We start from the raw sequence: 72,089 nt of genomic DNA on the forward strand, positions 1-72,089 counted from the left end.
GCAAAAGTGGTTTCCTGCACCAACACATGTGGGAAAAGTGTTTTTTTAACACTAACACAAGTGCGAAAAGTGGTTTTTCAACACTATCACAAGTGCAAAAATGTTTTTTCCACACTAATACAAGTGCAAAAGTGGTTTCCTGCACCAACACAAGTGCGAAAAGTGGTTTTTCAACACTATCACAAGTGCGAAAAGTGTTTTTTCCACACTAATACAAGTGCAAAAGTGGTTTCCGGCCCCAACACAAGTGCGAAAAGTGGTTTTTCAACACTAACACAAGTGCGAAAAGTGGTTTTTCAACACTAACACAAGTGCGAAAAGTGGTTTTTCAACACTAACACAAGTGCGAAAAGTGGTTTTTCCACACTAATACAAGTGCAAAAGTGGTTTCCTGCACCAACACAAGTGCAAAAAGTGGTTTTTCAACACTAACACAAGTGCGAAAAGTGGTTTTTCAACACTATCACAAGTGCGAAAAGTGGTTTTTCAACACTAACACAAGTGCGAAAAGTGGTTTTTCCACACTAATACAAGTGCAAAAGTGGTTTCCTGCACCAACACAAGTGTGAAAAGTGGTTTTTCAACACTAACACAAGTGCGAAAAGTGGTTTTTCAACACTATCACAAGTGCGAAAAGTGGTTTTTCCACACTAATACAAGTGCAAAAGTGGTTTCCTGCACCAACACAAGTGCGAAAAGTGGTTTTTCAACACTATCACAAGTGCAAAAAGTGTTTTTTCCACATTAATACAAGTGCAAAAGTGGTTTCCTGCACCAACACAAGTGCGAAAAGTGGTTTTTCCACACTAATACAAGTGCAAAAGTGGTTTCCTGCACCAACACAAGTGCGAAAAGTGGTTTTTCAACACTAACACAAGTGCGAAAAGTGGTTTTTCAACACTATCACAATTGCGAAAAGTGGTTTTTCAACACTATCACAAGTGCGAAAAGTGGTTTTTCCACACTAATACAAGTGCAAAAGTGGTTTCCTGCACCAACACAAGTGTGAAAAGTGGTTTTTCAACACTAACACAAGTGCGAAAAGTGGTTTTTCAACACTATCACAAGTGCGAAAAGTGGTTTTTCCACACTAATACAAGTGCAAAAGTGGTTTCCTGCACCAACACAAGTGCGAAAAGTGGTTTTTCAACACTATCACAAGTGCAAAAAGTGTTTTTTCCACATTAATACAAGTGCAAAAGTGGTTTCCTGCACCAACACAAGTGCGAAAAGTGGTTTTTCCACACTAATACAAGTGCAAAAGTGGTTTCCTGCACCAACACAAGTGCGAAAAGTGGTTTTTCAACACTAACACAAGAGCGAAAAGTGGTTTTTCAACACTATCACAATTGCGAAAAGTGGTTTTTCAACACTATCACAAGTGCGAAAAGTGTTTTTTCCACACTAATACAAGTGCAAAAGTGGTTTCCTGCACCAACACAAGTGCGAAATGTGGTTTTTCAACATTAACACAAGTGCGAAAAGTAGTTTTTCAACACTAACACAAGTGCGAAAAGTGGTTTTTCCACACTAATACAAGTGCAAAACTGGTTTCCTGCAACAACACAAGTGCGAAAAGTGGTTTTTCCACACTAATACAAGTGCGAAAAGTGGTTTTTCAACACTAACACAAGTGCAAAAAGTGGTTTTTCAACACTATCACAAGTGCGAAAAGTGGTTTTTCAACACTAACACAAGTGCGAAAAGTGGTTTTTCAACACTATCACAAGTGCGAAAAGTGGTTTTTCAACACTAACACGAGGGCGAAAAGTGGTTTTTCAACACTATCACAAGTGCGAAAAGTTGTTTTTCAACACTAACACAAGTGCGAAAAGTGGTTTTTCAACACTATCACAAGTGCAAAAAGTGTTTTTTCCACACTAATACAAGTGCAAAAGTGGTTTCCTGCACCAACACAAGTGCGAAAAGTGGTTTTTCAACACAAGTGTCTCTCGGTCCATGCTCTCAAATGTTGTGTTTGTGTCCTTCCCCCTCTCTCCCCATCTTGTCTACCGCTCCCTATGTTATATGTTTTATGTGTCGGTTTGTCTTTCTGTGTGATTAATGTTCGCTCTTTCACGAGCCTCGATCTTGTATACAAAAAAAAAAAAAAAAAAAAAAAAAAAGTGCGAAAAGTGGTTTTTCAACACTATCACAAGTGTGAAAAGTGTTTTTTCCACACTAATACAAGTGCAAAAGTGGTTTCCTGCCCCAACACAAGGGCGAAAAGTGGTTTTTCAACACTAACACAAGTGCGAAAAGTGGTTTTTCAACGCTATCACAAGTGCGAAAAGTGGTTTTTTCCACACTAATACAAGTGCAAAAGTGGTTTCCTGCACCAACACAAGTGCGAAAAGTGGTTTTTCAACACTAACACAAGTGCGAAAAGTGGTTTTTCAACACTATCACAAGTGCAAAAAGTGTTTTTTCCACACTAATACAAGTGCAAAAGTGGTTTCCTGCACCAACACAAGTGCGAAAAGTGGTTTTTCAACACTAACACAAGTGCGAAAAGTGGTTTTTCAACACTATCACAAGTGCAAAAAGTGTTTTTTCCACACTAATACAAGTGCAAAAGTGGTTTCCTGCACCAACACAAGTGCGAAAAGTGGTTTTTCAACACTAACACAAGTGCAAAAAGTGGTTTTTCAACACTATCACAAGTGCAAAAAGTGTTTTTTCCACACTAATACAAGTGCAAAAGTGGTTTCCTGCACCAACACAAGTGCGAAAAGTGGTTTTTCAACACTAATACAAGTGCAAAAGTGGTTTGCTGCACCAACACAAGTGCGAAAAGTGGTTTTTCAACACTAACACAAGTGCGAAAAGTGGTTTTTCAACACTATCACAAGTGCGAAAAGTGGTTTTTCCACACTAATACAAGTGCAGAAGTAGTTTCCTGCACCAACACAAGTGCAAAAAGTGGTTTTTCAACACTAACACAAGGGCGAAAAGTGGTTTTTCCACACTAAGACAAGTGCGAAAAGTGGTTTTTCAACACTATCACAAGTGCGAAAAGTGGTTTTTCCACACTAATACAAGTGCAAAAGTGGTTTCCTGCACCAAAGCAAGTGGGAAAAGTGGATTTTCAACACTAACACAAGTGCGAAAAGTGGTTTTTCAACACTAACACAAGTGCGAAAAGTGGTTTTTCAACACTAACACAAGTGCGAAAAGTGGTTTTTCCACACTAATACAAGTGCAAAAGTGGTTTCCTGCACCAACACAAGTGCAAAAAGTGGTTTTTCAACACTAAAAAAAAGTGCGAAAAGTGGTTTTTCAACACTATCACAAGTGCGAAAAGTGTTTTTTCCACACTAATACAAGCGCAAAAGTGGTTTCCTGCACCAACACAAGTGGGAAAAGTGGATTTTCAACACTAACACAAGTGCGAAAAGTGGTTTTTCAACACTATCACAAGTGCGAAAAGTGTTTTCTTCCACACTAATACAAGTGCAAAAGTGGTTTCCTGCACCAACACAAGTGCGAAAAGTAGCTTTTCAACACTAACACAAGTGCGAAAAGTGGTTTTTCAACACTAACACAAGTGCGAAAAGTGGTTTTCCACACTAATACAAGTGCAAAAGTGGTTTCCTGCACCAACACAAGTGCAAAAAGTGGTTTTTCAACACTAACACAAGTGCGAAAAGTGGTATTTCAACACTATCACAAGTGCGAAAAGTGGTTTTTCAACACTATCACAAGTGCGAAAAGTGGTTTTTCCACACTAATACAAGTGCAAAAGTGGTTTCCTGCACCAACACAAGTGCAAAAAGTGGTTTTTCAACACTAACACAAATGCGAAAAGTGGTTTTTCAACACTATCACAAGTGCGAAAAGTGGTTTTTCCACACTAATACAAGTGCAAAAGTGGTTTCCTGCACCAACACAAGTGCGAAAAGTGGTTTTTCAACACTAACACAAGTGCGAAAAGTGGTTTTTCAACACTATCACAAGTGCAAAAAGTGTTTTTTCCACATTAATACAAGTGCAAAAGTGGTTTCCTGCACCAACACAAGTGCGAAAAGTGGTTTTTCCACACTAATACAAGTGCAAAAGTGGTTTCCTGCACCAACACAAGTGCGAAAAGTGGTTTTTCAACACTAACAAAAGTGCGAAAAGTGGTTTTTCAAAACTATCACAAGTGCGAAAAGTGGTTTTTCAACACCATCACAAGTGCGAAATGTGGTTTTTCAACACTAACACAAGTGCGAAAAGTGGTTTTTCCACACTAATACAAGTGCAAAAGTGGTTTCCTGCAACAACACAAGTGCGAAAAGTGGTTTTTCCACACTAATACAAGTGCAAAAGTGGTTTGCTGCACCAACACGTGCGAAAAGTGGTTTTTCAACACTAACACAAGTGCGAAAAGTGGTTTTTCAACACTATCACAAGTGCGAAAAGTGGTTTTTCAACACTATCACAAGTGCGAAAAGTGTTTTTTCCACACTAATACAAGTGCAAAAGTGGTTTCCTGCACCAACACAAGTGCGAAATGTGGTTTTTCAACATTAACACAAGTGCGAAAAGTAGTTTTTCAACACTAACACAAGTGCGAAAAGTGGTTTTTCCACACTAATACAAGTGCAAAAGTGGTTTCCTGCAACAACACAAGTGCGAAAAGTGGTTTTTCCACACTAATACAAGTGCAAAAGTGGTTTGCTGCACCAACACAAGTGCGAAAAGTGGTTTTTCAACACTAACACAAGTGCGAAAAGTGGTTTTTCAACACTATCACAAGTGCGAAAAGTGGTTTTTCCACACTAATACAAGTGCAGAAGTAGTTTCCTGCACCAACACAAGTGCAAAAAGTGGTTTTTCAACACTAACACAAGGGCGAAAAGTGGTTTTTCAACACTATCACAAGTGCGAAAAGTGGTTTTTCCACACTAATACAAGTGCAAAAGTGGTTTCCTGCACCAACACAAGTGCGAAAAGTGGTTTTTCAACACTAACACAAGGGCGAAAAGTGGTTTTTCAACACTAAGACAAGTGCGAAAAGTGGTTTTTCAACACTATCACAAGTGCGAAAAGTGGTTTTTCCACACTAATACAAGTGCAAAAGTGGTTTCCTGCACCAACACAAGTGGGAAAAGTGGTTTTTCAACACTAACACAAGTGCGAAAAGTGGTATTTCAACACTATCACAAGTGCGAAAAGTGGTTTTTCAACACTATCACAAGTGCGAAAAGTGGTTTTTCCACACTAATACAAGTGCAAAAGTGGTTTCCTGCACCAACACAAGTGCAAAAAGTGGTTTTTCAACACTAACACAAGTGCGAAAAGTGGTATTTCAACACTATCACAAGTGCGAAAAGTGGTTTTTCAACACTATCACAAGTGCGAAAAGTGGTTTTTCCACACTAATACAAGTGCAAAAGTGGTTTCCTGCACCAACACAAGTGCAAAAAGTGGTTTTTCAACACTAACACAAGTGCGAAAAGTGGTTTTTCAACACTATCACAAGTGCGAAAAGTGGTTTTTCCACACGAATACAAGTGCAAAAGTGGTTTCCTGCACCAACACAAGTGCGAAAAGTGGTTTTTCAACACTAACACAAGTGCAAAAAGTGGTTTTTCAACACTATCACAAGTGCAAAAAGTGTTTTTTCCACATTAATACAAGTGCAAAAGTGGTTTCCTGCATCAACACAAGTGCGAAAAGTGGTTTTTCCACACTAATACAAGTGCAAAAGTGGTTTCCTGCACCAACACAAGTGCGAAAAGTGGTTTTTCAACACTAACAAAAGTGCGAAAAGTGGTTTTTCAAAACTATCACAAGTGCGAAAAGTGGTTTTTCAACACCATCACAAGTGCGAAAACTGGTTTTTCAACACTATCACAAGTGCGAAAAGTGTTTTTTGCACACTAATACAAGGGCAAAAGTGGTTTCCTGCACCAACACATGTGGGAAAAGTGGTTTTTCAACACTATCACAAGTGCAAAAAGTGTTTTTTCCACACTGATACAAGTGCAAAAGTGGTTTCCTGCACCAACACAAGTGTGAAAAGTGGTTTTTCAACACTAACACAAGTGCGAAAAGTGGTTTTTCAACACTAATACAAGTGCAAAAGTGGTTGCCTGCACCAACACAAGTGCGAAAAGTGGTTTTTCAACACTAACACAAGTGCGAAAAGTGGTTTTTCAACACTATCACAAGTGCGAAAACTGGTTTTTCAACACTATCACAAGTGCGAAAAGTGTTTTTTGCACACTAATACAAGGGCAAAAGTGGTTTCCTGCACCAACACATGTGGGAAAAGTGTTTTTTTAACACTAACACAAGTGCGAAAAGTGGTTTTTCAACACTATCACAAGTGCAAAAATGTTTTTTCCACACTAATACAAGTGCAAAAGTGGTTTCCTGCACCAACACAAGTGCGAAAAGTGGTTTTTCAACACTATCACAAGTGCGAAAAGTGTTTTTTCCACACTAATACAAGTGCAAAAGTGGTTTCCGGCCCCAACACAAGTGCGAAAAGTGGTTTTTCAACACTAACACAAGTGCGAAAAGTGGTTTTTCAACACTAACACAAGTGCGAAAAGTGGTTTTTCAACACTAACACAAGTGCGAAAAGTGGTTTTTCCACACTAATACAAGTGCAAAAGTGGTTTCCTGCACCAACACAAGTGCAAAAAGTGGTTTTTCAACACTAACACAAGTGCGAAAAGTGGTTTTTCAACACTATCACAAGTGCGAAAAGTGGTTTTTCAACACTAACACAAGTGCGAAAAGTGGTTTTTCCACACTAATACAAGTGCAAAAGTGGTTTCCTGCACCAACACAAGTGTGAAAAGTGGTTTTTCAACACTAACACAAGTGCGAAAAGTGGTTTTTCAACACTATCACAAGTGCGAAAAGTGGTTTTTCCACACTAATACAAGTGCAAAAGTGGTTTCCTGCACCAACACAAGTGCGAAAAGTGGTTTTTCAACACTATCACAAGTGCAAAAAGTGTTTTTTCCACATTAATACAAGTGCAAAAGTGGTTTCCTGCACCAACACAAGTGCGAAAAGTGGTTTTTCCACACTAATACAAGTGCAAAAGTGGTTTCCTGCACCAACACAAGTGCGAAAAGTGGTTTTTCAACACTAACACAAGTGCGAAAAGTGGTTTTTCAACACTATCACAATTGCGAAAAGTGGTTTTTCAACACTATCACAAGTGCGAAAAGTGTTTTTTCCACACTAATACAAGTGCAAAAGTGGTTTCCTGCACCAACACAAGTGCGAAATGTGGTTTTTCAACATTAACACAAGTGCGAAAAGTAGTTTTTCAACACTAACACAAGTGCGAAAAGTGGTTTTTCCACACTAATACAAGTGCAAAAAGTGGTTTTTCAACAACATCACAAGTGCGAAAAGTGGTTTTTCAACACTAACACAAGTGCGAAAAGTGGTTTCCTGCACCAACACAAGTGCGAAAAGTGGTTTTTCAACACTAACACAAGTGCAAAAAGTGGTTTTTCAACACTATCACAAGTGCGAAAAGTGGTTTTTCAACACTAACACAAGTGCGAAAAGTGGTTTTTCAACACTATCACAAGTGCGAAAAGTGGTTTTTCAACACTAACACTAGGGCGAAAAGTGGTTTTTCAACACTATCACAAGTGCGAAAAGTTGTTTTTCAACACTAACACAAGTGCGAAAAGTGGTTTTTCAACACTATCACAAGTGCAAAAAGTGTTTTTTCCACACTAATACAAGTGCAAAAGTGGTTTCCTGCACCAACACAAGTGCGAAAAGTGGTTTTTCAACACTATCACAAGTGTGAAAAGTGTTTTTTCCACACTAATACAAGTGCAAAAGTGGTTTCCTGCCCCAACACAAGGGCGAAAAGTGGTTTTTCAACACTAACACAAGTGCGAAAAGTGGTTTTTCAACGCTATCACAAGTGCAAAAAGTGGTTTTTCCACACTAATACAAGTGCAAAAGTGGTTTCCTGCACCAACACAAGTGCGAAAAGTGGTTTTTCAACACTAACACAAGTGCGAAAAGTGGTTTTTCAACACTATCACAAGTGCAAAAAGTGTTTTTTCCACACTAATACAAGTGCAAATGTGGTTTCCTGCACCAACACAAGTGCGAAAAGTGGTTTTTCAACACTAACACAAGTGCGAAAAGTGGTTTTTCAACACTATCACAAGTGCAAAAAGTGTTTTTTCCACACTAATACAAGTGCAAAAGTGGTTTCCTGCACCAACACAAGTGCGAAAAGTGGTTTTTCAACACTAACACAAGTGCAAAAAGTGGTTTTTCAACACTATCACAAGTGCAAAAAGTGTTTTTTCCACACTAATACAAGTGCAAAAGTGGTTTCCTGCACCAACACAAGTGCGAAAAGTGGTTTTTCAACACTAATACAAGTGCAAAAGTGGTTTGCTGCACCAACACAAGTGCGAAAAGTGGTTTTTCAACACTAACACAATTGCGAAAAGTGGTTTTTCAACACTATCACAAGTGCGAAAAGTGGTTTTTCCACACTAATACAAGTGCAGAAGTAGTTTCCTGCACCAACACAAGTGCAAAAAGTGGTTTTTCAACACTAACACAGGGGCGAAAAGTGGTTTTTCCACACTAAGACAAGTGCGAAAAGTGGTTTTTCAACACTATCACAAGTGCGAAAAGTGGTTTTTCCACACTAATACAAGTGCAAAAGTGGTTTCCTGCACCAAAGCAAGTGGGAAAAGTGGATTTTCAACACTAACACAAGTGCGAAAAGTGGTTTTTCAACACTAACACAAGTGCGAAAAGTGGTTTTTCAACACTAACACAAGTGCGAAAAGTGGTTTTTCCACACTAATACAAGTGCAAAAGTGGTTTCCTGCACCAACACAAGTGCAAAAAGTGGTTTTTCAACACTAAAAAAAAGTGCGAAAAGTGGTTTTTCAACACTATCACAAGTGCGAAAAGTGTTTTTTCCATACTAATACAAGCGCAAAAGTGGTTTCCTGCACCAACACAAGTGGGAAAAGTAGATTTTCAACACTAACACAAGTGCGAAAAGTGGTTTTTCAACACTATCACAAGTGCGAAAAGTGTTTTCTTCCACACTAATACAAGTGCAAAAGTGGTTTCCTGCACCAACACAAGTGCGAAAAGTAGTTTTTAAACACTAACACAAGTGCGAAAAGTGGTTTTTCAACACTAACACAAGTGCGAAAAGTGGTTTTCCACACTAATACAAGTGCAAAAGTGGTTTCCTGCACCAACACAAGTGCAAAAAGTGGTTTTTCAACACTAACACAAGTGCGAAAAGTGGTATTTCAACACTATCACAAGTGCGAAAAGTGGTTTTTCAACACTATCACAAGTGCGAAAAGTGGTTTTTCCACACTAATACAAGTGCAAAAGTGGTTTCCTGCACCAACACAAGTGCAAAAAGTGGTTTTTCAACACTAACACAAGTGCGAAAAGTGGTTTTTCAACACTATCACAAGTGCAAAAATGTTTTTTCCACACTAATACAAGTGCAAAAGTGGTTTCCTGCACCAACACAAGTGCGAAAAGTGGTTTTTCAACACTATCACAAGTGCGAAAAGTGTTTTTTCCACACTAATACAAGTGCAAAAGTGGTTTCCTGCACCAACACAAGTGTGAAAAGTGGTTTTTCAACACTAACACAAGTGCGAAAAGTGGTTTTTCAACACTATCACAAGTGCGAAAAGTGGTTTTTCCACACTAATACAAGTGCAAAAGTGGTTTCCTGCACCAACACAAGTGCGAAAAGTGGTTTTTCAACACTATCACAAGTGCAAAAAGTGTTTTTTCCACATTAATACAAGTGCAAAAGTGGTTTCCTGCACCAACACAAGTGCGAAAAGTGGTTTTTCCACACTAATACAAGTGCAAAAGTGGTTTCCTGCACCAACACAAGTGCGAAAAGTGGTTTTTCAACACTAACACAAGTGCGAAAAGTGGTTTTTCAACACTATCACAATTGCGAAAAGTGGTTTTTCAACACTATCACAAGTGCGAAAAGTGTTTTTTCCACACTAATACAAGTGCAAAAGTGGTTTCCTGCACCAACACAAGTGCGAAATGTGGTTTTTCAACATTAACACAAGTGCGAAAAGTAGTTTTTCAACACTAACACAAGTGCGAAAAGTGGTTTTTCCACACTAATACAAGTGCAAAACTGGTTTCCTGCAACAACACAAGTGCGAAAAGTGGTTTTTCCACACTAATACAAGTGCAAAAGTGGTTTGCTGCACCAACACAAGTGCGAAAAGTGGTTTTTCAACACTAACACAAGTGCAAAAAGTGGTTTTTCAACACTAACACAAGTGCGAAAAGTGGTTTTTCAACACTATCACAAGTGCGAAAAGTGGTTTTTCAACACTAACACTAGGGCGAAAAGTGGTTTTTCAACACTATCACAAGTGCGAAAAGTTGTTTTTCAACACTAACACAAGTGCGAAAAGTGGTTTTTCAACACTATCACAAGTGCAAAAAGTGTTTTTTCCACACTAATACAAGTGCAAAAGTGGTTTCCTGCACCAACACAAGTGCGAAAAGTGGTTTTTCAACACTATCACAAGTGTGAAAAGTGTTTTTTCCACACTAATACAAGTGCAAAAGTGGTTTCCTGCCCCAACACAAGGGCGAAAAGTGGTTTTTCAACACTAACACAAGTGCGAAAAGTGGTTTTTCAACGCTATCACAAGTGCGAAAAGTGGTTTTTCCACACTAATACAAGTGCAAAAGTGGTTTCCTGCACCAACACAAGTGCGAAAAGTGGTTTTTCAACACTAACACAAGTGCAAAAAGTGGTTTTTCAACACTATCACAAGTGCAAAAAGTGTTTTTTCCACACTAATACAAGTGCAAAAGTGGTTTCCTGCACCAACACAAGTGCGAAAAGTGGTTTTTCAACACTAACACAAGTGCGAAAAGTGGTTTTTCAACACTATCACAAGTGCAAAAAGTGTTTTTTCCACACTAATACAAGTGCAAAAGTGGTTTCCTGCACCAACACAAGTGCGAAAAGTGGTTTTTCAACACTAACACAAGTGCAAAAAGTGGTTTTTCAACACTATCACAAGTGCAAAAAGTGTTTTTTCCACACTAATACAAGTGCAAAAGTGGTTTCCTGCACCAACACAAGTGCGAAAAGTGGTTTTTCAACACTAATACAAGTGCAAAAGTGGTTTGCTGCACCAACACAAGTGCGAAAAGTGGTTTTTCAACACTAACACAAGTGCGAAAAGTGGTTTTTCAACACTATCACAAGTGCGAAAAGTGGTTTTTCCACACTAATACAAGTGCAGAAGTAGTTTCCTGCACCAACACAAGTGCAAAAAGTGGTTTTTCAACACTAACACAAGGGCGAAAAGTGGTTTTTCCACACTAAGACAAGTGCGAAAAGTGGTTTTTCAACACTATCACAAGTGCGAAAAGTGGTTTTTCCACACTAATACAAGTGCAAAAGTGGTTTCCTGCACCAAAGCAAGTGGGAAAAGTGGATTTTCAACACTAACACAAGTGCGAAAAGTGGTTTTTCAACACTAACACAAGTGCGAAAAGTGGTTTTTCAACACTAACACAAGTGCGAAAAGTGGTTTTTCCACACTAATACAAGTGCAAAAGTGGTTTCCTGCACCAACACAAGTGCAAAAAGTGGTTTTTCAACACTAAAAAAAAGTGCGAAAAGTGGTTTTTCAACACTATCACAAGTGCGAAAAGTGTTTTTTCCACACTAATACAAGCGCAAAAGTGGTTTCCTGCACCAACACAAGTGGGAAAAGTGGATTTTCAACACTAACACAAGTGCGAAAAGTGGTTTTTCAACACTATCACAAGTGCGAAAAGTGTTTTCTTCCACACTAATACAAGTGCAAAAGTGGTTTCCTGCACCAACACAAGTGCGAAAAGTAGTTTTTCAACACTAACACAAGTGCGAAAAGTGGTTTTTCAACACTAACACAAGTGCGAAAAGTGGTTTTCCACACTAATACAAGTGCAAAAGTGGTTTCCTGCACCAACACAAGTGCAAAAAGTGGTTTTTCAACACTAACACAAGTGCGAAAAGTGGTATTTCAACACTATCACAAGTGCGAAAAGTGGTTTTTCAACACTATCACAAGTGCGAAAAGTGGTTTTTCCACACTAATACAAGTGCAAAAGTGGTTTCCTGCACCAACACAAGTGCAAAAAGTGGTTTTTCAACACTAACACAAATGCGAAAAGTGGTTTTTCAACACTATCACAAGTGCGAAAAGTGGTTTTTCCACACTAATACAAGTGCAAAAGTGGTTTCCTGCACCAACACAAGTGCGAAAAGTGGTTTTTCAACACTAACACAAGTGCGAAAAGTGGTTTTTCAACACTATCACAAGTGCAAAAAGTGTTTTTTCCACATTAATACAAGTGCAAAAGTGGTTTCCTGCACCAACACAAGTGCGAAAAGTGGTTTTTCCACACTAATACAAGTGCAAAAGTGGTTTCCTGCACCAACACAAGTGCGAAAAGTGGTTTTTCAACACTAACAAAAGTGTGAAAAGTGGTTTTTCAAAACTATCACAAGTGCGAAAAGTGGTTTTTCAACACCATCACAAGTGCGAAATGTGGTTTTTCAACATTAACACAAGTGTGAAAAGTAGTTTTTCAACACTAACACAAGTGCGAAAAGTGGTTTTTCCACACTAATACAAGTGCAAAAGTGGTTTCCTGCAACAACACAAGTGCGAAAAGTGGTTTTTCCACACTAATACAAGTGCAAAAGTGGTTTGCTGCACCAACACGTGCGAAAAGTGGTTTTTCAACACTAACACAAGTGCGAAAAGTGGTTTTTCAACACTATCACAAGTGCGAAAAGTGGTTTTTCAACACTATCACAAGTGCGAAAAGTGTTTTTTCCACACTAATACAAGTGCAAAAGTGGTTTCCTGCACCAACACAAGTGCGAAATGTGGTTTTTCAACATTAACACAAGTGCGAAAAGTAGTTTTTCAACACTAACACAAGTGCGAAAAGTGGTTTTTCCACACTAATACAAGTGCAAAAGTGGTTTCCTGCAACAACACAAGTGCGAAAAGTGGTTTTTCCACACTAATACAAGTGCAAAAGTGGTTTGCTGCACCAACACAAGTGCGAAAAGTGGTTTTTCAACACTAACACAAGTGCGAAAAGTGGTTTTTCAACACTATCACAAGTGCGAAAAGTGGTTTTTCCACACTAATACAAGTGCAGAAGTAGTTTCCTGCACCAACACAAGTGCAAAAAGTGGTTTTTCAACACTAACACAAGGGCGAAAAGTGGTTTTTCAACACTATCACAAGTGCGAAAAGTGGTTTTTCCACACTAATACAAGTGCAAAAGTGGTTTCCTGCACCAACACAAGTGCGAAAAGTGGTTTTTCAACACTAACACAAGGGCGAAAAGTGGTTTTTCAACACTAAGACAAGTGCGAAAAGTGGTTTTTCAACACTATCACAAGTGCGAAAAGTGGTTTTTCCACACTAATACAAGTGCAAAAGTGGTTTCCTGCACCAAAGCAAGTGGGAAAAGTGGATTTTCAACACTAACACAAGTGCGAAATGTGGTTTTTCAACACTATCACAAGTGCAAAAAGTGTTTTTTCCACACTAATACAAGTGCACAAGTGGTTTCCTGCACCAACACAAGTGCGAAAAGTGGTTTTTCAACACTAACACAAGTGCGAAAAGTGGTTTTTCAACACTATCACAAGTGCGAAAAGTGTTTTTTCCACACTAATACAAGTGCAAAAGTGGTTTCCTGCACCAACACAAGTGCGAAAAGTGGTTTTTCAACACTAACACAAGTGCGAAAAGTGGTTTTTCAACACTATCACAAGTGCAAAAAGTGTTTTTTCCACACTAATACAAGTGCAAAAGTGGTTTCCTGCACCAACACAAGTGCGAAAAGTGGTTTTTCAACACTATCACAAGTGCAAAAAGTGTTTTTTCCACACTAATACAAGTGCAAAAGTGGTTTCCTGCCCCAACACAAGTGCGAAAAGTGGTTTTTCAACACAAACACAAGTGCGAAAAGTGGTTTTTCAACGCTATCACAAGTGCGAAAAGTGGTTTTTCCACACTAATACAAGTGCAAAAGTGGTTTCCTGCACCAACACAAGTGCGAAAAGTGGTTTTTCAACACTAACACAAGTGCGAAAAGTGGTTTTTCAACACTATCACAAGTGCAAAAAGTGTTTTTTCCACACTAATACAAGTGCAAAAGTGGTTTCCTGCACCAACACAAGTGCGAAAAGTGGTTTTTCAACACTAACACAAGTGCGAAAAGTGGTTTTTCAACACTATCACAAGTGCAAAAAGTGTTTTTTCCACACTAATACAAGTGCAAAAGTGGTTTCCTGCACCAACACAAGTGCGAAAAGTGGTTTTTCAACACTAATACAAGTGCAAAAGTGGTTTGCTGCACCAACACAAGTGCGAAAAGTGGTTTTTCAACACTAACACAAGTGCGAAAAGTGGTTTTTCAACACTATCACAAGTGCGAAAAGTGGTTTTTCCACACTAATACAAGTGCAAAAGTGGTTTCCTGCCCCAACACAAGTGCGAAAAGTGGTTTTTCAACACTAACACAAGTGCGAAAAGTGGTTTTTCAACACTAACACAAGTGCGAAAAGTGGTTTTTCAACACTAACACAAGTGCGAAAAGTGGTTTTTCCACACTAATACAAGTGCAAAAGTGGTTTCCTGCACCAACACAAGTGCAAAAAGTGGTTTTTCAACACTAACACAAATGCGAAAAGTGGTTTTTCAACACTATCACAAGTGCGAAAAGTGGTTTTTCCACACTAATACAAGTGCAAAAGTGGTTTCCTGCACCAACACAAGTGCGAAAAGTGGTTTTTCAACACTAACACAAGTGCGAAAAGTGGTTTTTCAACACTATCACAAGTGCAAAAAGTGTTTTTTCCACATTAATACAAGTGCAAAAGTGGTTTCCTGCACCAACACAAGTGCGAAAAGTGGTTTTTCCACACTAATACAAGTGCAAAAGTGGTTTCCTGCACCAACACAAGTGCGAAAAGTGGTTTTTCAACACTAACAAAAGTGCGAAAAGTGGTTTTTCAAAACTATCACAAGTGCGAAAAGTGGTTTTTCAACACCATCACAAGTGCGAAATGTGGTTTTTCAACATTAACACAAGTGTGAAAAGTAGTTTTTCAACACTAACACAAGTGCGAAAAGTGGTTTTTCCACACTAATACAAGTGCAAAAGTGGTTTCCTGCAACAACACAAGTGCGAAAAGTGGTTTTTCCACACTAATACAAGTGCAAAAGTGGTTTGCTGCACCAACACGTGCGAAAAGTGGTTTTTCAACACTAACACAAGTGCGAAAAGTGGTTTTTCAACACTATCACAAGTGCGAAAAGTGGTTTTTCAACACTATCACAAGTGCGAAAAGTGTTTTTTCCACACTAATACAAGTGCAAAAGTGGTTTCCTGCACCAACACAAGTGCGAAATGTGGTTTTTCAACATTAACACAAGTGCGAAAAGTAGTTTTTCAACACTAACACAAGTGCGAAAAGTGGTTTTTCCACACTAATACAAGTGCAAAAGTGGTTTCCTGCAACAACACAAGTGCGAAAAGTGGTTTTTCCACACTAATACAAGTGCAAAAGTGGTTTGCTGCACCAACACAAGTGCGAAAAGTGGTTTTTCAACACTAACACAAGTGCGAAAAGTGGTTTTTCAACACTATCACAAGTGCGAAAAGTGGTTTTTCCACACTAATACAAGTGCAGAAGTAGTTTCCTGCACCAACACAAGTGCAAAAAGTGGTTTTTCAACACTAACACAAGGGCGAAAAGTGGTTTTTCAACACTATCACAAGTGCGAAAAGTGGTTTTTCCACACTAATACAAGTGCAAAAGTGGTTTCCTGCACCAACACAAGTGCGAAAAGTGGTTTTTCAACACTAACACAAGGGCGAAAAGTGGTTTTTCAACACTAAGACAAGTGCGAAAAGTGGTTTTTCAACACTATCACAAGTGCGAAAAGTGGTTTTTCCACACTAATACAAGTGCAAAAGTGGTTTCCTGCACCAAAGCAAGTGGGAAAAGTGGATTTTCAACACTAACACAAGTGCGAAATGTGGTTTTTCAACACTATCACAAGTGCAAAAAGTGTTTTTTCCACACTAATACAAGTGCACAAGTGGTTTCCTGCACCAACACAAGTGCGAAAAGTGGTTTTTCAACACTAACACAAGTGCGAAAAGTGGTTTTTCAACACTAACACAAGTGCGAAAAGTGTTTTTTCCACACTAATACAAGTGCAAAAGTGGTTTCCTGCACCAACACAAGTGCGAAAAGTGGTTTTTCAACACTAACACAAGTGCGAAAAGTGGTTTTTCAACACTATCACAAGTGCAAAAAGTGTTTTTTCCACACTAATACAAGTGCAAAAGTGGTTTCCTGCACCAACACAAGTGCGAAAAGTGGTTTTTCAACACTATCACAAGTGCAAAAAGTGTTTTTTCCACACTAATACAAGTGCAAAAGTGGTTTCCTGCCCCAACACAAGTGCGAAAAGTGGTTTTTCAACACAAACACAAGTGCGAAAAGTGGTTTTTCAACGCTATCACAAGTGCGAAAAGTGGTTTTTCCACACTAATACAAGTGCAAAAGTGGTTTCCTGCACCAACACAAGTGCGAAAAGTGGTTTTTCAACACTAACACAAGTGCGAAAAGTGGTTTTTCAACACTATCACAAGTGCAAAAAGTGTTTTTTCCACACTAATACAAGTGCAAAAGTGGTTTCCTGCACCAACACAAGTGCGAAAAGTGGTTTTTCAACACTAACACAAGTGCGAAAAGTGGTTTTTCAACACTATCACAAGTGCAAAAAGTGTTTTTTCCACACTAATACAAGTGCAAAAGTGGTTTCCTGCACCAACACAAGTGCGAAAAGTGGTTTTTCAACACTAATACAAGTGCAAAAGTGGTTTGCTGCACCAACACAAGTGCGAAAAGTGGTTTTTCAACACTAACACAAGTGCGAAAAGTGGTTTTTCAACACTATCACAAGTGCGAAAAGTGGTTTTTCCACACTAATACAAGTGCAAAAGTGGTTTCCTGCCCCAACACAAGTGCGAAAAGTGGTTTTTCAACACTAACACAAGTGCGAAAAGTGGTTTTTCAACACTAACACAAGTGCGAAAAGTGGTTTTTCAACACTAACACAAGTGCGAAAAGTGGTTTTTCCACACTAATACAAGTGCAAAAGTGGTTTCCTGCACCAACACAAGTGCAAAAAGTGGTTTTTCAACACTAACACAAGTGCGAAAAGTGGTTTTTCAACACTATCACAAGTGCGAAAAGTGGTTTTTCAACACTATCACAAGTGCGAAAAGTGGTTTTTCCACACTAATACAAGTGCAAAAGTGGTTTCCTGCACCAACACAAGTGCGAAAAGTGGTTTTTCAACACTAACACAAGTGCGAAAAGTGGTTTTTCAACACTATCACAAGTGCGAAAAGTGGTTTTTCCACACTAATACAAGTGCAAAAGTGGTTTCCTGCACCAACACAAGTGCGAAAAGTGGTTTTTCAACACTATCACAAGTGCAAAAAGTGTTTTTTCCACATTAATACAAGTGCAAAAGTGGTTTCCTGCACCAACACAAGTGCGAAAAGTGGTTTTTCCACACTAATACAAGTGCAAAAGTGGTTTCCTGCACCAACACAAGTGCGAAAAGTGGTTTTTCAACACTAACACAAGTGCGAAAAGTGGTTTTTCAACACTATCACAATTGCGAAAAGTGGTTTTTCAACACTATCACAAGTGCGAAAAGTGTTTTTTCCACACAAATACAAGTGCAAAAGTGGTTTCCTGCACCAACACAAGTGCGAAATGTGGTTTTTCAACATTAACACAAGTGCGAAAAGTAGTTTTTCAACACTAACACAAGTGCGAAAAGTGGTTTTTCCACACTAATACAAGTGCAAAAGTGGTTTCCTGCACCAAAGCAAGTGGGAAAAGTGGATTTTCAACACTAACACAAGTGCGAAATGTGGTTTTTCAACACTATCACAAGTGCAAAAAGTGTTTTTTCCACACTAATACAAGTGCACAAGTGGTTTCCTGCACCAACACAAGTGCGAAAAGTGGTTTTTCAACACTAACACAAGTGCGAAAAGTGGTTTTTCAACACTATCACAAGTGCGAAAAGTGTTTTTTCCACACTAATACAAGTGCAAAAGTGGTTTCCTGCACCAACACAAGTGCGAAAAGTGGTTTTTCAACACTATCACAAGTGCAAAAAGTGTTTTTTCCACACTAATACAAGTGCAAAAGTGGTTTCCTGCACCAACACAAGTGCGAAAAGTGGTTTTTCAACACTATCACAAGTGCGAAAAGTGTTTTTTCCACACTAATACAAGTGCAAAAGTGGTTTCCTGCCCCAACACAAGTGCGAACAGTGGTTTTTCAACACTAACACAAGTGCGAAAAGTGGTTTTTCAACGCTATCACAAGTGCGAAAAGTGGTTTTTCCACACTAATACAAGTGCAAAAGTGGTTTCCTGCACCAACACAAGTGCGAAAAGTGGTTTTTCAACACTAACACAAGCGCGAAAAGTGGTTTTTCAACACTATCACAAGTGCAAAAAGTGTTTTTTCCACACTAATACAAGTGCAAAAGTGGTTTCCTGCACCAACACAAGTGCGAAAAGTGGTTTTTCAACACTAACACAAGTGCGAAAAGTGGTTTTTCAACACTATCACAAGTGCAAAAAGTGTTTTTTCCACACTAATACAAGTGCAAAAGTGGTTTCCTGCACCAACACAAGTGTGAAAAGTGGTTTTTCAACACTAATACAAGTGCACAAGTGGTTTCCTGCACCAACACAAGTGCGAAAAGTGGTTTTTCAACACAAACACAAGTGCGAAAAGTGGTTTTTCAACACTATCACAAGTGCGAAAAGTGGTTTTTCCACACTAATACAAGTGCAAAAGTGGTTTCCTGCACCAACACAAGTGCGAAAAGTGGTTTTTCAACACTAACACAAGTGCGAAAAGTGGTTTTTCAACACTATCACAAGTGCAAAAAGTGTTTTTTCCACACTAATACAAGTGCAAAAGTGGTTTCCTGCACCAACACAAGTGTGAAAAGTGGTTTTTCAACACTAACACAAGTGCGAAAAGTGGTTTTTCAACACTAATACAAGTGCAAATGTGGTTGCCTGCACCAACACAAGTGCGAAAAGTAGTTTTTCAACACTAACACAAGTGCGAAAAGTGGTTTTTCAACACTATCACAAGTGCGAAAACTGGTTTTTCAACACTATCACAAGTGGGAAAAGTGTTTTTTGCACACTAATACAAGGGCAAAAGTGGTTTCCTGCACCAACACATGTTGGAAAAGTGGTTTTTCAACACTAACACAAGTGCGAAAAGTGGTTTTTCAACACTATCACAAGTGCAAAAATGTTTTTTCCACACTAATACAAGTGCAAAAGTGGTTTCCTGCACCAACACAAGTGCGAAAAGTGGTTTTTCAACACTATCACAAGTGCGAAAAGTGTTTTTTCCACACTAATACAAGTGCAAACGTGGTTTCCGGCCCCAACACAAGTGCGAAAAGTGGTTTTTCAACACTAACACAAGTGCGAAAAGTGGTTTTTCAACACTAACACAAGTGCGAAAAGTGGTTTTTCAACACTAACACAAGTGCGAAAAGTGGTTTTTCCACACTAATACAAGTGCAAAAGTGGTTTCCTGCACCAACACAAGTGCAAAAAGTGGTTTTTCAACACTAACACAAGTGCGAAAAGTGGTTTTTCAACACTATCACAAGTGCGAAAAGTGGTTTTTCAACACTAACACAAGTGCGAAAAGTGGTTTTTCCACACTAATACAAGTGCAAAAGTGGTTTCCTGCACCAACACAAGTGCGAAAAGTGGTTTTTCAACACTAACACAAGTGCGAAAAGTGGTTTTTCAACACTATCACAAGTGCGAAAAGTGGTTTTTCCACACTAATACAAGTGCAAAAGTGGTTTCCTGCACCAACACAAGTGCGAAAAGTGGTTTTTCAACACTAATACAAGTGCAAAAGTGGTTTCCTGCACCAACACAAGTGCGAAAAGTGGTTTTTCAACACTAACACAAGTGCGAAAAGTGGTTTTTCAACACTATCACAATTGCGAAAAGTGGTTTTTCAACACTATCACAAGTGCGAAAAGTGTTTTTCCCACACTAATACAAGTGCAAAAGTGGTTTCCTGCACCAACACAAGTGCGAAATGTGGTTTTTCAACATTAACACAAGTGCGAAAAGTAGTTTTTCAACACTAACACAAGTGCGAAAAGTGGTTTTTCCACACTAATACAAGTGCAAAACTGGTTTCCTGCAACAACACAAGTGCGAAAAGTGGTTTTTCCACACTAATACAAGTGCAAAAGTGGTTTGCTGCACCAACACAAGTGCGAAAAGTGGTTTTTCAACACTAACACAAGTGCGAAAAGTGGTTTTTCAACACTATCACAAGTGCGAAAAGTGGTTTTTCAACACTAACACAAGTGCGAAAAGTGGTTTTTCAACACTATCACAAGTGCGAAAAGTGTTTTTTCAACACTAACACTAGGGCGAAAAGTGGTTTTTCAACACTATCACAAGTGCGAAAAGTGGTTTTTCAACACTAACGCAAGTGCGAAAAGTGGTTTTTCAACACTATCACAAGTGCAAAAAGTGTTTTTTCCACACTAATACAAGTGCAAAAGTGGTTTCCTGCACCAACACAAGTGCGAAAAGTGGTTTTTCAACACTATCACAAGTGTGAAAAGTGTTTTTTCCACACTAATACAAGTGCAAAAGTGGTTTCCTGCCCCAACACAAGTGCGAAAAGTGGTTTTTCAACACTAACACAAGTGCGAAAAGTGGTTTTTCAACGCTATCACAAGTGCGAAAAGTGCTTTTTCCACACTAATACAAGTGCAAAAGTGGTTTCCTGCACCAACACAAGTGCGAAAAGTGGTTTTTCAACACTAACACAAGTGCGAAAAGTGGTTTTTCAACACTATCACAAGTGCAAAAAGTGTTTTTTCCACACTAATACAAGTGCAAAAGTGGTTTCCTGCACCAACACAAGTGCGAAAAGTGGTTTTTCAACACTAACACAAGTGCGAAAAGTGGTTTTTCAACAATATCACAAGTGCAAAAAGTGTTTTTTCCACACTAATACAAGTGCAAAAGTGGTTTCCTGCACCAACACAAGTGCGAAAAGTGGTTTTTCAACACTAACACAAGTGCAAAAAGTGGTTTTTCAACACTATCACAAGTGCAAAAAGGGTTTTTCCACACTAATACAAGTGCAAAAGTGGTTTCCTGCACCAACACAAGTGCGAAAAGTGGTTTTTCAACACTAATACAAGTGCAAAATTGGTTTGCTGCACCAACACAAGTGCGAAAAGTGGTTTTTCAACACTAACACAAGTGCGAAAAGTGGTTTTTCAACACTATCACAAGTGCGAAAAGTGGTTTTTCCACACTAATACAATGCAGAAGTAGTATCCTGCACCAACACAAGTGCAAAAAGTGGTTTTTCAACACTAACACAAGGGCGAAAAGTGGTTTTTCCACACTATCACAAGTGCGAAAAGTGGTTTTTCCACACTAATACAAGTGCAAAAGTGGTTTCCTGCACCAACACGTGCGAAAAGTGGTTTTTCAACACTAACACAAGGGCGAAAAGTGGTTTTTCAACACTAAGACAAGTGCGAAAAGTGGTTTTTCAACACTATCACAAGTGCGAAAAGTGGTTTTTCCACACTAATACAAGTGCAAAACTGGTTTCCTGCACCAAAGCAAGTGGGAAAAGTGGATTTTCAACACTAACACAAGTGCGAAAAGTGGTTTTTCAACACTAACACAAGTGCGAAAAGTGGTTTTTCAACACTAACACAAGTGCGAAAAGTGGTTTTTCCACACTAATACAAGTGCAAAAGTGGTTTCCTGCACCAACACAAGTGCGAAAAGTGGTTTTTCAACACTAAAAAAAAGTGCGAAAAGTGGTTTTTCAACACTATCACAAGTGCGAAAAGTGTTTTTTCCACACTAATACAAGCGCAAAAGTGATTTCCTGCACCAACACAAGTGGGAAAAGTGGATTTTCAACACTAACACAAGTGCGAAAAGTGGTTTTTCAACACTATCACAAGTGCGAAAAGTGTTTTCTTCCACACTAATACAAGTGCAAAAGTGGTTTCCTGCACCAACACAAGTGCGAAAAGTGGTTTTTCAACACTAACACAAGTGCGAAAAGTGGTTTTTCAACACTAACACAAGTGCAAAAAGTGGTTTTCCACACTAATACAAGTGCAAAAGTGGTTTCCTGCACCAACACAAGTGCAAAAAGTGGTTTTTCAACACTAACACAAGTGCGAAAAGTGGTATTTCAACACTATCACAAGTGCGAAAAGTGGTTTTTCAACACTATCACAAGTGCGAAAAGTGGTTTTTCCACACTAATACAAGTGCAAAAGTGGTTTCCTGCACCAACACAAGTGCAAAAGTGGTTTCCTGCACCAACACAAGTGCGAAAAGTGGTTTTTCAACACTAACACAAGCGCGAAAAGTGGTTTTTCAACACTATCACAAGTGCAAAAAGTGTTTTTTCCACACTAATACAAGTGCAAAAGTGGTTTCCTGCACCAACACAAGTGCGAAAAGTGGTTTTTCAACACCAACACAAGTGCGAAAAGTGGTTTTTCAATACTATCACAAGTGCAAAAAGTGTTTTTTCCACACTAATACAAGTGCAAAAGTGGTTTCCTGCACCAACACAAGTGCGAAAAGTGGTTTTTCAACACTAATACAAGTGCACAAGTGGTTTCCTGCACCAACACAAGTGCGAAAAGTGGTTTTTCAACACAAACACAAGTGCGAAAAGTGGTTTTTCAACACTATCACAAGTGCGAAAAGTGGTTTTTCCACACTAATACAAGTGCAAAAGTGGTTTCCTGCACCAACACAAGTGCGAAAAGTGGTTTTTCAACACTAACACAAGTGCGAAAAGTGGTTTTTCAACACTATCACAAGTGCAAAAAGTGTTTTTTCCACACTAATACAAGTGCAAAAGTGGTTTCCTGCACCAACACAAGTGTGAAAAGTGGTTTTTCAACACTAACACAAGTGCGAAAAGTGGTTTTTCAACACTAATGCAAGTGCAAAAGTGGTTGCCTGCACCAACACAAGTGCGAAAAGTAGTTTTTCAACACTAACACAAGTGCGAAAAGTGGTTTTTCAACACTATCACAAGTGCGAAAAGTGGTTTTCCAACACTATCACAAGTGCAAAAATGTTTTTTCCACACTAATACAAGTGCAAAAGTGGTTTCCTGCACCAACACAAGTGCGAAAAGTGGTTTTTCAACACTATCACAAGTGCGAAAAGTGTTTTTTCCACACTAATACAAGTGCAAAAGTGGTTTCCGGCCCCAACACAAGTGCGAAAAGTGGTTTTTCAACACTAACACAAGTGCGAAAAGTGGTTTTTCAACACTAACACAAGTGCGAAAAGTGGTTTTTCAACACTAACACAAGTGCGAAAAGTGGTTTTTCCACACTAATACAAGTGCAAAAGTGGTTTCCTGCACCAACACAAGTGCAAAAAGTGGTTTTTCAACACTAACACAAGTGCGAAAAGTGGTTTTTCAACACTATCACAAGTGCGAAAAGTGGTTTTTCAACACTAACACAAGTGCGAAAAGTGGTTTTTCCACACTAATACAAGTGCAAAAGTGGTTTCCTGCACCAACACAAGTGCGAAAAGTGGTTTTTCAACACTAACACAAGTGCGAAAAGTGGTTTTTCAACACTATCACAAGTGCGAAAAGTGGTTTTTCCACACTAATACAAGTGCAAAAGTGGTTTCCTGCACCAACACAAGTGCGAAAAGTGGTTTTTCAACACTAATACAAGTGCAAAAGTGGTTTCCTGCACCAACACAAGTGCGAAAAGTGGTTTTTCAACACTAACACAAGTGCGAAAAGTGGTTTTTCAACACTATCACAATTGCGAAAAGTGGTTTTTCAACACTATCACAAGTGCGAAAAGTGTTTTTCCCACACTAATACAAGTGCAAAAGTGGTTTCCTGCACCAACACAAGTGCGAAATGTGGTTTTTCAACATTAACACAAGTGCGAAAAGTAGTTTTTCAACACTAACACAAGTGCGAAAAGTGGTTTTTCCACACTAATACAAGTGCAAAACTGGTTTCCTGCAACAACACAAGTGCGAAAAGTGGTTTTTCCACACTAATACAAGTGCAAAAGTGGTTTGCTGCACCAACACAAGTGCGAAAAGTGGTTTTTCAACACTATCACAAGTGCGAAAAGTGGTTTTTCAACACTAACACAAGTGCGAAAAGTGGTTTTTCAACACTATCACAAGTGCGAAAAGTGTTTTTTCAACACTAACACTAGGGCGAAAAGTGGTTTTTCAACACTATCACAAGTGCGAAAAGTGGTTTTTCAACACTAACACAAGTGCGAAAAGTGGTTTTTCAACACTATCACAAGTGCAACAAGTGTTTTTTCCACACTAATACAAGTGCAAAAGTGGTTTCCTGCACCAACACAAGTGCGAAAAGTGGTTTTTCAACACTATCACAAGTGTGAAAAGTGTTTTTTCCACACTAATACAAGTGCAAAAGTGGTTTCCTGCCCCAACACAAGTGCGAAAAGTGGTTTTTCAACACTAACACAAGTGCGAAAAGTGGTTTTTCAACGCTATCACAAGTGCGAAAAGTGCTTTTTCCACACTAATACAAGTGCAAAAGTGGTTTCCTGCACCAACACAAGTGCGAAAAGTGGTTTTTCAACACTAACACAAGTGCGAAAAGTGGTTTTTCAACACTATCACAAGTGCAAAAAGTGTTTTTTCCACACTAATACAAGTGCAAAAGTGGTTTCCTGCACCAACACAAGTGCGAAAAGTGGTTTTTCAACACTAACACAAGTGCGAAAAGTGGTTTTTCAACAATATCACAAGTGCAAAAAGTGTTTTTTCCACACTAATACAAGTGCAAAAGTGGTTTCCTGCACCAACACAAGTGCGAAAAGTGGTTTTTCAACACTAACACAAGTGCAAAAAGTGGTTTTTCAACACTATCACAAGTGCAAAAAGTGTTTTTTCCACACTAATACAAGTGCAAAAGTGGTTTCCTGCACCAACACAAGTGCGAAAAGTGGTTTTTCAACACTAATACAAGTGCAAAATTGGTTTGCTGCACCAACACAAGTGCGAAAAGTGGTTTTTCAACACTAACACAAGTGCGAAAAGTGGTTTTTCAACACTATCACAAGTGCGAAAAGTGGTTTTTCCACACTAATACAAGTGCAGAAGTAGTTTCCTGCACCAACACAAGTGCAAAAAGTGGTTTTTCAACACTAACACAAGGGCGAAAAGTGGTTTTTCCACACTATCACAAGTGCGAAAAGTGGTTTTTCCACACTAATACAAGTGCAAAAGTGGTTTCCTGCACCAACACGTGCGAAAAGTGGTTTTTCAACACTAACACAAGGGCGAAAAGTGGTTTTTCAACACTAAGACAAGTGCGAAAAGTGGTTTTTCAACACTATCACAAGTGCGAAAAGTGGTTTTTCCACACTAATACAAGTGCAAAAGTGGTTTCCTGCACCAACACAAGTGGGAAAAGTGGATTTTCAACACTAACACAAGTGCGAAAAGTGGTTTTTCAACACTATCACAATTGCGAAAAGTGGTTTTTCAACACTATCACAAGTGCGAAAAGTGTTTTTCCCACACTAATACAAGTGCAAAAGTGGTTTCCTGCACCAACACAAGTGCGAAATGTGGTTTTTCAACACTAACACAAGGGCGAAAAGTGGTTTTTCCACACTATCACAAGTGCGAAAAGTGGTTTTTCCACACTAATACAAGTGCAAAAGTGGTTTCCTGCACCAACACGTGCGAAAAGTGGTTTTTCAACACTAACACAAGGGCGAAAAGTGGTTTTTCAACACTAAGACAAGTGCGAAAAGTGGTTTTTCAACACTATCACAAGTGCGAAAAGTGGTTTTTCCACACTAATACAAGTGCAAAAGTGGTTTCCTGCACCAACACAAGTGCGAAAAGTGGTTTTTCAACACTAACACAAGTGCGAAAAGTGGTTTTTCAACACTATCACAATTGCGAAAAGTGGTTTTTCAACACTATCACAAGTGCGAAAAGTGTTTTTCCCACACTAATACAAGTGCAAAAGTGGTTTCCTGCACCAACACAAGTGCGAAATGTGGTTTTTCAACATTAACACAAGTGCGAAAAGTAGTTTTTCAACACTAACACAAGTGCGAAAAGTGGTTTTTCCACACTAATACAAGTGCAAAACTGGTTTCCTGCAACAACACAAGTGCGAAAAGTGGTTTTTCCACACTAATACAAGTGCAAAAGTGGTTTGCTGCACCAACACAAGTGCGAAAAGTGGTTTTTCAACACTATCACAAGTGCGAAAAGTGGTTTTTCAACACTAACACAAGTGCGAAAAGTGGTTTTTCAACACTATCACAAGTGCGAAAAGTGTTTTTTCAACACTAACACTAGGGCGAAAAGTGGTTTTTCAACACTATCACAAGTGCGAAAAGTGGTTTTTCAACACTAACACAAGTGCGAAAAGTGGTTTTTCAACACTATCACAAGTGCAAAAAGTGTTTTTTCCACACTAATACAAGTGCAAAAGTGGTTTCCTGCACCAACACAAGTGCGAAAAGTGGTTTTTCAACACTATCACAAGTGTGAAAAGTGTTTTTTCCACACTAATACAAGTGCAAAAGTGGTTTCCTGCCCCAACACAAGTGCGAAAAGTGGTTTTTCAACACTAACACAAGTGCGAAAAGTGGTTTTTCAACGCTATCACAAGTGCGAAAAGTGCTTTTTCCACACTAATACAAGTGCAAAAGTGGTTTCCTGCACCAACACAAGTGCGAAAAGTGGTTTTTCAACACTAACACAAGTGCGAAAAGTGGTTTTTCAACACTATCACAAGTGCAAAAAGTGTTTTTTCCACACTAATACAAGTGCAAAAGTGGTTTCCTGCACCAACACAAGTGCGAAAAGTGGTTTTTCAACACTAACACAAGTGCGAAAAGTGGTTTTTCAACAATATCACAAGTGCAAAAAGTGTTTTTTCCACACTAATACAAGTGCAAAAGTGGTTTCCTGCACCAACACAAGTGCGAAAAGTGGTTTTTCAACACTAACACAAGTGCAAAAAGTGGTTTTTCAACACTATCACAAGTGCAAAAAGTGTTTTTTCCACACTAATACAAGTGCAAAAGTGGTTTCCTGCACCAACACAAGTGCGAAAAGTGGTTTTTCAACACTAATACAAGTGCAAAATTGGTTTGCTGCACCAACACAAGTGCGAAAAGTGGTTTTTCAACACTAACACAAGTGCGAAAAGTGGTTTTTCAACACTATCACAAGTGCGAAAAGTGGTTTTTCCACACTAATACAAGTGCAGAAGTAGTTTCCTGCACCAACACAAGTGCAAAAAGTGGTTTTTCAACACTAACACAAGGGCGAAAAGTGGTTTTTCCACACTATCACAAGTGCGAAAAGTGGTTTTTCCACACTAATACAAGTGCAAAAGTGGTTTCCTGCACCAACACGTGCGAAAAGTGGTTTTTCAACACTAACACAAGGGCGAAAAGTGGTTTTTCAACACTAAGACAAGTGCGAAAAGTGGTTTTTCAACACTATCACAAGTGCGAAAAGTGGTTTTTCCACACTAATACAAGTGCAAAACTGGTTTCCTGCACCAAAGCAAGTGGGAAAAGTGGATTTTCAACACTAACACAAGTGCGAAAAGTGGTTTTTCAACACTAACACAAGTGCGAAAAGTGGTTTTTCAACACTAACACAAGTGCGAAAAGTGGTTTTTCCACACTAATACAAGTGCAAAAGTGGTTTCCTGCACCAACACAAGTGCGAAAAGTGGTTTTTCAACACTAAAAAAAAGTGCGAAAAGTGGTTTTTCAACACTATCACAAGTGCGAAAAGTGTTTTTTCCACACTAATACAAGCGCAAAAGTGATTTCCTGCACCAACACAAGTGGGAAAAGTGGATTTTCAACACTAACACAAGTGTGAAAAGTGGTTTTTCAACACTATCACAAGTGCGAAAAGTGTTTTCTTCCACACTAATACAAGTGCAAAAGTGGTTTCCTGCACCAACACAAGTGCGAAAAGTGGTTTTTCAACACTAACACAAGTGCGAAAAGTGGTTTTTCAACACTAACACAAGTGCGAAAAGTGGTTTTCCACACTAATACAAGTGCAAAAGTGGTTTCCTGCACCAACACAAGTGCAAAAAGTGGTTTTTCAACACTAACACAAGTGCAAAAAGTGGTATTTCAACACTATCACAAGTGCGAAAAGTGGTTTTTCAACACTATCACAAGTGCGAAAAGTGGTTTTTCCACACTAATACAAGTGCAAAAGTGGTTTCCTGCACCAACACAAGTGCAAAAAGTGGTTTTTCAACACTAACACAAGTGCGAAAAGTGGTTTTTCAACACTATCACAAGTGCAAAAAGTGGTTTTTCCACACTAATACAAGTGCAAAAGTGGTTTCCTGCACCAACACAAGTGCGAAAAGTGGTTTTTCAACACTAACACAAGTGCGAAAAGTGGTTTTTCAACACTATCACAAGTGCAAAAAGTGTTTTTTCCACATTAATACAAGTGCAAAAGTGGTTTCCTGCACCAACACAAGTGCGAAAAGTGGTTTTTCCACACTAATACAAGGGCAAAAGTGGTTTCCTGCACCAACACAAGTGCGAAAAGTGGTTTTTCAACACTAACAAAAGTGCGAAAAGTGGTTTTTCAAAACTATCACAAGTGCGAAAAGTGGTTTTTCAACACCATCACAAGTGCGAAATGTGGTTTTTCAACATTAACACAAGTGTGAAAAGTAGTTTTTCAACACTAACACAAGTGCGAAAAGTGGTTTTTCCACACTAATACAAGTGCAAAAGTGGTTTCCTGCAACAACACAAGTGCGAAAAGTGGTTTTTCCACACTAATACAAGTGCAAAAGTGGTTTGCTGCACCAACACGTGCGAAAAGTGGTTTTTCAACACTAACACAAGTGCGAAAAGTGGTTTTTCAACACTATCACAAGTGCGAAAAGTGGTTTTTCAACACTATCACAAGTGCGAAAAGTGTTTTTTCCACACTAATACAAGTGCAAAAGTGGTTTCCTGCACCAACACAAGTGCGAAATGTGGTTTTTCAACATTAACACAAGTGCGAAAAGTAGTTTTTCAACACTAACACAAGTGCGAAAAGTGGTTTTTCCACACTAATACAAGTGCAAAAGTGGTTTGCTGCAACAACACAAGTGCGAAAAGTGGTTTTTCCACACTAATACAAGTGCAAAAGTGGTTTGCTGCACCAACACAAGTGCGAAAAGTGGTTTTTCAACACTAACACAAGTGCGAAAAGTGGTTTTTCAACACTATCACAAGTGCGAAAAGTGTTTTTTCCACACTAATACAAGTGCAGAAGTAGTTTCCTGCACCAACACAAGTGCAAAAAGTGGTTTTTCAACACTAACACAAGGGCGAAAAGTGGTTTTTCAACACTATCACAAGTGCGAAAAGTGGTTTTTCCACACTAATACAAGTGCAAAAGTGGTTTCCTGCACCAACACAAGTGCGAAAAGTGGTTTTTCAACACTAACACAAGGGCGAAAAGTGGTTTTTCAACACTAAGACAAGTGCGAAAAGTGGTTTTTCAACACTATCACAAGTGCGAAAAGTGGTTTTTCCACACTAATACAAGTGCAAAAGTGGTTTCCTGCACCAAAGCAAGTGGGAAAAGTGGATTTTCAACACTAACACAAGTGCGAAATGTGGTTTTTCAACACTATCACAAGTGCAAAAAGTGTTTTTTCCACACTAATACAAGTGCACAAGTGGTTTCCTGCACCAACACAAGTGCGAAAAGTGGTTTTTAAACACTAACACAAGTGCGAAAAGTGGTTTTTCAACACTATCACAAGTGCGAAAAGTGTTTTTTCCACACTAATACAAGTGCAAAAGTGGTTTCCTGCACCAACACAAGTGCGAAAAGTGGTTTTTCAACACTAACACAAGCGCGAAAAGTGGTTTTTCAACACTATCACAAGTGCAAAAAGTGTTTTTTCCACACTAATACAAGTGCAAAAGTGGTTTCCTGCACCAACACAAGTGCGAAAAGTGGTTTTTCAACACTATCACAAGTGCAAAAAGTGTTTTTTCCACACTAATACAAGTGCAAAAGTGGTTTCCTGCCCCAACACAAGTGCGAAAAGTGGTTTTTCAACACTAACACAAGTGCGAAAAGTGGTTTTTCAACACTAACACAAGTGCGAAAAGTGGTTTTTCAACACTATCACAAGTGCAAAAAGTGTTTTTTCCACACTAATACAAGTGCAAAAGTGGTTTCCTGCACCAACACAAGTGCGAAAAGTGGTTTTTCAACACTAACACAAGTGCGAAAAGTGGTTTTTCAACACTATCACAAGTGCAAAAAGTGTTTTTTCCACACTAATACAAGTGCAAAAGTGGTTTCCTGCACCAACACAAGTGCGAAAAGTGGTTTTTCAACACTAATACAAGTGCAAAAGTGGTTTGCTGCACCAACACAAGTGCGAAAAGTGGTTTTTCAACACTAACACAAGTGCGAAAAGTGGTTTTTCAACACTATCACAAGTGCGAAAAGTGGTTTTTCCACACTAATACAAGTGCAAAAGTGGTTTCCTGCCCCCAACACAAGTGCGAAAAGTGGTTTTTCAACACTAACACAAGTGCGAAAAGTGGTTTTTCAACACTAACACAAGTGCGAAAAGTGGTTTTTCAACACTAACACAAGTGCGAAAAGTGGTTTTTCCACACTAATACAAGTGCAAAAGTGGTTTACTGCACCAACACAAGTGCAAAAAGTGGTTTTTCAACACTAACACAAGTGCGAAAAGTGGTTTTTCAACACTATCACAAGTGCGAAAAGTGGTTTTTCAACACTATCACAAGTGCGAAAAGTGGTTTTTCCACACTAATACAAGTGCAAAAGTGGTTTCCTGCACCAACACAAGTGCGAAAAGTGGTTTTTCAACACTAACACAAGTGCGAAAAGTGGTTTTTCAACACTATCACAAGTGCGAAAAGTGGTTTTTCCACACTAATACAAGTGCAAAAGTGGTTTCCTGCACCAACACAAGTGCGAAAAGTGGTTTTTCAACACTATCACAAGTGCAAAAAGTGTTTTTTCCACATTAATACAAGTGCAAAAGTGGTTTCCTGCATCAACACAAGTGCGAAAAGTGGTTTTTCCACACTAATACAAGTGCAAAAGTGGTTTCCTGCACCAACACAAGTGCGAAAAGTGGTTTTTCAACACTAACACAAGTGCGAAAAGTGGTTTTTCAACACTATCACAATTGCGAAAAGTGGTTTTTCAACACTATCACAAGTGCGAAAAGTGTTTTTTCCACACTAATACAAGTGCAAAAGTGGTTTCCTGCACCAACACAAGTGCGAAATGTGGTTTTTCAACATTAACACAAGTGCGAAAAGTAGTTTTTCAACACTAACACAAGTGCGAAAAGTGGTTTTTCCACACTAATACAAGTGCAAAAGTGGTTTCCTGCACCAAAGCAAGTGGGAAAAGTGGATTTTCAACACTAACACAAGTGCGAAATGTGGTTTTTCAACACTATCACAAGTGCAAAAAGTGTTTTTTTCACACTAATACAAGTGCACAAGTGGTTTCCTGCACCAACACAAGTGCGAAAAGTGGTTTTTCAACACTAACACAAGTGCGAAAAGTGGTTTTTCAACACTATCACAAGTGCGAAAAGTGTTTTTTCCACACTAATACAAGTGCAAAAGTGGTTTCCTGCACCAACACAAGTGCGAAACGTGGTTTTTCAACACTAACACAAGTGCGAAAAGTGGTTTTTCAACACTATCACAAGTGCAAAAAGTGTTTTTTCCACACTAATACAAGTGCAAAAGTGGTTTCCTGCACCAACACAAGTGCGAAAAGTGGTTTTCCAACACTATCACAAGTGCGAAAAGTGTTTTTTCCACACTAATACAAGTGCAAAAGTGGTTTCCTGCCCCAACACAAGTGCGAAAAGTGGTTTTTCAACACTAACACAAGTGCGAAAAGTGGTTTTTCAACGCTATCACAAGTGCGAAAAGTGGTTTTTCCACACTAATACAAGTGCAAAAGTGGTTTCCTGCACCAACACAAGTGCGAAAAGTGGTTTTTCAACACTAACACAAGTGCGAAAAGTGGTTTTTCAACACTATCACAAGTGCAAAAAGTGTTTTTTCCACACTAATACAAGTGCAAAAGTGGTTTCCTGCACCAACACAAGTGCGAAAAGTGGTTTTTCAACACTAACACAAGTGCGAAAAGTGGTTTTTCAACACTATCACAAGTGCAAAAAGTGTTTTTTCCACACTAATACAAGTGCAAAAGTGGTTTCCTGCACCAACACAAGTGCGAAAAGTGGTTTTTCAACACTAATACAAGTGCAAAAGTGGTTTGCTGCACCAACACAAGTGCGAAAAGTGGTTTTTCAACACTAACACAAGTGCGAAAAGTGGTTTTTCAACACTATCACAAGTGCGAAAAGTGGTTTTTCCACACTAATACAAGTGCAGAAGTAGTTTCCTGCACCAACACAAGTGCAAAAAGTGGTTTTTCAACACTAACACAAGGGCGAAAAGTGGTTTTTCCACACTATCACAAGTGCGAAAAGTGGTTTTTCCACACTAATACAAGTGCAAAAGTGGTTTCCTGCACCAACACAAGTGCGAAAAGTGGTTTTTCAACACTAACACAAGGGCGAAAAGTGGTTTTTCAACACTAAGACAAGTGCGAAAAGTGGTTTTTCAACACTATCACAAGTGCGAAAAGTGGTTTTTCCACACTAATACAAGTGCAAAAGTGGTTTCCTGCACCAAAGCAAGTGGGAAAAGTGGAATTTCAACACTAACACAAGTGCGAAAAGTGGTTTTTCAACACTAACACAAGTGCGAAAAGTGGTTTTTCAACACTAAAAAAAAGTGCAAAAAGTGGTTTTTCAACTCTATCACAAGTGCGAAAAGTGTTTTTTCCACACTAATACAAGTGCAAAAGTGGTTTCCTGCACCAACACAAGTGGGAAAAGTGGATTTTCAACACTAACACAAGTGCGAAAAGTGGTTTTTCAACACTATCACAAGTGCGAAAAGTGTTTTCTTCCACACTAATACAAGTGCAAAAGTGGTTTCCTGCACCAACACAAGTGCGAAAAGTGGTTTTTCAACACTAACACAAGTGCGAAAAGTGGTTTTTCAACACTAACACAAGTGCGAAAAGTGGTTTTCCACACTAATACAAGTGCAAAAGTGGTTTCCTGCACCAACACAAGTGCAAAAAGTGGTTTTTCAACACTAACACAAGTGCGAAAAGTGGTATTTCAACACTATCACAAGTGCGAAAAGTGGTTTTTCAACACTATCACAAGTGCGAAAAGTGGTTTTTCCACACTAATACAAGTGCAAAAGTGGTTTCCTGCACCAACACAAGTGCGAAAAGTGGTTTTTCAACACTAACACAAGTGCGAAAAGTGATTTTTCAACACTATCACAAGTGCGAAAAGTGGTTTTTCCACACTAATACAAGTGCAAAAGTGGTTTCCTGCACCAACACAAGTGCGAAAAGTGGTTTTTCAACACTAACACAAGTGCGAAAAGTGGTTTTTCAACACTATCACAAGTGCAAAAACTGTTTTTTCCACATTAATACAAGTGCAAAAGTGGTTTCCTGCACCAACACAAGTGCGAAAAGTGGTTTTTCCACACTAATACAAGTGCAAAAGTGGTTTCCTGCACCAACACAAGTGCGAAAAGTGGTTTTTCAACACTAACAAAAGTGCGAAAAGTGGTTTTTCAAAACTATCACAAGTGCGAAAAGTGGTTTTTCAACACCATCACAAGTGCGAAATGTGGTTTTTCAACATTAACACAATGTGAAAAGTAGTTTTTCAACACTAACACAAGTGCGAAAAGTGGTTTTTCCACACGAAGACAATTGCAAAAGTGGTTTCCTGCAACAACACAAGTGCGAAAAGTGGTTTTTCCACACTAATACAAGTGCAAAAGTGGTTTGCTGCACCAACACGTGCGAAAAGTGGTTTTTCAACACTAACACAAGTGCGAAAAGTGGTTTTCAACACTATCACAAGTGCGAAAAGTGGTTTTTCCACACTAATACAAGTGCAAAAGTAGTTTCCTGCACCAACACAAGTGCAAAAAGTGGTTTTTCAACACTAACACAAGTGCGAAAAGTGGTTTTTCAACACTATCACAAGTGCGAAAAGTGGTTTTTCCACACTAATACAAGTGCAAAAGTGGTTTCCTGCACCAACACAAGTGCGAAAAGTGGTTTTTCAACACTAACACAAGGGCGAAAAGTGGTTTTTCAACACTAAGACAAGTGCGAAAAGTGGTTTTTCAACACTGTCACAAGTGTGAAAAGTGGTTTTTCCACACACATTACAAGTGCAAAAGTGGTTTCCTGCACCAAAGCAAGTGGGAAAAGTGGATTTTCAACACTAACACAAGTGCGAAAAGTGGTTTTTCAACACTATCACAAGTGCGAAAAGTGGTTTTTCAACACTATCACAAGTGCGAAAAGTGGTTTTTCCACACTAATACAAGTGCAAAAGTGGTTTCCTGCACCAACACAAGTGCGAAAAGTGGTTTTTCGACACTAACACAAGGGCGAAAAGTGGTTTTTCAACACTAAGACAAGTGCGAAAAGTGGTTTTTCAACACTAATACAAGTGCAAAAGTGGTTTCCTGCACCAACACAAGTGCGAAAAGTGGTTTTTCAACACTAACACAAGTGCGAAAAGTGGTTTTTCAACACTATCACAAGTGTGAAAAGTGTTTTTTCCACACTAATACAAGTGCAAAAGTGGTTTCCTGCACCAACACAAGTGCGAAAAGTGGTTTTTCATCACTAACACAAGCGTGAAAAGTGGTTTATCAACACTAATACAAGTGCAAAAGTGGTTTCCTGCACCAACACAAGTGCGAAAAGTGGTTTTTCAACACTAACACAAGTGCGAAAAGTGGTTTTTCAACACTATCACAAATGCGAAAAGTGGTTTTTCAACACTATCACAAGTGCGAAAAGTGTTTTTTGCACACTAATACAAGGGCAAAAGTGATTTCCTGCACCAACACATGTGGGAAAAGTGGTTTTTCAACACTAACACAAGTGCGAAAAGTGGTTTTTCAACACTATCACAAGTGCAAAAAGTGTTTTTTCCACACTAATACAAGTGCAAAAGTGGTTTCCTGCACCAACACAAGTGCGAAAAGTGGTTTTTCAACACTATCACAAGTGCGAAAAGTGTTTTTTCCACACTAATACAAGTGCAAAAGTGGTTTCCTGCCCCAACACAAGTGCGAAAAGTGGTTTTACAACACTAACACAAGTGCAAAAAGTGGTTTTTCAACGCTATCACAAGTGCGAAGAGTGGTTTTTCCACACTAATACAAGTGCAAAAGTGGTTTCCTGCACCAACACAAGTGCGAAAAGTGGTTTTTCAACACTAACACAAGTGCGAAAAGTGGTTTTTCAACACTATCACAAGTGCAAAAAGTGTTTTTTCCACACTAATACAAGTGCAAAAGTGGTTTCCTGCACCAACACAAGTGCGAAAAGTGGTTTTTCAACACTAACACAAGTGCGAAAAGTGGTTTTTCAACACTAACACAAGTGCGAAAAGTGGTTTTTCCACACTAATACAAGTGCAAAAGTGGTTTCCTGCACCAACACAAGTGCGAAAAGTGGTTTTTCAACACTAACACAAGTGGGAAAAGTGGTTTTTCAACACTATCGCAAGTGCAAAAAGTGTTTTTTCCACACTAATACAAGTGCAAAAGTGGTTTCCTGCACCAACACAAGTGCGAAAAGTGGTTTTTCAACACTAACACAAGTGCGAAAAGTGGTTTTTCAACACTAAGACAAGTGCGAAATGTGGTTTTTCAACATTAACACAAGTGCAAAAAGTGGCTTTTCCACACTAATTCAAGTGCAAAAGTGGTTTCCTGCAACAACACAAGTGCGAAAAGTGGTTTTTCCACACTAATACAAGTGCAAAAGTGGTTTGCTGCACCAACACAAGTGCGAAAAGTGGTTTTTCAACACTAACACAAGTGCGAAAAGTGGTTTTTCAACACTATCACAACTGCGAAAAGTGGTTTTTCCACAATATTACAAGTGCAAAAGTGGTTTCCTGCACCAACACAAGTGCGAAAATTGGTTTTTCAACACTAACACAAGTGCGAAAAGTGGTTTTTCAACACTATCACAAGTGCAAAAAGTGTTTTTTCCACACTAATACAAGTGCAAAAGTGGTTTCCTGCACCAACACAAGTGCGAAAAGTGGTTTTTCAACACTAACACAAGTGCGAAAAGTGGTTTTTCAACACTAACACAAGTGCGAAAAGTGGTTTTTCAACACTATCACAAGTGCGAAAAGTGGTTTTTCAACACTATCACAAGGGCGAAAATTATTTTTTCCACACTAATACAAGTGCAAAAGTGGTTTCCTGCACCAATACAAGTGCAAAAAGTGGTTTTTCAACACTAGCACAAGTGCGCAAAGTGTTTTTCCACACTAATACAAGTGCAAAAGTGGTTTCCTGCCCAAACACAAGTGCGAAAAGTGGTTTTTCAACACTAACACAAGTGCAAAAAGTGGTTTTTCAACGCTATCACAAGTGCGAAAAGTGGTTTTTCCACACTAATACAAGTGCAAAAGTGGTTTCCTGCACCAACACAAGTGCGAAAAGTGGTTTTTTAACACTAACACAAGTGCGAAAAGTGGTTTTTCCACACTAATACAAGTGCAAAAGTGGTTTCCTGCAACAACACAAGTGCGAAAAGTGGTTTTTCCACACTAATACAAGTGCAAAAGTGGTTTGCTGCACCAACACAAGTGCGAAAAGTGGTTTTTCAACACTAACACAAGTGCGAAAAGTGGTTTTTCAACACTATCACAAGTGCGAAAAGTGGTTTTTCCACACTAATACAAGTGCAAAAGTAGTTTCCTGCACCAACACAAGTGCAAAAAGTGGTTTTTCAACACTAACACAAGTGCGAAAAGTGGTTTTTCAACACTATCACAAGTGCGAAAAGTGGTTTTTCCACACTAATACAAGTGCAAAAGTGGTTTCCTGCACCAACACAAGTGCGAAAAGTGGTTTTTCAACACTAACACAAGGGCGAAAAGTGGTTTTTCAACACTAAGACAAGTGCGAAAAGTGGTTTTTCAACACTATCACAAGTGCGAAAAGTGGTTTTGCCACACTAATACAATTGCAAAAGTGGTTTCCTGAACCAAAGCAAGTGGGAAAAGTGGATTTTCAACACTAACACAAGTGCGAAAAGTGGTTTTTCAACACTAACACAAGTGCGAAAAGTGGTTTTTCAACACTAACACAAGTGCGAAAAGTGGTTTTTCCACACTAATACAAGTGCAAAAGTGGTTTCCTGCACCAACACAAGTGCGAAAAGTGGTTTTTCAACACTAACACAAGTGCGAAAAGTGATTTTTCAACACTATCACAAGTGCGAAAAGTGGTTTTTCCACACTAATACAAGTGCAAAAGTGGTTTCCTGCACCAACACAAGTGCGAAAAGTGGTTTTTCAACACTAACACAAGTGCGAAAAGTGGTTTTTCAACACTATCACAAGTGCAAAAACTGTTTTTTCCACATTAATACAAGTGCAAAAGTGGTTTCCTGCACCAACACAAGTGCGAAAAGTGGTTTTTCCACACTAATACAAGTGCAAAAGTGGTTTCCTGCACCAACACAAGTGCGAAAAGTGGTTTTTCAACACTAACAAAAGTGCGAAAAGTGGTTTTTCAAAACTATCACAAGTGCGAAAAGTGGTTTTTCAACACCATCACAAGTGCGAAATGTGGTTTTTCAACATTAACACAATGTGAAAAGTAGTTTTTCAACACTAACACAAGTGCGAAAAGTGGTTTTTCCACACGAAGACAATTGCAAAAGTGGTTTCCTGCAACAACACAAGTGCGAAAAGTGGTTTTTCCACACTAATACAAGTGCAAAAGTGGTTTGCTGCACCAACACGTGCGAAAAGTGGTTTTTCAACACTAACACAAGTGCGAAAAGTGGTTTTCAACACTATCACAAGTGCGAAAAGTGGTTTTTCCACACTAATACAAGTGCAAAAGTAGTTTCCTGCACCAACACAAGTGCAAAAAGTGGTTTTTCAACACTAACACAAGTGCGAAAAGTGGTTTTTCAACACTATCACAAGTGCGAAAAGTGGTTTTTCCACACTAATACAAGTGCAAAAGTGGTTTCCTGCACCAACACAAGTGCGAAAAGTGGTTTTTCAACACTAACACAAGGGCGAAAAGTGGTTTTTCAACACTAAGACAAGTGCGAAAAGTGGTTTTTCAACACTATCACAAGTGTGAAAAGTGGTTTTTCCACACACATTACAAGTGCAAAAGTGGTTTCCTGCACCAAAGCAAGTGGGAAAAGTGGATTTTCAACACTAACACAAGTGCGAAAAGTGGTTTTTCAACACTATCACAAGTGCAAAAAGTGTTTTTTCCACACTAATACAAGTGCACAAGTGGTTTCCTGCACCAACACAAGTGCGAAAAGTGGTTTTTCAACACTAACACAAGTGCGAAAAGTGGTTTTTCAACACTATCACAAGTGCGAAAAGTGGTTTTTCCACACTAATACAAGTGCAAAAGTGGTTTCCTGCACCAACACAAGTGCGAAAAGTGGTTTTTCAACACTAAGACAAGTGCGAAAAGTGGTTTTTCAACAATTTCACAAGTGCGAAAAGTGGTTTTTCCACACTAATACAAGTGCAAAAGTGGTTTCCTGCACCAACGCAAGTGCGAAAAGTGGTTTTTCAACACTAACACAAGCGCAAAAAGTGGTTTTTCAACACTAATACAAGTGCAAAAGTGGTTTCCTGCACCAACACAAGTGCGAAAAGTGGTTTTTCAACACTAACACAAGTGCGAAAAGTGGTTTTTCAACACTATCACAAGTGCGAAAAGTGGTTTTTCAACACTATCACAAGTGCGAAAAGTGTTTTTTGCACACTAATACAAGTGCAAAAGTGGTTTCCTGCAACAACACAAGTGCGAAAAGTGGTTTTTCCACACTAATACAAGTGCAAAAGTGGTTTGCTGCACCAACACAAGTGCGAAAATTGGTTTTTCAACACTAACACAAGTGCGAAAAGTGGTTTTTCAACACTATCACAAGTGCGAAAAGTGGTTTTTCCACACTAATACAAGTGCAAAAGTAGTTTCCTACACCAACACAAGTGCAAAAAGTGGTTTTTCAACACTAACACAAGTGCGAAAAGTGGTTTTTCAACACTATCACAAGTGCGAAAAGTGGTTTTTCCACACTAATACAAGTGCAAAAGTGGTTTCCTGCACCAACACAAGTGCGAAAAGTGGTTTTTCAACACTAACACAAGGGCGAAAAGTGGTTTTTCAACACTAAGACAAGTGCGAAAAGTGGTTTTTCAACACTAATACAAGTGCAAAAGTGGTTTCCTGCACCAACACAAGTGCGAAAAGTGGTTTTTCAACACTAACACAAGTGCGAAAAGTGGTTTTTCAACACTATCACAAGTGTGAAAAGTGTTTTTTCCACACTAATACAAGTGCAAAAGTGGTTTCCTGCACCAACACAAGTGCGAAAAGTGGTTTTTCATCACTAACACAAGCGCGAAAAGTGGTTTATCAACACTAATACAAGTGCAAAAGTGGTTTCCTGCACCAACACAAGTGCGAAAAGTGGTTTTTCAACACTAACACAAGTGCGAAAAGTGGTTTTTCAACACTATCACAAATGCGAAAAGTGGTTTTTCAACACTATCACAAGTGCGAAAAGTGTTTTTTGCACACTAATACAAGGGCAAAAGTGATTTCCTGCACCAACACATGTGGGAAAAGTGGTTTTTCAACACTAACACAAGTGCGAAAAGTGGTTTTTCAACACTATCACAAGTGCAAAAAGTGTTTTTTCCACACTAATACAAGTGCAAAAGTGGTTTCCTGCACCAACACAAGTGCGAAAAGTGGTTTTTCAACACTATCACAAGTGCGAAAAGTGTTTTTTCCACACTAATACAAGTGCAAAAGTGGTTTCCTGCCCCAACACAAGTGCGAAAAGTGGTTTTACAACACTAACACAAGTGCAAAAAGTGGTTTTTCAACGCTATCACAAGTGCGAAGAGTGGTTTTTCCACACTAATACAAGTGCAAAAGTGGTTTCCTGCACCAACACAAGTGCGAAAAGTGGTTTTTCAACACTAACACAAGTGCGAAAAGTGGTTTTTCAACACTATCACAAGTGCAAAAAGTGTTTTTTCCACACTAATACAAGTGCAAAAGTGGTTTCCTGCACCAACACAAGTGCGAAAAGTGGTTTTTCAACACTAACACAAGTGCGAAAAGTGGTTTTTCAACACTAACACAAGTGCGAAAAGTGGTTTTTCCACACTAATACAAGTGCAAAAGTGGTTTCCTGCACCAACACAAGTGCGAAAAGTGGTTTTTCAACACTAACACAAGTGGGAAAAGTGGTTTTTCAACACTATCGCAAGTGCAAAAAGTGTTTTTTCCACACTAATACAAGTGCAAAAGTGGTTTCCTGCACCAACACAAGTGCGAAAAGTGGTTTTTCAACACTAACACAAGTGCGAAAAGTGGTTTTTCAACACTAAGACAAGTGCGAAATGTGGTTTTTCAACATTAACACAAGTGCAAAAAGTGGCTTTTCCACACTAATTCAAGTGCAAAAGTGGTTTCCTGCAACAACACAAGTGCGAAAAGTGGTTTTTCCACACTAATACAAGTGCAAAAGTGGTTTGCTGCACCAACACAAGTGCGAAAAGTGGTTTTTCAACACTAACACAAGTGCGAAAAGTGGTTTTTCAACACTATCACAACTGCGAAAAGTGGTTTTTCCACAATATTACAAGTGCAAAAGTGGTTTCCTGCACCAACACAAGTGCGAAAATTGGTTTTTCAACACTAACACAAGTGCGAAAAGTGGTTTTTCAACACTATCACAAGTGCAAAAAGTGTTTTTTCCACACTAATACAAGTGCAAAAGTGGTTTCCTGCACCAACACAAGTGCGAAAAGTGGTTTTTCAACACTAACACAAGTGCGAAAAGTGGTTTTTCAACACTAACACAAGTGCGAAAAGTGGTTTTTCAACACTATCACAAGTGCGAAAAGTGGTTTTTCAACACTATCACAAGGGCGAAAATTATTTTTTCCACACTAATACAAGTGCAAAAGTGGTTTCCTGCACCAATACAAGTGCAAAAAGTGGTTTTTCAACACTAGCACAAGTGCGCAAAGTGTTTTTCCACACTAATACAAGTGCAAAAGTGGTTTCCTGCCCAAACACAAGTGCGAAAAGTGGTTTTTCAACACTAACACAAGTGCAAAAAGTGGTTTTTCAACGCTATCACAAGTGCGAAAAGTGGTTTTTCCACACTAATACAAGTGCAAAAGTGGTTTCCTGCACCAACACAAGTGCGAAAAGTGGTTTTTCAACACTAACACAAGTGCGAAAAGTGGTTTTTCCACACTAATACAAGTGCAAAAGTGGTTTCCTGCAACAACACAAGTGCGAAAAGTGGTTTTTCCACACTAATACAAGTGCAAAAGTGGTTTGCTGCACCAACACAAGTGCGAAAAGTGGTTTTTCAACACTAACACAAGTGCGAAAAGTGGTTTTTCAACACTATCACAAGTGCGAAAAGTGGTTTTTCCACACTAATACAAGTGCAAAAGTAGTTTCCTGCACCAACACAAGTGCAAAAAGTGGTTTTTCAACACTAACACAAGTGCGAAAAGTGGTTTTTCAACACTATCACAAGTGCGAAAAGTGGTTTTTCCACACTAATACAAGTGCAAAAGTGGTTTCCTGCACCAACACAAGTGCGAAAAGTGGTTTTTCAACACTAACACAAGGGCGAAAAGTGGTTTTTCAACACTAAGACAAGTGCGAAAAGTGGTTTTTCAACACTATCACAAGTGCGAAAAGTGGTTTTGCCACACTAATACAATTGCAAAAGTGGTTTCCTGAACCCAAGCAAGTGGGAAAAGTGGATTTTCAACACTAACACAAGTGCGAAAAGTGGTTTTTCAACACTATCACAAGTGCAAAAAGTGTTTTTTCCACACTAATACAAGTGCGAAAAGTGGTTTTTCAACACTAACACAAGTGCGAAAAGTGGTTTTTCAACACTATCACAAGTGCGAAAAGTGGTTTTTCAACACTATCACAAGGGCGAAAATTATTTTTTCCACACTAATACAAGTGCAAAAGTGGTTTCCTGCACCAATACAAGTGCAAAAAGTGGTTTTTCAACACTAGCACAAGTGCGCAAAGTGTTTTTCCACACTAATACAAGTGCAAAAGTGGTTTCCTGCCCAAACACAAGTGCGAAAAGTGGTTTTTCAACACTAACACAAGTGCAAAAAGTGGTTTTTCAACGCTATCACAAGTGCGAAAAGTGGTTTTTCCACACTAATACAAGTGCAAAAGTGGTTTCCTGCACCAACACAAGTGCGAAAAGTGGTTTTTCAACACTAACACAAGTGCGAAAAGTGGTTTTTCCACACTAATACAAGTGCAAAAGTGGTTTCCTGCAACAACACAAGTGCGAAAAGTGGTTTTTCCACACTAATACAAGTGCAAAAGTGGTTTGCTGCACCAACACAAGTGCGAAAAGTGGTTTTTCAACACTAACACAAGTGCGAAAAGTGGTTTTTCAACACTATCACAAGTGCGAAAAGTGGTTTTTCCACACTAATACAAGTGCAAAAGTAGTTTCCTGCACCAACACAAGTGCAAAAAGTGGTTTTTCAACACTAACACAAGTGCGAAAAGTGGTTTTTCAACACTATCACAAGTGCGAAAAGTGGTTTTTCCACACTAATACAAGTGCAAAAGTGGTTTCCTGCACCAACACAAGTGCGAAAAGTGGTTTTTCAACACTAACACAAGGGCGAAAAGTGGTTTTTCAACACTAAGACAAGTGCGAAAAGTGGTTTTTCAACACTATCACAAGTGCGAAAAGTGGTTTTGCCACACTAATACAATTGCAAAAGTGGTTTCCTGAACCCAAGCAAGTGGGAAAAGTGGATTTTCAACACTAACACAAGTGCGAAAAGTGGTTTTTCAACACTATCACAAGTGCAAAAAGTGTTTTTTCCACACTAATACAAGTGCACAAGTGGTTTCCTGCACCAACACAAGTGCGAAAAGTGGTTTTTCAACACTAAAACAAGTGCGAAAAGTGGTTTTTCAACACTATCACAAGTGCGAAAAGTGGTTTTTCCACACTATTACAAGTGCAAAAGTGGTTTCCTGCACCAACACAAGTGCGAAAATTGGTTTTTCAACACTAACACAAGTGCGAAAAGTGGTTTTTCAACACTATCACAAGTGCAAAAAGTGTTTTTTCCACACTAATACAAGTGCAAAAGTGGTTTCCTGCACCAACACAAGTGCGAAAAGTGGTTTTTCAACACTAACACAAGTGCGAAAAGTGGTTTTTCAACACTAACACAAGTGCGAAAAGTGGTTTTTCAACACTATCACAAGTGCGAAAAGTGTTTTTTCAACACTATCACAAGGGCGAAAATTATTTTTTCCACACTAATACAAGTGCAAAAGTGGTTTCCTGCACCAACACAAGTGTGAAAAGTGGTTTTTCAACACTAACACAAGTGCGAAAAGTAGTTTTTCAACACTATCACAAGTGCGAAAAGTGGTTTTTCCACACTAATACAAGTGCAAAAGTGGTTTCCTGCACCAACAAAAGTGCGAAAAGTGGTTTTTCAACACTAACACAAGTGCAAAAGTGGTTTCCTGCACCAACACAAGTGTGAAAAGTGGTTTTTCAACACTAACACAAGTGCGAAAAGTAGTTTTTCAACACTATCACAAGTGCGAAAAGTGGTTTTTCCACACTAATACAAGTGCAAAAGTGGTTTCCTGCACCAACAAAAGTGTGAAAAGTGGTTTTTCAACACTAACACAAGTGCAAAAAGTGGTTTTGCCACACTAATACAATTGCAAAAGTGGTTTCCTGAACCAAAGCAAGTGGGAAAAGTGGATTTTCAACACTAACACAAGTGCGAAAAGTGGTTTTTCAACACTATCACAAGTGCAAAAAGTGTTTTTTCCACACTAATACAAGTGCACAAGTGGTTTCCTGCACCAACACAAGTGCGAAAAGTGGTTTTTCAACACTAAAACAAGTGCGAAAAGTGGTTTTTCAACACTATCACAAGTGCGAAAAGTGGTTTTTCCACACTATTACAAGTGCAAAAGTGGTTTCCTGCACCAACACAAGTGCGAAAATTGGTTTTTCAACACTAACACAAGTGCGAAAAGTGGTTTTTCAACACTATCACAAGTGCAAAAAGTGTTTTTTCCACACTAATACAAGTGCAAAAGTGGTTTCCTGCACCAACACAAGTGCGAAAAGTGGTTTTTCAACACTAACACAAGTGCGAAAAGTGGTTTTTCAACACTAACACAAGTGCGAAAAGTGGTTTTTCAACACTATCACAAGTGCGAAAAGTGTTTTGTCAACACTATCACAAGGGCGAAAATTATTTTTTCCACACTAATACAAGTGCAAAAGTGGTTTCCTGCACCAACACAAGTGTGAAAAGTGGTTTTTCAACACTAACACAAGTGCGAAAAGTAGTTTTTCAACACTATCACAAGTGCGAAAAGTGGTTTTTCCACACTAATACAAGTGCAAAAGTGGTTTCCTGCACCAACAAAAGTGCGAAAAGTGGTTTTTCAACACTAACACAAGTGCAAAAAGTGGTTTTTCCACACTAATACAAGTGCAAAAGTGGTTTCCTGCACCAACACAAGTGCGAAATGTGGTTTTTCAACACTATCACAAGTGCGAAAAGTGGTTTTTCAACACTATCACAAGTGCGAAAAGTGTTTTTTCCACACTAATACAAGTGCAAAAGTGGTTTCCTGCACCAACACAAGTGGGAAAAGTGGATTTTCAACACTAACACAAGTGCGAAAAGTGGTTTTTCAACACTATCACAAGTGCAAGAAGTGTTTTTCCACACTAATACAAGTGCAAAAGTGGTTTCCTGCACCAACACAAGTGCGAAAAGTGGTTTTTCAACACTAACAAAAGTGCGAAATGTGGTTTTTCAAAACTATCACAAGTGCGAAAAGTGGTTTTTCAACACTATCACAAGTGCGAAAAGTGTTTTTCCCACACTAATACAAGTGCAAAAGTGGTTTCCTGCACCAACACAAGTGCGAAATGTGGTTTTCAACATTAACACAAGTGCGAAAAGTGGTTTTTACACACTAATACAAGTGCAAAAGTGGTTTCCTGCAACAACACAAGTGCGAAAAGTGGTTTTTCCACACTAATACAAGTGCAAAAGTGGTTTTTCAACACTATCACAAGTGCGAAAAGTGGTTTTTCCACACTAATACAAGTGCAAAAGTGGTTTCTTGCACCAACACAAGTGCGAAAAGTGGTTTTTCAACACTAACACAAGGGCGAAAAGTGGTTTTTCAACACTAAGACAAGTGCGAAAAGTGGTTTTTCAACACTATCACAAGTGCAAAAACTGGTTTTTCCACACTAATACAAGTGCAAAAGTGGTTTCCTGCACCAAAGCAAGTGGGAAAAGTGGATTTTCAACACTAACACAAGTGCGAAAAGTGGTTTTTCAACACTATCACAAGTGCAAAAAGTGTTTTTTCCACACAATACAAGTGCACAAGTGGTTTCCTGCACCAACACAAGTGCGAAAAGTGGTTTTTCAACACTAACACAAGTGCGAAAAGTGGTTTTTCAACACTTTCACAAGTGCGAAAAGTGGTTTTTCTACACTAATACAAGTGCAAAAGTGGTTTCCTGCACCAACACAAGTGCGAAAAGTGGTTTTTCAACACTATGACAAGTGCAAAAAGTGTTTTTTCCACACTAATACAAGTGCAAAAGTGGTTTCCTGCACCAACACAAGTGCGAAAAGTGGTTTTTCAACACTTTCACAAGTGCGAAAAGTGGTTTTTCCACACTAATACAAGTGCAAAAGTGGTTTCCTGCACCAACACAAGTGCGAAAAGTGGTTTTTCAACACTAACACAAGTGCAAAAAGTGGTTTTTCAACGCTATCACAAGTGCGAAAAGTGGTTTTTCCACACTAATACAAGTGCAAAAGTGGTTTCCTGCACCAACACAAGTGCGAAAAGTGGTTTTTTAACACTAACACAAGTGCGAAAAGTGGTTTTTCCACACTAATACAAGTGCAAAAGTGGTTTCCTGCAACAACACAAGTGCGAAAAGTGGTTTTTCCACACTAATACAAGTGCAAAAGTGGTTTGCTGCACCAACACAAGTGCGAAAAGTGGTTTTTCAACACTAACACAAGTGCGAAAAGTGGTTTTTCAACACTATCACAAGTGCGAAAAGTGGTTTTTCCACACTAATACAAGTGCAAAAGTAGTTTCCTGCACCAACACAAGTGCAAAAAGTGGTTTTTCAACACTAACACAAGTGCGAAAAGTGGTTTTTCAACACTATCACAAGTGCGAAAAGTGGTTTTTCCACACTAATACAAGTGCAAAAGTGGTTTCCTGCACCAACACAAGTGCGAAAAGTGGTTTTTCAACACTAACACAAGGGCGAAAAGTGGTTTTTCAACACTAAGACAAGTGCGAAAAGTGGTTTTTCAACACTATCACAAGTGCGAAAAGTGGTTTTGCCACACTAATACAATTGCAAAAGTGGTTTCCTGAACCAAAGCAAGTGGGAAAAGTGGATTTTCAACACTAACACAAGTGCGAAAAGTGGTTTTTCAACACTAACACAAGTGCGAAAAGTGGTTTTTCAACACTAACACAAGTGCGAAAAGTGGTTTTTCCACACTAATACAAGTGCAAAAGTGGTTTCCTGCACCAACACAAGTGCGAAAAGTGGTTTTTCAACACTAACACAAGTGCGAAAAGTGATTTTTCAACACTATCACAAGTGCGAAAAGTGGTTTTTCCACACTAATACAAGTGCAAAAGTGGTTTCCTGCACCAACACAAGTGCGAAAAGTGGTTTTTCAACACTAACACAAGTGCGAAAAGTGGTTTTTCAACACTATCACAAGTGCAAAAACTGTTTTTTCCACATTAATACAAGTGCAAAAGTGGTTTCCTGCACCAACACAAGTGCGAAAAGTGGTTTTTCCACACTAATACAAGTGCAAAAGTGGTTTCCTGCACCAACACAAGTGCGAAAAGTGGTTTTTCAACACTAACAAAAGTGCGAAAAGTGGTTTTTCAAAACTATCACAAGTGCGAAAAGTGGTTTTTCAACACCATCACAAGTGCGAAATGTGGTTTTTCAACATTAACACAATGTGAAAAGTAGTTTTTCAACACTAACACAAGTGCGAAAAGTGGTTTTTCCACACGAAGACAATTGCAAAAGTGGTTTCCTGCAACAACACAAGTGCGAAAAGTGGTTTTTCCACACTAATACAAGTGCAAAAGTGGTTTGCTGCACCAACACGTGCGAAAAGTGGTTTTTCAACACTAACACAAGTGCGAAAAGTGGTTTTCAACACTATCACAAGTGCGAAAAGTGGTTTTTCCACACTAATACAAGTGCAAAAGTAGTTTCCTGCACCAACACAAGTGCAAAAAGTGGTTTTTCAACACTAACACAAGTGCGAAAAGTGGTTTTTCAACACTATCACAAGTGCGAAAAGTGGTTTTTCCACACTAATACAAGTGCAAAAGTGGTTTCCTGCACCAACACAAGTGCGAAAAGTGGTTTTTCAACACTAACACAAGGGCGAAAAGTGGTTTTTCAACACTAAGACAAGTGCGAAAAGTGGTTTTTCAACACTATCACAAGTGTGAAAAGTGGTTTTTCCACACACATTACAAGTGCAAAAGTGGTTTCCTGCACCAAAGCAAGTGGGAAAAGTGGATTTTCAACACTAACACAAGTGCGAAAAGTGGTTTTTCAACACTATCACAAGTGCAAAAAGTGTTTTTTCCACACTAATACAAGTGCACAAGTGGTTTCCTGCACCAACACAAGTGCGAAAAGTGGTTTTTCAACACTAACACAAGTGCGAAAAGTGGTTTTTCAACACTATCACAAGTGCGAAAAGTGGTTTTTCCACACTAATACAAGTGCAAAAGTGGTTTCCTGCACCAACACAAGTGCGAAAAGTGGTTTTTCAACACTAAGACAAGTGCGAAAAGTGGTTTTTCAACAATTTCACAAGTGCGAAAAGTGGTTTTTCCACACTAATACAAGTGCAAAAGTGGTTTCCTGCACCAACGCAAGTGCGAAAAGTGGTTTTTCAACACTAACACAAGCGCAAAAAGTGGTTTTTCAACACTAATACAAGTGCAAAAGTGGTTTCCTGCACCAACACAAGTGCGAAAAGTGGTTTTTCAACACTAACACAAGTGCGAAAAGTGGTTTTTCAACACTATCACAAGTGCGAAAAGTGGTTTTTCAACACTATCACAAGTGCGAAAAGTGTTTTTTGCACACTAATACAAGTGCAAAAGTGGTTTCCTGCAACAACACAAGTGCGAAAAGTGGTTTTTCCACACTAATACAAGTGCAAAAGTGGTTTGCTGCACCAACACAAGTGCGAAAATTGGTTTTTCAACACTAACACAAGTGCGAAAAGTGGTTTTTCAACACTATCACAAGTGCGAAAAGTGGTTTTTCCACACTAATACAAGTGCAAAAGTAGTTTCCTACACCAACACAAGTGCAAAAAGTGGTTTTTCAACACTAACACAAGTGCGAAAAGTGGTTTTTCAACACTATCACAAGTGCGAAAAGTGGTTTTTCCACACTAATACAAGTGCAAAAGTGGTTTCCTGCACCAACACAAGTGCGAAAAGTGGTTTTTCAACACTAACACAAGGGCGAAAAGTGGTTTTTCAACACTAAGACAAGTGCGAAAAGTGGTTTTTCAACACTAATACAAGTGCAAAAGTGGTTTCCTGCACCAACACAAGTGCGAAAAGTGGTTTTTCAACACTAACACAAGTGCGAAAAGTGGTTTTTCAACACTATCACAAGTGTGAAAAGTGTTTTTTCCACACTAATACAAGTGCAAAAGTGGTTTCCTGCACCAACACAAGTGCGAAAAGTGGTTTTTCATCACTAACACAAGCGCGAAAAGTGGTTTATCAACACTAATACAAGTGCAAAAGTGGTTTCCTGCACCAACACAAGTGCGAAAAGTGGTTTTTCAACACTAACACAAGTGCGAAAAGTGGTTTTTCAACACTATCACAAATGCGAAAAGTGGTTTTTCAACACTATCACAAGTGCGAAAAGTGTTTTTTGCACACTAATACAAGGGCAAAAGTGATTTCCTGCACCAACACATGTGGGAAAAGTGGTTTTTCAACACTAACACAAGTGCGAAAAGTGGTTTTTCAACACTATCACAAGTGCAAAAAGTGTTTTTTCCACACTAATACAAGTGCAAAAGTGGTTTCCTGCACCAACACAAGTGCGAAAAGTGGTTTTTCAACACTATCACAAGTGCGAAAAGTGTTTTTTCCACACTAATACAAGTGCAAAAGTGGTTTCCTGCCCCAACACAAGTGCGAAAAGTGGTTTTACAACACTAACACAAGTGCAAAAAGTGGTTTTTCAACGCTATCACAAGTGCGAAGAGTGGTTTTTCCACACTAATACAAGTGCAAAAGTGGTTTCCTGCACCAACACAAGTGCGAAAAGTGGTTTTTCAACACTAACACAAGTGCGAAAAGTGGTTTTTCAACACTATCACAAGTGCAAAAAGTGTTTTTTCCACACTAATACAAGTGCAAAAGTGGTTTCCTGCACCAACACAAGTGCGAAAAGTGGTTTTTCAACACTAACACAAGTGCGAAAAGTGGTTTTTCAACACTAACACAAGTGCGAAAAGTGGTTTTTCCACACTAATACAAGTGCAAAAGTGGTTTCCTGCACCAACACAAGTGCGAAAAGTGGTTTTTCAACACTAACACAAGTGGGAAAAGTGGTTTTTCAACACTATCGCAAGTGCAAAAAGTGTTTTTTCCACACTAATACAAGTGCAAAAGTGGTTTCCTGCACCAACACAAGTGCGAAAAGTGGTTTTTCAACACTAACACAAGTGCGAAAAGTGGTTTTTCAACACTAAGACAAGTGCGAAATGTGGTTTTTCAACATTAACACAAGTGCAAAAAGTGGCTTTTCCACACTAATTCAAGTGCAAAAGTGGTTTCCTGCAACAACACAAGTGCGAAAAGTGGTTTTTCCACACTAATACAAGTGCAAAAGTGGTTTGCTGCACCAACACAAGTGCGAAAAGTGGTTTTTCAACACTAACACAAGTGCGAAAAGTGGTTTTTCAACACTATCACAACTGCGAAAAGTGGTTTTTCCACAATATTACATGTGCAAAAGTGGTTTCCTGCACCAACACAAGTGCGAAAATTGGTTTTTCAACACTAACACAAGTGCGAAAAGTGGTTTTTCAACACTATCACAAGTGCAAAAAGTGTTTTTTCCACACTAATACAAGTGCAAAAGTGGTTTCCTGCACCAACACAAGTGCGAAAAGTGGTTTTTCAACACTAACACAAGTGCGAAAAGTGGTTTTTCAACACTAACACAAGTGCGAAAAGTGGTTTTTCAACACTATCACAAGTGCGAAAAGTGGTTTTTCAACACTATCACAAGGGCGAAAATTATTTTTTCCACACTAATACAAGTGCAAAAGTGGTTTCCTGCACCAATACAAGTGCAAAAAGTGGTTTTTCAACACTAGCACAAGTGCGCAAAGTGTTTTTCCACACTAATACAAGTGCAAAAGTGGTTTCCTGCCCAAACACAAGTGCGAAAAGTGGTTTTTCAACACTAACACAAGTGCAAAAAGTGGTTTTTCAACGCTATCACAAGTGCGAAAAGTGGTTTTTCCACACTAATACAAGTGCAAAAGTGGTTTCCTGCACCAACACAAGTGCGAAAAGTGGTTTTTCAACACTAACACAAGTGCGAAAAGTGGTTTTTCCACACTAATACAAGTGCAAAAGTGGTTTCCTGCAACAACACAAGTGCGAAAAGTGGTTTTTCCACACTAATACAAGTGCAAAAGTGGTTTGCTGCACCAACACAAGTGCGAAAAGTGGTTTTTCAACACTAACACAAGTGCGAAAAGTGGTTTTTCAACACTATCACAAGTGCGAAAAGTGGTTTTTCCACACTAATACAAGTGCAAAAGTAGTTTCCTGCACCAACACAAGTGCAAAAAGTGTTTTTTCAACACTAACACAAGTGCGAAAAGTGGTTTTTCAACACTATCACAAGTGCGAAAAGTGGTTTTTCCACACTAATACAAGTGCAAAAGTGGTTTCCTGCACCAACACAAGTGCGAAAAGTGGTTTTTCAACACTAACACAAGGGCGAAAAGTGGTTTTTCAACACTAAGACAAGTGCGAAAAGTGGTTTTTCAACACTATCACAAGTGCGAAAAGTGGTTTTGCCACACTAATACAATTGCAAAAGTGGTTTCCTGAACCCAAGCAAGTGGGAAAAGTGGATTTTCAACACTAACACAAGTGCGAAAAGTGGTTTTTCAACACTATCACAAGTGCAAAAAGTGTTTTTTCCACACTAATACAAGTGCGAAAAGTGGTTTTTCAACACTAACACAAGTGCGAAAAGTGGTTTTTCAACACTATCACAAGTGCGAAAAGTGGTTTTTCAACACTATCACAAGGGCGAAAATTATTTTTTCCACACTAATACAAGTGCAAAAGTGGTTTCCTGCACCAATACAAGTGCAAAAAGTGGTTTTTCAACACTAGCACAAGTGCGCAAAGTGTTTTTCCACACTAATACAAGTGCAAAAGTGGTTTCCTGCCCAAACACAAGTGCGAAAAGTGGTTTTTCAACACTAACACAAGTGCAAAAAAGTGGTTTTTCAACGCTATCACAAGTGCGAAAAGTGGTTTTTCCACACTAATACAAGTGCAAAAGTGGTTTCCTGCACCAACACAAGTGCGAAAAGTGGTTTTTCAACACTAACACAAGTGCGAAAAGTGGTTTTTCCACACTAATACAAGTGCAAAAGTGGTTTCCTGCAACAACACAAGTGCGAAAAGTGGTTTTTCCACACTAATACAAGTGCAAAAGTGGTTTGCTGCACCAACACAAGTGCGAAAAGTGGTTTTTCAACACTAACACAAGTGCGAAAAGTGGTTTTTCAACACTATCACAAGTGCGAAAAGTGGTTTTTCCACACTAATACAAGTGCAAAAGTAGTTTCCTGCACCAACACAAGTGCAAAAAGTGGTTTTTCAACACTAACACAAGTGCGAAAAGTGGTTTTTCAACACTATCACAAGTGCGAAAAGTGGTTTTTCCACACTAATACAAGTGCAAAAGTGGTTTCCTGCACCAACACAAGTGCGAAAAGTGGTTTTTCAACACTAACACAAGGGCGAAAAGTGGTTTTTCAACACTAAGACAAGTGCGAAAAGTGGTTTTTCAACACTATCACAAGTGCGAAAAGTGGTTTTGCCACACTAATACAATTGCAAAAGTGGTTTCCTGAACCCAAGCAAGTGGGAAAAGTGGATTTTCAACACTAACACAAGTGCGAAAAGTGTTTTTCAACACTATCACAAGTGCAAAAAGTGTTTTTTCCACACTAATACAAGTGCACAAGTGGTTTCCTGCACCAACACAAGTGCGAAAAGTGGTTTTTCAACACTAAAACAAGTGCGAAAAGTGGTTTTTCAACACTATCACAAGTGCGAAAAGTGGTTTTTCCACACTATTACAAGTGCAAAAGTGGTTTCCTGCACCAACACAAGTGCGAAAATTGGTTTTTCAACACTAACACAAGTGCGAAAAGTGGTTTTTCAACACTATCACAAGTGCAAAAAGTGTTTTTTCCACACTAATACAAGTGCAAAAAGTGGTTTCCTGCACCAACACAAGTGCGAAAAGTGGTTTTTCAACACTAACACAAGTGCGAAAAGTGGTTTTTCAACACTAACACAAGTGCGAAAAGTGGTTTTTCAACACTATCACAAGTGCGAAAAGTGTTTTTTCAACACTATCACAAGGGCGAAAATTATTTTTTCCACACTAATACAAGTGCAAAAGTGGTTTCCTGCACCAACACAAGTGTGAAAAGTGGTTTTTCAACACTAACACAAGTGCGAAAAGTAGTTTTTCAACACTATCACAAGTGCGAAAAGTGGTTTTTCCACACTAATACAAGTGCAAAAGTGGTTTCCTGCACCAACACAAGTGTGAAAAGTGGTTTTTCAACACTAACACAAGTGCGAAAAGTAGTTTTTCAACACTATCACAAGTGCGAAAAGTGGTTTTTCCACACTAATACAAGTGCAAAAGTGGTTTCCTGCACCAACACAAGTGCGAAAAGTGGTTTTTCAACACTAAAACAAGTGCGAAAAGTGGTTTTTCAACACTATCACAAGTGCGAAAAGTGGTTTTTCCACACTATTACAAGTGCAAAAGTGGTTTCCTGCACCAACACAAGTGCGAAAATTGGTTTTTCAACACTAACACAAGTGCGAAAAGTGGTTTTTCAACACTATCACAAGTGCAAAAAGTGTTTTTTCCACACTAATACAAGTGCAAAAGTGGTTTCCTGCACCAACACAAGTGCGAAAAGTGGTTTTTCAACACTAACACAAGTGCGAAAAGTGGTTTTTCAACACTAACACAAGTGCGAAAAGTGGTTTTTCAACACTATCACAAGTGCGAAAAGTGTTTTGTCAACACTATCACAAGGGCGAAAATTATTTTTTCCACACTAATACAAGTGCAAAAGTGGTTTCCTGCACCAACACAAGTGTGAAAAGTGGTTTTTCAACACTAACACAAGTGCGAAAAGTAGTTTTTCAACACTATCACAAGTGCGAAAAGTGGTTTTTCCACACTAATACAAGTGCAAAAGTGGTTTCCTGCACCAACAAAAGTGCGAAAAGTGGTTTTTCAACACTAACACAAGTGCAAAAAGTGGTTTTTCCACACTAATACAAGTGCAAAAGTGGTTTCCTGCACCAACACAAGTGCGAAATGTGGTTTTTCAACACTATCACAAGTGCGAAAAGTGGTTTTTCAACACTATCACAAGTGCGAAAAGTGTTTTTTCCACACTAATACAAGTGCAAAAGTGGTTTCCTGCACCAACACAAGTGGGAAAAGTGGATTTTCAACACTAACACAAGTGCGAAAAGTGGTTTTTCAACACTATCACAAGTGCAAGAAGTGTTTTTCCACACTAATACAAGTGCAAAAGTGGTTTCCTGCACCAACACAAGTGCGAAAAGTGGTTTTTCAACACTAACAAAAGTGCGAAATGTGGTTTTTCAAAACTATCACAAGTGCGAAAAGTGGTTTTTCAACACTATCACAAGTGCGAAAAGTGTTTTTCCCACACTAATACAAGTGCAAAAGTGGTTTCCTGCACCAACACAAGTGCGAAATGTGGTTTTCAACATTAACACAAGTGCGAAAAGTGGTTTTTACACACTAATACATGTGCAAAAGTGGTTTCCTGCAACAACACAAGTGCGAAAAGTGGTTTTTCCACACTAATACAAGTGCAAAAGTGGTTTTTCAACACTATCACAAGTGCGAAAAGTGGTTTTTCCACACTAATACAAGTGCAAAAGTGGTTTCTTGCACCAACACAAGTGCAAAAAGTGGTTTTTCAACACTAACACAAGGGCGAAAAGTGGTTTTTCAACACTAAGACAAGTGCGAAAAGTGGTTTTTCAACACTATCACAAGTGCAAAAACTGGTTTTTCCACACTAATACAAGTGCAAAAGTGGTTTCCTGCACCAAAGCAAGTGGGAAAAGTGGATTTTCAACACTAACACAAGTGCGAAAAGTGGTTTTTCAACACTATCACAAGTGCAAAAAGTGTTTTTTCCACACAATACAAGTGCACAAGTGGTTTCCTGCACCAACACAAGTGCGAAAAGTGGTTTTTCAACACTAACACAAGTGCGAAAAGTGGTTTTTCAACACTTTCACAAGTGCGAAAAGTGGTTTTTCTACACTAATACAAGTGCAAAAGTGGTTTCCTGCACCAACACAAGTGCGAAAAGTGGTTTTTCAACACTATGACAAGTGCAAAAAGTGTTTTTTCCACACTAATACAAGTGCAAAAGTGGTTTCCTGCACCAACACAAGTGCGAAAAGTGGTTTTTCAACACTTTCACAAGTGCGAAAAGTGGTTTTTCCACACTAATACAAGTGCAAAAGTGGTTTCCTGCACCAACACAAGTGCGAAAAGTGGTTTTTCAACACTAACACAAGTGCAAAAAGTGGTTTTTCAACACTATGACAAGTGCAAAAAGTGTTTTTTCCACACTAATACAAGTGCAAAAGTGGTTTCCTGCACCAACACAAGTGCGAAAAGTGGTTTTTCAACACTAACACAAGTACGAAAAGTGGTTTTTCCACACTAATACAAGTGCAAAAGTGGTTTCCTGCACCAACACAAGGGTGAAAAGTGGTTTTTCAAAACTAAGACTAGTGCGAAAAGTGGTTTTTCAACACTATCACAAGTGCGAAAAGTGGTTTTTCAACTCTATCACAAGTGCAAAAAGTGTTTTTTCCACACTAATACAAGTGCAAAAGTGGTTTCCTGCACCAACGCAAGTGGGAAAAGTGGATTTTCAACACTAACACAAGTGCGAAAAGTGGTTTTTCAACACTATCTCAAGTGCAAAAAGTGGTTTTTCAACACTATCACAAGTGCAAAAAGTGTTTTTTCCACACTAATACAAGTGCAAAAGTGGTTTCCTGCACCAACACAAGTGCGAAAAGTGGTTTTTCAACACTAACAAAAGTGCGAAAAGTGGTTTTTCAAAACTATCACAAGTGCGAAAAGTGGTTTTTAAACAATATCACAAGTGTGAAAAGTGTTTTTTCCACACTAATACAAGTGCAAAAGTGGTTTCCTGCACCAACAGAAGTGCGAAATGTGGTTTTTCCACACTAATACAAGTGCAAAAGTGGTTTCCTGCACCAACACAAGTGCGAAATGTGGTTTTTCAACACTATCGCAAGTGCGAAAAGTAGTTTTTCAACACTATCACAAGTGCGAAAAGTGTTTTTTCCACACTAATACAAGTGCATAAGTGGTTTCCTGCACCACCACAAGTGGGAAAAGTGGATTTTCAACACTAACACAAGTGGGAAAAGTGGTTTTTCAACACTAACACAAGTGCGAAAAGTGGTTTTTCAACACTATCACAAGTGCAAAAAGTGTTTTTTCCACACTAATACAAGTGCAAAAGTGGTTTCCTGCACCAACACAAGTGCGAAAAGTGGTTTTTCAACACTATCACAAGTGCGAAAAGTGTTTTTTCCACACTAATACAAGTGCAAAAGTGGTTTCCTGCCCCAACACAAGTGCGAAAAGTGGTTTTTCAACACTAACACAAGTGCGAAAAGTGGTTTTTCAACGCTATCACAAGTGCGAAAAGTGGTTTTTCCACACTAATACAAGTGCAAAAGTGGTTTCCTGCACCAACACAAGTGCGAAAAGTGGTTTTTCAACACTATCACAACTGCGAAAAGTGGTTTTTCCACAATATTACAAGTGCAAAAGTGGTTTCCTGCACCAACACAAGTGCGAAAATTGGTTTTTCAACACTAACACAAGTGCGAAAAGTGGTTTTTCAACACTATCACAAGTGCAAAAAGTGTTTTTTCCACACTAATACAAGTGCAAAAGTGGTTTCCTGCACCAACACAAGTGCGAAAAGTGGTTTTTCAACACTAACACAAGTGCGAAAAGTGGTTTTTCAACACTAACACAAGTGCGAAAAGTGGTTTTTCAACACTATCACAAGTGCGAAAAGTGGTTTTTCAACACTATCACAAGGGCGAAAATTATTTTTTCCACACTAATACAAGTGCAAAAGTGGTTTCCTGCACCAATACAAGTGCAAAATGTGGTTTTTCAACACAATCACAAGTGCGCAAAGTGTTTTTTCCACACTAATACAAGTGCAAAAGTGGTTTCCTGCCCCAACACAAGTGCGAAAAGTGGTTTTTCAACACTAACACAAGTGCAAAAGTGGTTTCCTGCACCAACACAAGTGCGAAAAGTGGTTTTTCAACACTAACACAAGTGCGAAAAGTGGTTTTTCCACACTAATACAAGTGCAAAAGTGGTTTCCTGCAACAACACAAGTGCGAAAAGTGGTTTTTCCACACTAATACAAGTGCAAAAGTGGTTTGCTGCACCAACACAAGTGCGAAAAGTGGTTTTTCAACACTAACACAAGTGCGAAAAGTGGTTTTTCAACACTATCACAAGTGCGAAAAGTGGTTTTTCCACACTAATACAAGTGCAAAAGTAGTTTCCTACACCAACACAAGTGCAAAAAGTGGTTTTTCAACACTAACACAAGTGCGAAAAGTGGTTTTTCAACACTATCACAAGTGCGAAAAGTGGTTTTTCACACTAATACAAGTGCAAAAGTGGTTTCCTGCACCAACACAAGTGCGAAAAGTGGTTTTTCAACACTAACACAAGGGCGAAAAGTGGTTTTTCAACACTAAGACAAGTGCGAAAAGTGGTTTTTCAACACTATCACAAGTGCGAAAAGTGGTTTTTCCACACTAATACAATTGCAAAAGTGGTTTCCTGAACCAAAGCAAGTGGGAAAAGTGGATTTTCAACACTAACACAAGTGCGAAAAGTGGTTTTTCAACACTATCACAAGTGCAAAAAGTGTTTTTTCCACACTAATACAAGTGCACAAGTGGTTTCCTGCACCAACACAAGTGCGAAAAGTGGTTTTTCAACACTAAAACAAGTGCGAAAAGTGGTTTTTCAACACTATCACAAGTGCGAAAAGTGGTTTTTCCACACTATTACAAGTGCAAAAGTGGTTTCCTGCACCAACACAAGTGCGAAAATTGGTTTTTCAACACTAACACAAGTGCGAAAAGTGGTTTTTCAACACTATCACAAGTGCAAAAAGTGTTTTTTCCACAATTATACAAGTGCAAAAGTGGTTTCCTGCACCAACACAAGTGCGAAAAGTGGTTTTTCAACACTAACACAAGTGCGAAAAGTGGTTTTTCAACACTAACACAAGTGCGAAAAGTGGTTTTTCAACACTATCACAAGTGCGAAAAGTGTTTTTCAACACTATCACAAGGGCGAAAATTATTTTTTCCACACTAATACAAGTGCAAAAGTGGTTTCCTGCACCAACACAAGTGTGAAAAGTGGTTTTTCAACACAAACACAAGTGCGAAAAGTGGTTTTTCAACACTATCACAAGTGCGAAAAGTGGTTTTTCCACACTAATACAAGTGCAAAAGTGGTTTCCTGCACCAACAAAAGTGCGAAAAGTGGTTTTTCAACACTAACACAAGTGCAAAAAGTGGTTTTTCCACACTAATACAAGTGCAAAAGTGGTTTCCTGCACCAACACAAGTGCGAAAAGTGGTTTTTCAACACTAACACAAGTGCGAAAAGTGGTTTTTCAACACTATCACAAGTGCGAAAAGTGGTTTTTCAACACTATCACAAGTGCGAAAAGTGTTTTTTCCACACTAATACAAGTGCAAAAGTGGTTTCCTGCACCAACACAAGTGGGAAAAGTGGATTTTCAACACTAACACAAGTGCGAAAAGTGGTTTTTCAACACTATCACAAGTGCAAGAAGTGTTTTTTCCACACTAATACAAGTGCAAAAGTGGTTTCCTGCACCAACACAAGTGCGAAATGTGGTTTTTCAACACTAACACAAGTGCGAAAAGTGGTTTTTCAACACTATGACAAGTGCAAAAAGTGTTTTTTCCACACTAATACAAGTGCAAAAGTGGTTTCCTGCACCAACACAAGTGCGAAAAGTGGTTTTTCAACACTTTCACAAGTGCGAAAAGTGGTTTTTCCACACTAATACAAGTGCAAAAGTGGTTTCCTGCACCAACACAAGTGCGAAAAGTGGTTTTTCAACACTAACACAAGTGCAAAAAGTGGTTTTTCAACACTATGACAAGTGCAAAAAGTGTTTTTTCCACACTAATACAAGTGCAAAAGTGGTTTCCTGCACCAACACAAGTGCGAAAAGTGGTTTTTCAACACTAACACAAGTACGAAAAGTGGTTTTTCCACACTAATACAAGTGCAAAAGTGGTTTCCTGCACCAACACAAGGGTGAAAAGTGGTTTTTCAAAACTAAGACTAGTGCGAAAAGTGGTTTTTCAACACTATCACAAGTGCGAAAAGTGGTTTTTCAACTCTATCACAAGTACAAAAAGTGTTTTTTCCACACTAATACAAGTGCAAAAGTGGTTTCCTGCACCAACGCAAGTGGGAAAAGTGGATTTTCAACACTAACACAAGTGCGAAAAGTGGTTTTTCAACACTATCTCAAGTGCAAAAAGTGGTTTTTCAACACTATCACAAGTGCAAAAAGTGTTTTTTCCACACTAATACAAGTGCAAAAGTGGTTTCCTGCACCAACACAAGTGCGAAAAGTGGTTTTTCAACACTAACAAAAGTGCAAAAAGTGGTTTTTCAAAACTATCACAAGTGCGAAAAGTGGTTTTTAAACAATATCACAAGTGTGAAAAGTGTTTTTTCCACACTAATACAAGTGCAAAAGTGGTTTCCTGCACCAACACAAGTGCGAAATGTGGTTTTTCCACACTAATACAAGAGCAAAAGTGGTTGCCTGCACCAACACAAGTGCGAAATGTGGTTTTTCAACACTATCGCAAGTGCGAAAAGTAGTTTTTCAACACTATCACAAGTGCGAAAAGTGTTTTTTCCACACTAATACAAGTGCATAAGTGGTTTCCTGCACCACCACAAGTGGGAAAAGTGGATTTTCAACACTAACACAAGTGGGAAAAGTGGTTTTTCAACACTAACACAAGTGCGAAAAGTGGTTTTTCAACACTATCACAAGTGCAAAAAGTGTTTTTTCCACACTAATACAAGTGCAAAAGTGGTTTCCTGCACCAACACAAGTGCGAAAAGTGGTTTTTCAACACTATCACAAGTGCGAAAAGTGTTTTTTCCACACTAATACAAGTGCAAAAGTGGTTTCCTGCCCCAACACAAGTGCGAAAAGTGGTTTTTCAACACTAACACAAGTGCGAAAAGTGGTTTTTCAACGCTATCACAAGTGCGAAAAGTGGTTTTTCCACACTAATACAAGTGCAAAAGTGGTTTCCTGCACCAACACAAGTGCGAAAAGTGGTTTTTCAACACTATCACAACTGCGAAAAGTGGTTTTTCCACAATATTACAAGTGCAAAAGTGGTTTCCTGCACCAACACAAGTGCGAAAATTGGTTTTTCAACACTAACACAAGTGCGAAAAGTGGTTTTTCAACACTATCACAAGTGCAAAAATGTTTTTTCCACACTAATACAAGTGCAAAAGTGGTTTCCTGCACCAACACAAGTGCGAAAAGTGGTTTTTCAACACTAACACAAGTGCGAAAAGTGGTTTTTCAACACTAACACAAGTGCGAAAAGTGGTTTTTCAACACCAACACAAGTGCGAAATGTGGTTTTTCAACACTAACACAAGTGCGAAAAGTGGTTTTTCAACACTATGACAAGTGCAAAAAGTGTTTTTTCCACACTAATACAAGTGCAAAAGTGGTTTCCTGCACCAACACAAGTGCGAAAAGTGGTTTTTCAACACTTTCACAAGTGCGAAAAGTGGTTTTTCCACACTAATACAAGTGCAAAAGTGGTTTCCTGCACCAACACAAGTGCGAAAAGTGGTTTTTCAACACTAACACAAGTGCAAAAAGTGGTTTTTCAACACTATGACAAGTGCAAAAAGTGTTTTTTCCACACTAATACAAGTGCAAAAGTGGTTTCCTGCACCAACACAAGTGCGAAAAGTGGTTTTTCAACACTAACACAAGTACGAAAAGTGGTTTTTCCACACTAATACAAGTGCAAAAGTGGTTTCCTGCACCAACACAAGGGTGAAAAGTGGTTTTTCAAAACTAAGACTAGTGCGAAAAGTGGTTTTTCAACACTATCACAAGTGCGAAAAGTGGTTTTTCAACTCTATCACAAGTGCAAAAAGTGTTTTTTCCACACTAATACAAGTGCAAAAGTGGTTTCCTGCACCAACGCAAGTGGGAAAAGTGGATTTTCAACACTAACACAAGTGCGAAAAGTGGTTTTTCAACACTATCTCAAGTGCAAAAAGTGGTTTTTCAACACTATCACAAGTGCAAAAAGTGTTTTTTCCACACTAATACAAGTGCAAAAGTGGTTTCCTGCACCAACACAAGTGCGAAAAGTGGTTTTTCAACACTAACAAAAGTGCAAAAAGTGGTTTTTCAAAACTATCACAAGTGCGAAAAGTGGTTTTTAAACAATATCACAAGTGTGAAAAGTGTTTTTTCCACACTAATACAAGTGCAAAAGTGGTTTCCTGCACCAACACAAGTGCGAAATGTGGTTTTTCCACACTAATACAAGTGCAAAAGTGGTTGCCTGCACCAACACAAGTGCGAAATGTGGTTTTTCAACACTATCGCAAGTGCGAAAAGTAGTTTTTCAACACTATCACAAGTGCGAAAAGTGTTTTTTCCACACTAATACAAGTGCATAAGTGGTTTCCTGCACCACCACAAGTGGGAAAAGTGGATTTTCAACACTAACACAAGTGGGAAAAGTGGTTTTTCAACACTAACACAAGTGCGAAAAGTGGTTTTTCAACACTATCACAAGTGCAAAAAGTGTTTTTTCCACACTAATACAAGTGCAAAAGTGGTTTCCTGCACCAACACAAGTGCGAAAAGTGGTTTTTCAACACTATCACAAGTGCGAAAAGTGTTTTTTCCACACTAATACAAGTGCAAAAGTGGTTTCGTGCCCCAACACAAGTGCGAAAAGTGGTTTTTCAACACTAACACAAGTGCGAAAAGTGGTTTTTCAACGCTATCACAAGTGCGAAAAGTGGTTTTTCCACACTAATACAAGTGCAAAAGTGGTTTCCTGCACCAACACAAGTGCGAAAAGTGGTTTTTCAACACTATCACAACTGCGAAAAGTGGTTTTTCCACAATATTACAAGTGCAAAAGTGGTTTCCTGCACCAACACAAGTGCGAAAATTGGTTTTTCAACACTAACACAAGTGCGAAAAGTGGTTTTTCAACACTATCACAAGTGCAAAAATGTTTTTTCCACACTAATACAAGTGCAAAAGTGGTTTCCTGCACCAACACAAGTGCGAAAAGTGGTTTTTCAACACTAACACAAGTGCGAAAAGTGGTTTTTCAACACTAACACAAGTGCGAAAAGTGGTTTTTCAACACTATCACAAGTGCGAAAAGTGGTTTTTCAACACTATCACAAGGGCGAAAATTATTTTTTCCACACTAATACAAGTGCAAAAGTGGTTTCCTGCACCAATACAAGTGCAAAAAGTGGTTTTTCAACACAATCACAAGTGCGCAAAGTGTTTTTTCCACACTAATACAAGTGCAAAAGTGGTTTCCTGCCCCAACACAAGTGCGAAAAGTGGTTTTTCAACACTAACACAAGTGCAAAAAGTGGTTTTTCAACGCTATCACAAGTGCGAAAAGTGGTTTTTCCACACTAATACAAGTGCAAAAGTGGTTTCCTGCACCAACACAAGTGCGAAAAGTGGTTTTTCAACACTAACACAAGTGCGAAAAGTGGTTTTTCCACACTAATACAAGTGCAAAAGTGGTTTCCTGCAACAACACAAGTGCGAAAAGTGGTTTTTCCACACTAATACAAGTGCAAAAGTGGTTTGCTGCACCAACACAAGTGCGAAAAGTGATTTTTCAACACTAACACAAGTGCGAAAAGTGGTTTTTCAACACTATCACAAGTGCGAAAAGTGGTTTTTCCACACTAATACAAGTGCAAAAGTAGTTTCCTACACCAACACAAGTGCAAAAAGTGGTTTTTCAACACTAACACAAGTGCAAAAAGTGGTTTTTCAACACTATCACAAGTGCGAAAAGTGGTTTTTCCACACTAATACAAGTGCAAAAGTGGTTTCCTGCACCAACACAAGTGCGAAAAGTGGTTTTTCAACACTAACACAAGGGCGAAAAGTGGTTTTTCAACACTAAGACAAGTGCGAAAAGTGGTTTTTCAACACTATCACAAGTGCGAAAAGTGGTTTTTCCACACTAATACAATTGCAAAAGTGGTTTCCTGAACCAAAGCAAGTGGGAAAAGTGGATTTTCAACACTAACACAAGTGCGAAAAGTGGTTTTTCAACACTATCACAAGTGCAAAAAGTGTTTTTTCCACACTAATACAAGTGCACAAGTGGTTTCCTGCACCAACACAAGTGCGAAAAGTGGTTTTTCAACACTAAAACAAGTGCGAAAAGTGGTTTTTCAACACTATCACAAGTGCGAAAAGTGGTTTTTCCACACTATTACAAGTGCAAAAGTGGTTTCCTGCACCAACACAAGTGCGAAAATTGGTTTTTCAACACTAACACAAGTGCGAAAAGTGGTTTTTCAACACTATCACAAGTGCAAAAAGTGTTTTTTCCACACTAATACAAGTGCAAAAGTGGTTTCCTGCACCAACACAAGTGCGAAAAGTGGTTTTTCAACACTAACACAAGTGCGAAAAGTGGTTTTTCAACACTAACACAAGTGCGAAAAGTGGTTTTTCAACACTATCACAAGTGCGAAAAGTGTTTTTTCAACACTATCACAAGGGCGAAAATTATTTTTTCCACACTAATACAAGTGCAAAAGTGGTTTCCTGCACCAACACAAGTGTGAAAAGTGGTTTTTCAACACTAACACAAGTGCAAAAAGTGGTTTTTCCACACTAATACAAGTGCAAAAGTGGTTTCCTGCACCAACACAAGTGCGAAAAGTGGTTTTTCAACACTAACACAAGTGCGAAAAGTGGTTTTTCAACACTATCACAAGTGCGAAAAGTGGTTTTTCAACACTATCACAAGTGCGAAAAGTGTTTTTTCCACACTAATACAAGTGCAAAAGTGGTTTCCTGCACCAACACAAGTGGGAAAAGTGGATTTTCAACACTAACACAAGTGCGAAAAGTGGTTTTTCAACACTATCACAAGTGCAAGAAGTGTTTTTTCCACACTAATACAAGTGCAAAAGTGGTTTCCTGCACCAACACAAGTGCGAAATGTGGTTTTTCCACACTAATACAAGTGCAAAAGTGGTTGCCTGCACCAACACAAGTGCGAAATGTGGTTTTTCAACACTATCGCAAGTGCGAAAAGTAGTTTTTCAACACTATCACAAGTGCGAAAAGTGTTTTTTCCACACTAATACAAGTGCATAAGTGGTTTCCTGCACCATCACAAGTGGGAAAAGTGGATTTTCAACACTAACACAAGTGGGAAAAGTGGTTTTTCAACACTAACACAAGTGCGAAAAGTGGTTTTTCAACACTATCACAAGTGCAAAAAGTGTTTTTTCCACACTAATACAAGTGCAAAAGTGGTTTCCTGCACCAACACAAGTGCGAAAAGTGGTTTTTCAACACTATCACAAGTGCGAAAAGTGTTTTTTCCACACTAATACAAGTGCAAAAGTGGTTTCCTGCCCCAACACAAGTGCGAAAAGTGGTTTTTCAACACTAACACAAGTGCGAAAAGTGGTTTTTCAACGCTATCACAAGTGCGAAAAGTGGTTTTTCCACACTAATACAAGTGCAAAAGTGGTTTCCTGCACCAACACAAGTGCGAAAAGTGGTTTTTCAACACTATCACAACTGCGAAAAGTGGTTTTTCCACAATATTACAACTGCAAAAGTGGTTTCCTGCACCAACACAAGTGCGAAAATTGGTTTTTCAACACTAACACAAGTGCGAAAAGTGGTTTTTCAACACTATCACAAGTGCAAAAATGTTTTTTCCACACTAATACAAGTGCAAAAGTGGTTTCCTGCACCAACACAAGTGCGAAAAGTGGTTTTTCAACACTAACACAAGTGCGAAAAGTGGTTTTTCAACACTAACACAAGTGCGAAAAGTGGTTTTTCAACACTATCACAAGTGCGAAAAGTGGTTTTTCAACACTATCACAAGGGCGAAAATTATTTTTTCCACACTAATACAAGTGCAAAAGTGGTTTCCTGCACCAATACAAGTGCAAAAAGTGGTTTTTCAACACAATCACAAGTGCGCAAAGTGTTTTTTCCACACTAATACAAGTGCAAAAGTGGTTTCCTGCCCCAACACAAGTGCGAAAAGTGGTTTTTCAACACTAACACAAGTGCAAAAAGTGGTTTTTCAACGCTATCACAAGTGCGAAAAGTGGTTTTTCCACACTAATACAAGTGCAAAAGTGGTTTCCTGCACCAACACAAGTGCGAAAAGTGGTTTTTCAACACTAACACAAGTGCGAAAAGTGGTTTTTCCACACTAATACAAGTGCAAAAGTGGTTTCCTGCAACAACACAAGTGCGAAAAGTGGTTTTTCCACACTAATACAAGTGCAAAAGTGGTTTGCTGCACCAACACAAGTGCGAAAAGTGATTTTTCAACACTAACACAAGTGCGAAAAGTGGTTTTTCAACACTATCACAAGTGCGAAAAGTGGTTTTTCCACACTAATACAAGTGCAAAAGTAGTTTCCTACACCAACACAAGTGCAAAAAGTGGTTTTTCAACACTAACACAAGTGCAAAAAGTGGTTTTTCAACACTATCACAAGTGCGAAAAGTGGTTTTTCCACACTAATACAAGTGCAAAAGTGGTTTCCTGCACCAACACAAGTGCGAAAAGTGGTTTTTCAACACTAACACAAGGGCGAAAAGTGGTTTTTCAACACTAAGACAAGTGCGAAAAGTGGTTTTTCAACACTATCACAAGTGCGAAAAGTGGTTTTTCCACACTAATACAATTGCAAAAGTGGTTTCCTGAACCAAAGCAAGTGGGAAAAGTGGATTTTCAACACTAACACAAGTGCGAAAAGTGGTTTTTCAACACTATCACAAGTGCAAAAAGTGTTTTTTCCACACTAATACAAGTGCACAAGTGGTTTCCTGCACCAACACAAGTGCGAAAAGTGGTTTTTCAACACTAAAACAAGTGCGAAAAGTGGTTTTTCAACACTATCACAATTGCGAAAAGTGGTTTTTCCACACTATTACAAGTGCAAAAGTGGTTTCCTGCACCAACACAAGTGCGAAAATTGGTTTTTCAACACTAACACAAGTGCGAAAAGTGGTTTTTCAACACTATCACAAGTGCAAAAAGTGTTTTTTCCACACTAATACAAGTGCAAAAGTGGTTTCCTGCACCAACACAAGTGCGAAAAGTGGTTTTTCAACACTAACACAAGTGCAAAAAGTGGTTTTTCCACACTAATACAAGTGCAAAAGTGGTTTCCTGCACCAACACAAGTGCGAAAAGTGGTTTTTCAACACTAACACAAGTGCGAAAAGTGGTTTTTCAACACTAACACAAGTGCGAAAAGTGGTTTTTCAACACTATCACAAGTGCGAAAAGTGGTTTTTCAACACTATCACAAGGGCGAAAATTATTTTTTCCACACTAATACAAGTGCAAAAGTGGTTTCCTGCACCAATACAAGTGCAAAAAGTGGTTTTTCAACACAATCACAAGTGCGCAAAGTGTTTTTTCCACACTAATACAAGTGCAAAAGTGGTTTCCTGCCCCAACACAAGTGCGAAAAGTGGTTTTTCAACACTAACACAAGTGCAAAAAGTGGTTTTTCAACGCTATCACAAGTGCGAAAAGTGGTTTTTCCACACTAATACAAGTGCAAAAGTGGTTTCCTGCACCAACACAAGTGCGAAAAGTGGTTTTTCAACACTAACACAAGTGCGAAAAGTGGTTTTTCCACACTAATACAAGTGCAAAAGTGGTTTCCTGCAACAACACAAGTGCGAAAAGTGGTTTTTCCACACTAATACAAGTGCAAAAGTGGTTTGCTGCACCAACACAAGTGCGAAAAGTGATTTTTCAACACTAACACAAGTGCGAAAAGTGGTTTTTCAACACTATCACAAGTGCGAAAAGTGGTTTTTCCACACTAATACAAGTGCAAAAGTAGTTTCCTACACCAACACAAGTGCAAAAAGTGGTTTTTCAACACTAACACAAGTGCAAAAAGTGGTTTTTCAACACTATCACAAGTGCGAAAAGTGGTTTTTCCACACTAATACAAGTGCAAAAGTGGTTTCCTGCACCAACACAAGTGCGAAAAGTGGTTTTTCAACACTAACACAAGGGCGAAAAGTGGTTTTTCAACACTAAGACTAGTGCGAAAATTGGTTTTTCAACACTATCTCAAGTGCGAAAAGTGGTTTTTCCACACTAATACAATTGCAAAAGTGGTTTCCTGAACCAAAGTAAGTGGGAAAAGTGGATTTTCAACACTAACACAAGTGCGAAAAGTGGTTTTTCAACACTATCGCAAGTGCAAAAAGTGTTTTTTCCACACTAATACAAGTGCACAAGTGGTTTCCTGCACCAACACAAGTGCGAAAAGTGGTTTTTCAACACTAAAACAAGTGCGAAAAGTGGTTTTTCAACACTATCACAAGTGCGAAAAGTGGTTTTTCCACACTATTACAAGTGCAAAAGTGGTTTCCTGCACCAACACAAGTGCGAAAATTGGTTTTTCAACACTAACACAAGTGCGAAAAGTGGTTTTTCAACACTATCACAAGTGCAAAAAGTGTTTTTTCCACACTAATACAAGTGCAAAAGTGGTTTCCTGCACCAACACAAGTGCGAAAAGTGGTTTTTCAACACTAACACAAGTGCGAAAAGTGGTTTTTCAACACTAACACAAGTGCGAAAAGTGGTTTTTCAACACTATCACAAGTGCGAAAAGTGTTTTTTCAACACTATCACAAGGGCGAAAATTATTTTTTCCACACTAATACAAGTGCAAAAGTGGTTTCCTGCACCAACACAAGTGTGAAAAGTGGTTTTTCAACACTAACACAAGTGCGAAAAGTGGTTTTTCAACACTATCACAAGTGCGAAAAGTGGTTTTTCCACACTAATACAAGTGCAAAAGTGGTTTCCTGCACCAACAAAAGTGCGAAAAGTGGTTTTTCAACACTAACACAAGTGCAAAAGGTGGTTTTTCCACACTAATACAAATGCAAAAGTGGTTTCCTGCACCAACACAAGTGCGAAAAGTGGTTTTTCAACACTAACAAAAATGCGAAATGTGGTTTTTCAAAACTATCACAAGTGCGAAAAGTGGTTTTTCAACACTATCACAAGTGCGAAAAGTGTTTTTCCCACACTAATACAAGTGCAAAAGTGGTTTCCTGCACCAACACAAGTGCGAAATGTGGTTTTCAACATTAACACAAGTGCGAAAAGTGGTTTTTCCACACTAATACAAGTGCAAAAGTGGTTTCCTGCAACAACACAAGTGCGAAAAGTGGTTTTCCACACTAATACAAGTGCAAAAGTGGTTTGCTGCACCAACACAAGTGCGATAAGTGGTTTTTCAACACTAACACAAGTGCGAAAAGTGGTTTTTCAACACTATCACAAGTGCGAAAAGTGGTTTTTCCACACTAATACAAGTGCAAAAGTGGTTTCTTGCACCAACACAAGTGCGAAAAGTGGTTTTTCAACACTAACACAAGGGCGAAAAGTGGTTTTTCAACACTAAGACAAGTGCGAAAAGTGGTTTTTCAACACTATCACAAGTGCAAAAACTGGTTTTTCCACACTAATACAAGTGCAAAAGTGGTTTCCTGCACCAAAGCAAGTGGGAAAAGTGGATTTTCAACACTAACACAAGTGCGAAAAGTGGTTTTTCAACACTATCACAAGTGCAAAAAGTGTTTTTTCCACACAATACAAGTGCACAAGTGGTTTCCTGCACCAACACAAGTGCGAAAAGTGGTTTTTCAACACTAACACAAGTGCGAAAAGTGGTTTTTCAACACTTTCACAAGTGCGAAAAGTGGTTTTTCCACACTAATACAAGTGCAAAAGTGGTTTCCTGCACCAACACAAGTGCGAAAAGTGGTTTTTCAACACTAACACAAGTGCGAAAAGTGGTTTTCCAACACTATCACAAGTGCGAAAAGTGGTTTTTCAACACTAACAAAAGTGCGAAATGTGGTTTTTCAAAACTATCACAAGTGCGAAAAGTGGTTTTTCAACACTATCACAAGTGCGAAAAGTGTTTTTCCCACACTAATACAAGTGCAAAAGTGGTTTCCTGCACCAACACAAGTGCGAAATGTGGTTTTCAACATTAACACAAGTGCGAAAAGTGGTTTTTCCACACTAATACAAGTGCAAAAGTGGTTTCCTGCAACAACACAAGTGCGAAAAGTGGTTTTCCACACTAATACAAGTGCAAAAGTGGTTTGCTGCACCAACACAAGTGCGATAAGTGGTTTTTCAACACTAACACAAGTGCGAAAAGTGGTTTTTCAACACTATCACAAGTGCGAAAAGTGGTTTTTCCACACTAATACAAGTGCAAAAGTGGTTTCTTGCACCAACACAAGTGCGAAAAGTGGTTTTTCAACACTAACACAAGGGCGAAAAGTGGTTTTTCAACACTAAGACAAGTGCGAAAAGTGGTTTTTCAACACTATCACAAGTGCAAAAACTGGTTTTTCCACACTAATACAAGTGCAAAAGTGGTTTCCTGCACCAAAGCAAGTGGGAAAAGTGGATTTTCAACACTAACACAAGTGCGAAAAGTGGTTTTTCAACACTATCACAAGTGCAAAAAGTGTTTTTTCCACACAATACAAGTGCACAAGTGGTTTCCTGCACCAACACAAGTGCGAAAAGTGGTTTTTCAACACTAACACAAGTGCGAAAAGTGGTTTTTCAACACTTTCACCAGTGCGAAAAGTGGTTTTTCCACACTAATACAAGTGCAAAAGTGGTTTCCTGCACCAACACAAGTGCGAAAAGTGGTTTTTCAACACTAACACAAGTGCGAAAAGTGGTTTTTCAACACTATGACAAGTGCAAAAAGTGTTTTTTCCACACTAATACAAGTGCAAAAGTGGTTTCCTGCACCAACACAAGTGCGAAAAGTGGTTTTTCAACACTTTCACAAGTGCGAAAAGTGGTTTTTCCACACTAATACAAGTGCAAAAGTGGTTTCCTGCACCAACACAAGTGCGAAAAGTGGTTTTTCAACACTAACACAAGTGCGAAAAGTGGTTTTTCAACACTATGACAAGTGCAAAAAGTGTTTTTTCCACACTAATACAAGTGCAAAAGTGGTTTCCTGCACCAACACAAGTGCGAAAAGTGGTTTTTCAACACTAACACAAGTACGAAAAGTGGTTTTTCCACACTAATACAAGTGCAAAAGTGGTTTCCTGCACCAACATAAGGGTGAAAAGTGGTTTTTCAAAACTAAGACTAGTGCGAAAAGTGGTTTTTCAACACTATCACAAGTGCGAAAAGTGGTTTTTCAACTCTATCACAAGTGCGAAAAGTGTTTTTTCCACACTAATACAAGTGCAAAAGTGGTTTCCTGCACCAACGCAAGTGGGAAAAGTGGATTTTCAACACTAACACAAGTGCGAAAAGTGGTTTTTCAACACTATCTCAAGTGCAAAAAGTGGTTTTTCAACACTATCACAAGTGCAAAAAGTGTTTTTTCCACACTAATACAAGTGCAAAAGTGGTTTCCTGCACCAACACAAGTGCGAAAAGTGGTTTTTCAACACTTTCACAAGTGCGAAAAGTGGTTTTTCCACACTAATACAAGTGCAAAAGTGGTTTCCTGCACCAACACAAGTGCGAAAAGTGGTTTTTCAACACTAACACAAGTGCGAAAAGTGGTTTTTCAACACTATGACAAGTGCAAAAAGTGTTTTTTCCACACTAATACAAGTGCAAAAGTGGTTTCCTGCACCAACACAAGTGCGAAAAGTGGTTTTTCAACACTAACACAAGTACGAAAAGTGGTTTTTCCACACTAATACAAGTGCAAAAGTGGTTTCCTGCACCAACATAAGGGTGAAAAGTGGTTTTTCAAAACTAAGACTAGTGCGAAAAGTGGTTTTTCAACTCTATCACAAGTGCGAAAAGTGTTTTTTCCACACTAATACAAGTGCAAAAGTGGTTTCCTGCACCAACGCAAGTGGGAAAAGTGGATTTTCAACACTAACACAAGTGCGAAAAGTGGTTTTTCAACACTATCTCAAGTGCAAAAATTGGTTTTTCAACACTATCACAAGTGCAAAAAGTGTTTTTTCCACACTAATACAAGTGCAAAAGTGGTTTCCTGCACCAACACAAGTGCGAAAAGTGGTTTTTCAACACTAACAAAAGTGCGAAAAGTGGTTTTTCAAAACTATCACAAGTGCGAAAAGTGGTTTTTCCACACTAATACAATTGCAAAAGTGGTTTCCTGAACCAAAGCAAGTGGGAAAAGTGGATTTTCAACACTAACACAAGTGCGAAAAGTGGTTTTTCAACACTATCACAAGTGCAAAAAGTGTTTTTTCCACACTAATACAAGTGCACAAGTGGTTTCCTGCACCAACACAAGTGCGAAAAGTGGTTTTTCAACACTAAAACAAGTGCGAAAAGTGGTTTTTCAACACTATCACAAGTGCGAAAAGTGGTTTTTCCACACTATTACAAGTGCAAAAGTGGTTTCCTGCACCAACACAAGTGCGAAAATTGGTTTTTCAACACTAACACAAGTGCGAAAAGTGGTTTTTCAACACTATCACAAGTGCAAAAAGTGTTTTTTCCACACTAATACAAGTGCAAAAGTGGTTTCCTGCACCAACACAAGTGCGAAAAGTGGTTTTTCAACACTAACACAAGTGCGAAAAGTGGTTTTTCAACACTAACACAAGTGCGAAAAGTGGTTTTTCAACACTATCACAAGTGCGAAAAGTGTTTTTTCAACACTATCACAAGGGCGAAAATTATTTTTTCCAC

This window comes from Myxine glutinosa, chromosome 3, assembly GCF_964187855.1.
Source record: "Myxine glutinosa chromosome 3, kmMyxGlut1.1, whole genome shotgun sequence".
In the NCBI taxonomy this organism is placed as follows: domain Eukaryota; kingdom Metazoa; phylum Chordata; class Myxini; order Myxiniformes; family Myxinidae; genus Myxine; species Myxine glutinosa.